Source organism: Cetorhinus maximus, chromosome 16 (genome assembly GCF_964194155.1).
Source record: "Cetorhinus maximus chromosome 16, sCetMax3.hap1.1, whole genome shotgun sequence".
Classification (NCBI taxonomy): Eukaryota; Metazoa; Chordata; class Chondrichthyes; order Lamniformes; family Cetorhinidae; genus Cetorhinus; species Cetorhinus maximus.
In genome coordinates, this window is record NC_135894.1 from 79,442,248 (window position 1) to 79,514,336 (window position 72,089).

The 72,089-nt window shown below is 43.6% G+C and overlaps 1 protein-coding gene across 1 annotated transcript; it reads left to right on the plus strand.

The window, feature by feature from the left end:
• Positions 1-43,324: 43,324 nt before the first annotated feature.
• On the plus strand, positions 43,325-56,677 carry LOC144691743 (uncharacterized). The gene is made up of 5 exons (XM_078560157.1): positions 43,325-43,487; positions 44,177-44,515; positions 44,606-44,689; positions 51,873-51,968; positions 54,237-56,677. The coding sequence occupies exons 1-5, from the start codon at positions 43,433-43,435 to the stop codon at positions 54,362-54,364; spliced, it is 702 nt and encodes a 233-aa protein (XP_078416283.1). The 5' UTR covers positions 43,325-43,432; the 3' UTR covers positions 54,365-56,677.
• The last annotated feature ends 15,412 nt before the right edge of the window (positions 56,678-72,089 follow it).

Genomic DNA, 72,089 nt, shown 5'->3' on the forward strand with positions numbered 1-72,089 from the left:
GCAGGTCGAAGCACATCCCAGTGGTTGTGTCTGCAATGCTCTCGGTTTGCCCTTGCAGGACAGTCATCAGTCTATCCATGGAGGAAACTTTGTGCTCTGACTAGTGGGTGATCGCAGTGCACATGGCCTGGATGGACACTTCTACAGTCCAGGCCAGAGCACGCAACCCCTCTGGTATACTCATCAAATCTTCACGGACCTCGTGCCAGATATCCAGCATCTGCCACCTTATGCACAACTCCAGAGGCTCATCATCCGACTTGGAATCAGTTTCTGGATCACCCCAGGCACTCCTCAGGCTGCCCACGGCCTGCTGTACCACACTCTCCAGCAGCTGCACCTGCAACTGTGAAGTGCCCTCACCAGTCTGTGCATGTCCCCGGTCTGACACGCAAATCCCTACCGAGGTGCCAGTATCTGCAATGGTGCTGGGCACAGAGAGAGGATGTGACACTGCATCCTCCAAGGGTTCTCCCTCCTCCTCCTCGGAGGGGAGTGGCGCCACAGTATCTGGTGGAGGGTCCATGGTAGAGGCTTCACCTGTGACAAAGAGACATAAGTCAGGGAGTTAGTGGGCATTACAGACCTTGCCACATCAGCGCAAAGTCACTAATTTCTGCAACATTACTGATGTCCAACATGAGTGATGAGACTATGCAGACGCGATGCACATTTGTATGAACATCTGAAGCTTCCACTTATGAAGTTTGCCAGAGTTTCAGTGTCTGAACTATATTAACAAGGTCCAGTGCATTGTGCCCACATGCACCTCCCACTTGCCCTCTCCCTTTTTCTATCCCTTTGTGCCTTTCGCCATCTCACCAGACCCAAGCCTTCCTCCAATCTCGCCTCTGCCAATGGTCCATCAGCATCAACACCTCCTCTTCAAACGGACTCAAGATGACTAGGTTTAGAACACCCCCGCCAGTCCAGCCTCGCTCTCAGTCATCTCCTGAAGAGATGTGTACGATTGAACTCATTAGCACTTTCAACTTTTTTAATGGCATGCCTCCGACCCTTTATTAGCAAAGTGCATGGCAGCCTGATGCTGTGTTCATGCCTCATCTGCATAGCCTGCCAATCCTCCACCCTCCAACTGGAGCAAAGCTTTAAGAGCACAGTGACATCGCCGCTGATAGCTAAGTCTTTGTTACATCATGCTACCTTGGAGCTCCAACCAAGCTCACTTTCCTCCTGCCTTCGCGACCGCGCCCTGCAGCACATTGGCGCAAACTGGCACATACTGAGGCCTTACTCACCCTGGCCGTCCTCATGAGGTCATTGAGCCTCTTTTAGCATTGAGACCAGATTCTTCTCACCAGCCCAACACTGCTGACCTCCTTGGCTACCTCCTCCCAGGCAGCTCCTCTTGGTTCGGCTTCCTCCTCTTCCCACAGGATGGCATCAGCTGCTCACGTCGGTTGGACATGCACGTAGGAGGGCGCTGAGGGCGTCCTCACTCAATCATGAGGCTGGTTTGGCCCTTCTCCCCTGCCTCTCCCCTTGCTCCAATGGCTCAGACAACTCTGGAGGGAAACACGCAACACCTAGACAATTCCTCCAGGCAAAGATGTGGAAAATTTGTTCAGGTTCAAAAAGAATGCCACCTCTGATCAGTGGCAAAGTTTGGAGACAGCAGAACTCACATAAATACGCACTCACCTTAAAAGCCTGGAAATAGCTGAATTCCAAATGTTCTTCCAAACTCTGAGCAATGCTGGCATTTGCTGGGCCCCCAGACACCGTCTTGTACCAGGGGGCCCTTTAAATTACTGGCCGTGACCTTGTTCCGGGTCACAGCCAACGACCCCGGAGGCCAGAAATCGGCCTTTCATCACTGATTGGGTGGGAAGAAGGCCTCAAACCCACCCTGCAAATTCAAGTGCCCCAATTAGCGGGTTATCGGGCGCGATTCGAAGGCGGGCCCGGGGAAGTCAGAAAGCCACCAACTTCCAGGTGCAGAACCCGCCCTTGGCGCTGCAGCATATTATTCAGCCCATAATCGATAACTCATTCCCTGTGCTTCTCCAATTCTGGCCCCTTGCACATCCCCGAACTCCACCATTGGAGGTTGTGCCTTCAGATGCCTAGGCCCTAAGCTTCAGAATTATCCTAGTCCTCTTCACTTTCAAGTCAGAGTTCAAACCCCACTCCACAGGCTTAAGGACATAAGCCCTAGCTGACACTGCAGTGCAGTACTGAAGGAGTGCAGCACTACACACAGGTCTTTCAGACAAGACATGAAACCAAGGTCCTATTTACCCTCTCCCTTGGATGTTAAAGATCTGACGGAACCATTTTGAGGAAGACCGGGGAAGCCCTTACCATTTCCCTGACCAATATTTATCCCTCAATTGACATCACTAACACAGGTTACCTGGTCATTATCTCATTGCAGTTTTTGGGATCTACCTTGCTGTGTGCAAATTGGCTGCTGCATTTCCTACAGTACAACAGACCACATTTAAGAAGCACTCATTGGCTGTAAAGCACTCTGAGGCATTCTGAGGTCATGAATGCTGCTATTCTAAATAAATGCAAGTTCTTTTTTTCACTCAAATCCATACTGGCTATTACCCATATCTTTCTAGGTGTATTTTATCCAGTAATATAGCCTCCTTACCCACCACTTGTGCTGGGATGACTGGTATGTAGTAATCTGGATTATCTCTTTTTGGACAGAGGTATTATTTTGGTAAGCCTCCAGTCCTCTGTACAACTGCCATATACAAGAATTTTAGGAAGATTGTGGTCAAAGCCTCTGCTTTTCCCTTTGATTTCCCTGACCATTCTGGGATGTAACCAGCAGGGCCAAGTGTCTTAGCCACTTTTATTTCTATTCAAGCACTACATCCCTGTCTGACTGCTGCACTTCCTCCTCTGTATCCTTTTACTGCCATTGCCAACTCTTTAAAAGCTGAAATCCTCATTTAGTATCTCTTCCATTCCTTCAAGCTCCTTTTCCCTTTTCATTTTAAATTGCCCCTCTCCTTCCATTAACTATTCTTTTACATCTTTATCACACTCTTTACCATTTCCCTTTGTTCCTGGCCAGCCTTTCTTCATAACCCTTCAGCCTTTCTAAACTTTTATGCTTCCCCTCATTATTTGGCTTGATTTTATTTTATATTATTAATGCCTGATTTTTGTTTTCAATTCCCTTCTCGTCCAATGGGCTCCAGCTTTGCTGCATCCCATTTTTATCCCTGATAATATGCCTGGTCTGTACCCTTATCATCTCCAGCTTAAACATTTCCCATGGTTTGCGCACTGTACTGGTTGCTATCTTTGCTTCCCAAAAATATCTGCACTCCTTCCTTTTACAAAAACAAAAATTGCTGGAAAAACTCAACAGGTCTGGCAGCATCTGTGGAGAGAAAGACAGAGTTCACGTTTCGAGTCTGTATGACTCTTCTTCAGAACTAAAGAGAAGTAAAAATGTGGCAAAATATATGTTGTTTAAGGGGGGCTGGGACAGGTGAAGTTAGCCATTTTGCCATGAGCGGGATGAGGTTTCCTAAAGCAAATAAACATTAACTAAAAACGTTATTTTTGAATTAAAAACCTGTCCCAGCTCATGTGACAGACGGGACATTTTTTTTTTTTATTTTTACTGTCTTTATTAATTTTTTTAAAGAGCGCTTCAATCCCCCGGATCAGATCCGTGCCTCAGGGAGAATGAAGCGCTCTTTCGTGCGCATGCGTGAACCGCGCGCCAGGCCCACTCTCCCTCCTTCCCCCACCCTCACAGGGAGTGCTCAGTGCTGCCGCTTGCGATCCACACAGGACAGGCCTTAATTGGCCCACCCACGTGAAATAGTGGAGCAGAGCCAATCACGGGCGGCAGTCGGCTTCCCGATTGCCACTGCCCACTCCCACTGAGCCCGTCCGACGAGGGAAAAATTCTGGCCATAATGCCTAATGTTAGACATTATTCTGCAATTGGACAGCACTTGCTGAACAATCCCAAGTGTTCTAAGAATTAGGCTAACAACCGATTTAAGATTATCAGTCAGGCTCACATTGTGGCACACTTATACTTGCTAGAAGCTACAAATATTCATACACAAGCGCCTGTCCTCTGCAGGCAAAAAAAATGCCCAGGAATTGTGCCTTTTTTGAGTTAAACAAAAACCTCTGGGACAATAGTTCCCTGGATTATTCTCCATGGCATCATCTCAATCAATCAGAGTCAACTTGCCAACCAATCAGCGCCCTTTTCTCATGCAGTATAAGTTATGACTCCCTTTGAAATTTAGCATTCTTGTGTCTGTCCTGACGAGTCCAAGACAAAAAGCTTCAACAGCATGTCTCTTTTTTCAGCAACACTTTTTTAACTTGTTGTAATTGGCCCCAATTTCTTATTAATGACTGTTCCTCTCCTTTTCAGTATTTAGATAAATCCTAATTAGGCATTGGACATTGGGTCCTTGATATACTCTTAAAGAAAGTTCCAAATTCTGAATTCTCTTAAAGAGATTTGATGCCAATGCTGTGTATGCAACAGATCACGCATTCACAACATTTCAGAAGTATTTAGATATTCACTTGCGTTGCCATAGCCTCCAGGGCTATGGGCCAAATGCTGGAAAATGAGATTAGTATAGTCAGATCTTTGTTGACCGGCATGGACACAATGGGCCAAATGGCCTCCTTCTGTGCTGTAAATGTTTATGAGTCTATGAGTCTATTACCAAGTATTTAAGCACTGAAGATCAAGTAGATCCCCATCCACACAGCACCAAACCAATGGCTATTACTCCCTCACATCTCCCAGTCACTCACACGACCATGCTCAGCTCACCAACTGCAACCTTTTCCTAGCTTTGGTACTCACAAGTCTGCGGCTCATTCCTTGTGTGTCCACTGGAGGCTTCGCTTCCATGCTATGGGGGAAAGCAGACCTTGTGATCACATGTTCCATTGTGGGCAGAGCAGATGCAACAGGCAAGCAAAACTCTCTCAAAAGTTATGTTTGGCGAGATGGTTTACCAAGTGAGTGCTGGTGGATTAATGTGCCAAGGGGAGCATCACAGCAGAGAGCAATCCTCAAAATTCACAGATACACTTTCCAACACAAGCATAGACAAAGATCAGCAGCAGGAACTAAGCCATTGAACTTTCTGCCTCTCCTTAGCCCAGGAACACTTGTAGCAGAAACAATTGTAGTATTACCACTGTTAGCCCAGGTAAATCTAAGATAATCCAGAGAGCAAATTCAAGACCCTCCTGGCCTGTATGTCTCAGTACCATACATGCAGTGCATTTATTCATTGGGTCACGAGGCAGAACGCAATTAATTGTCACAGAAATGCTGTCCTCAACTAAATGTTATACATAGTGCGCATGCTCACCCAATCAGAGCAAGATTAAGCTCATGATATAACTTGTTTTCCCACTTACTTCATTCAGGTTTATTTTAAATTATCGAGATGCTTCTTATTTGTGGCACTTCATTTGTACAACAATAACCGTCTGCATTAATATAGCACCTTTAACATTGTAAAACCTCCCAAAGTACCTCACAGATGTATTATCAGACAACATTTGACACTGAGCAACTTTAAGAGATATATTAGGACAGATGGTCAAAGAGATGGGTTTTAATGAGAGATTTTAAAGAGGAGCGAGAGGTAGAGAGATGGAGAGGTTTAGAGAGGGAATTTCAGAGCTGAGTGCTCGGCAGTGGTAGGAATGGCCACCAATAGTGGAGCAATTAAAATCAGGATGCGCAAGAGGCCAGATTTGGAGGAACACAGAGATCTTGGGCAGGCTCCAGTGCTGAAGGAGGTTACAGAGAGAGGGAGGGGTAAGGCCAATACAATGGAAACACCATTAATCTCGCAAGAAATAAGAACCTTGGAATAGAAGCAGAAAATGAACAGAAGGAGAAGCAGAAAACTGATTACTGTTATCCAACAGCAAGATTCCTTACATCATTAACAGTTGATCACCAATCAGTGACCTAATTTGGGAGCTTTTTTGGTGCTTGTTGGGAGGGTGTTGGGAACAGAACTGTGTCTCTTAAAGCAGTCTTTGTAGTCTTCAATAGGTTAACTGTAAGTCTTTATAAACAAGTAGAACTATTTGCACATGTACAGTAAAGGGTAGAGGCTAGGAGCTATCTCCATACTTCTGCCTTTACCAGTCTCTGCTCAACACTGCACTGACCCCTGGGCCTGAATCATGTCTCTTCTTACATCGCTGTGTGGGAGGTTCTGTACTCAGTCCCACATTAACCCTGTTTGTGCCAGACTCTTATACCGCAGTGCTTATTTTGAAAAAACATTTGTACATATAGTTCTGCACTTTTCAATGTTAGCAATCACTGCTGCTTAAGGTAGTATTAGTGATCTGCCTAAGGACAGGTCCTCTTGCTCACTTCTCTGTGCCTCACAGCCTTGCGTTTTCCTCTTCAGTTGCTTGTATGAGCTTCCCATTTACAATTTCAATGAGCAGTATGGCAAGGGAGAAAAATACATTAAGTGGTTTCTTGTTGCTTTCCTCATGTGTGTTTGAATGAAACTCTTTCTTAAGGATCCTCCACCTGTGAGCATCCATTGACCCTCGCAATTCTAGCTCTTCCACCATCACCACTGAAAATTCATTTGTTCCACCGTTGGTCTTGGCTTCTAACCCTGGGGATGGAACTCTCACCTGGGCCAGGGCAACTTGCAGAGGGCAGGGACGGATCACCCTCTGAGGTCTCAAATGACCCTGCTACCCATGTTAAAGATTAAAGAAATAATCAGCCAGCAGAAAAACCAGTGATGTTTCCACTTGTCAGATTACTTTTGATAGATTCAATTATGTATTAGTCAATTCTCTCCTAAAACTTAATTGAAGCAGCACGGATTGGTGTATTAATGACATCCGTTATTTTCACAGCTGGAACAATATTGAATATAATGCTAAAATTTTGAAAAACATAAACTTGGTGGAAACAAAAAAAACCATTTAGCGTTTTGAGACGCTCCACTATTCTCCATTAATGAGTTTTGTTAATTCACTGATTCATTCGCACATAATAAGAATGAAGCACTTAGTCTGCAAGTCTGCTTCTTATATTATATGGCCATCTTCCTGCTGAGTAAATCACTCATGCATGTCATTTAATCATCTTCTGACTCTGTATACCACATCAACTGTTCGGAAAATAGCATGACTAGAATTAATTGGGTCCACCCACCCACTCAAAATTAACTTCTGTTTTCAACCACTTGTGGAAAGCTGCTACCCTCCCCTTTCAAACTCACATCAGTAAATGGGAACCAATGTAAATGTTGCGCAACTCAAGGCTTCATGCCAGCACTGCATTTTCCACATTGCGGTAATAAATGTCGAAATCAACCCCTGAAATTGCCGTTCACTAGCACAGTTGCTTACGTAAGAAGGCCAGGGAAAAGAAGAACTAATATCCATTTGTATAGCGCCATTCACATCATCAGGATCCAACAGAGTGGGTGATGCCGCATGGCCATCCCACATCGGAAGTGCAGCACCTGCCTTATTAGATTGGGCGCTCCATTGGCATCCGAGGCACACACTGAGAGCATTCAAAAATGTAATTAACATATTTTAAAAAGGGTCCCCTTTCATAGGGCCCATTTCTGCAATTATTGTGCCCCAGCACTTGATTCGCCACTTCAGAAACATGCACAGCAGTGCATGGTGCTTGGAGTCAGAAAGGGCCTGTAAGGAACACTATTTAAAGGGCTTGTCTCCTCGATACAATTTACTTGCTGGTTTGTCCTCTTATGCTGGTTAACATCTGGATCTTTTCTTTCTTTATTTTTTTGCATTCCACAAGTTAATTCTGACTTCTGGTGCTGGTCCTTTTGTCTGCTGTTGGAAAGAATTTATTCCAGTCACGGGTCCGGAAGGTCTGCCTTTGAGGCTGGGAGATGAGTGCGTGCCTAGCAGAAGATAGCCGAGATCAGGTGCAGCTAGGAAAGGATGGAAAGGGAGAGTATTGTGCAGGAGGTCTTAAGATAAAGGCACAATACTGCGGATGTGGGAAATCTGAGACAAGAACAAAAAATGCTGGAAAAACTCAGCAGGTCAGACAGCATCTGTGGACAGAAAGACAGAGTTAATGTTTCGAGTCCATCTGACTCTTCTTCAGAGCGGTGGATTTGCAGCTAAGCCACATAGTAGATTTCTCCAGGGCCTAATATGCTTGGACTGCAATTGCCAGAGGGTTGGAGAGTGAAAAGTAAAATAATCAAACTGAACTGTAACCATGGGGCAACAGGCCTTCTAGGGATAGCATGAGAACAGTGGGGGTGTCTGTGAGCGAGGGGGGCATCAATTTGATTCCACTGCAAATGACTCTTATAAACCGCAAGGAATACCTGTGTATAGAGATATGTGACTGGAGCAACATTCAACTATGACAGTTTAATGTATAACTCCAGTGATTAGTGTAATAAGCATAGGGAGGGAGGTGAATAAACTATTGAATAGAATGAATATCTGTCACAATTTAGGGAAATAAACTGTCCTGGGGAAGATCTGGAGAAAAGATAAATTGTGAAGTCTTATCTGTGAAAAGGAATTTGTTAGTGAACAACTAGGCCATAAGAAGGAGGGTTTCGAAGTTATGTTGCTGGAACAAGGGGACCCTGAACTGGTACCATTTGTACTGTACAGATTAAGCGCTCTGAAGAAGAGCCATACGGACTCAAAACATTAACTCTGTCTTTCTTTCCATAGATGCTGTCAGACCTGCTGAGTTTTTCCAGCATGTTTTGTTTTTGTGCAGGAGGTCTTTCCCACAGAGAAACTACAGGGAGCCCTTCATCTGCCTAGAATTGAGTGAAGTGTCTGTGTTTCACCAAGGAGGTCATCTGCTGTTGCCACAACTGGAGGCCTAAAGCAGAGCATGCACAGCTGAGCCTGTGGCTATCAAGGTCACCATGGCGCTTATGCCACGGGGTGGATCCTGGCAGCAGTAGGTGACATCAATGGCTTTGTTGTTTGCTGTATCAGCAAGTTGGCCAAGACCCTTTATGAATTTCCCAAAGAGCAAAGTAAAACAAAAGAGCAGTGGATTTGCAGCAAGGCCACATTGTAGATTTCTCCAGGGTCTAATATGCCTGGACTGCAATTGCCAGAGGGTTGGAGAGTGAAGAGTAAATAATCAAACTGAACTGTAACCATGGGGCAACAGGCCTTCTAGGGATAGCATGAGAACAGTGGGGGTGTCTGTGAGCGAGGGGGGCATCAATTTGATTGCAAGGAATATCTGTGTATAGAGATATGTGACTGGAGCAACATTCAACTATGACAGCTTAATGTATAACTCCAGTGATTAGTGTAATAAGCATAGGGAGGGAGGTGAATAAACCATTGAATAGAATGAATATCTGTCACAATTTAGGGAAATAAACTGTCCTAGGGAAGATCTAGAGAAAAGATAAATTGTGAAGTTTTATCTGTGAAATGGGGTTTGTTAGTGAACAACTAGGATATAAGAAGGACGGTTTCGAAGTTATGTTGTTGGAACAAGAGGACCCTGAACTGGTTCCATTTGTGCTGTATAGATTAATCACCCAATGCTGTATGAATAAAGTCTGTTCCATTTACTCAACTGTGTTGTGAATGTCTTACTTAAAGTGTATCACTGTGAACCATGGAGAGAAGGAGGTTGGTTCTACAATTGATGCCCTGAACTCATCCAACAAATACGCGAATGGTGAGAATAATTTACTTTACTCGTAGACTCATAGACGTTTACAGCACAGAAGGAGGCCATTCGGCCCATTATGTCCGCGCCGGTCAACAAATCTACACTAATCCCATTTTCCAGCATTTGGCCCATAGCCCTGGAGGCTGTGGCAATGCAAGTGAACGCAACGCAAGTTTCAATCACGGGTACAAATAATTCCTGGGAATTGTGATCTGGGGAATAAAATGGAATCAGGCATGCTAGAAAGTAAAGGCAAAATACTGCGGATGCTGGAAATCTGAAACAAAAACAAAAAATGCTGGAAAAACTCAGCAGCTTTGAAGAAGAGTCATACGGACCCAAAATGTTAACTCTGTCTTTCTCTCCACAGATGCTGTCAGACATGCTAGAAAGTACCTCAACCCAAATGGTTCCATTAAAAATTTCAGACTGGATTAGAGGAAAAGAGAGAATCCCACAGGTTTATCAAAGACATTCTGAAAAAGTGCTGGGAGGAGATAAAAAAGAGACTGGAAAAGATATGTCAAGAGAAACTAAAATACAGTGGTCCCTGGGATGAAAAGGAAGTGGCCAGACTCTTGTTAGAGTATGTGGCTTACTTCTGTGGTGCAGAGAACTGAGGCCAAAGTGGGTAATCTAACGAAAGAAAACAAACAGTCTGGATGCGGTTCATCAATTCAGTAAAGGAAGTCGAGGATGCAAAACTGATGCAGACACAGTTAGAGTTGAAAGTAAAAGCAGCAACTGGCTGAGAAATACTGGGTGGAATCGCCCCAGGTTTGCACTAAGTGCAGTAGCAGGCGTGAGAAACAATATTTTAACCCGCCGGCCGCAATGCCAGATTTTTGCGCCATATCATCCTCTTCCCAGCGCATCCCACCTCATTAATAATACGTTCATGGGAAACACGCCGGATCGCTCGCGGGCAGTCTCAGCTTTGCATGCCATGCCATGACCTTAGCGCATCCTTGCTCCGGCCATCATATTTAAAGCATTCCAAAGCGCAACCTACTTCATGTCCACAGGCCATGGCTGCTCCAGGTGACAGATGGCCCGAAAGCAAACAAGACGGCAGCCCCCAAAATTAGTGACACCTCTCTGGGCGTTCCCATTAGATGCAGTGGAAGGCCACCACAATGTCCTCTGTCACAGCTCTGGCCGCAGGAAGTCCAGCAGGGTCACCAATCCAGCCTGGGAGGTGGTGGCAGTGGCTGTCAGTGCCAACGGAGCAGAGAGGAGGTCAGCCATCCAGTGCAGGAAGAGGATGAATGCTCTCATCCGTTGGGGTAAGTCAACCATTTCATCACTCTCAACTCACATAGTCACAAAACCATTACACAAGGATCTCACACCTCAAAGCTCAACACCACTTACTTTCACACACACCCTCACTTCTCCATCAGGCTTCTATTCTCTGCATCCTTATCTCGTCCATGGCTCCACTCACCACACAAACATTCCACGCAGTGCCACGCGTCCCGCTCACACTCCCTCCATCTGTTTCCATGCAGGAGAAGATAGCTCCCAACAGCAGAGACAGTCCCAGATTTGGGGTGGAGTGACCTACATTCAGTCCTTTACTCACTTTGAGGAGTGTGCCATCGCACTGACTGCTGAGGACCAAGACCGTGCCTGCAGCGACAGTGAGATTGGCAGTGAACATCCACATGAGGATCCTGCACCACATCATTTCTCTCTCAACACACTGTGAGTGCTCTCCCTCCTGCTTTTGACCTTGCTGATATGCACTAATTATCCCTACTTTGGTTCAGAGGGAGCTCTGCCAAGCGACCGACGCCCTCAGCCAGCCAGTCCCTCAGCTCCATCCACGTCCTCACCTCCAGCCACGTCCTCCATTGAAGAGCTGGAAATAAGCAGCCAAGAAGACCCATCACAGCGCTCACACACACTCCACCAGTGCAGAGACATACACCTCAGTGGGATCTAGAGTAGCCTCGGGTTCACAGTCTAGTAATCACCGCATGGACATGTGTCTGCAGTAAGAGGAGGCAGGATCGGCTGAGTTCTCCGGCACTTGGAGGGCTGCTGGGGAAGAGACATCGGCGAGGTCCGAGTCAGATGACGAACCTCTGGATTCGGCATTCCAACTCATCCTGGAGAGTTAGCAGAAGTGACATGTGAGTTGGAGGAGTGCGTCCACCTGTTCTCTGATGAAGTGGTGCCTACGTGTGCGCATGGAGGTCTCTGTGAGAGGGATAGTGAATACCATGGAGACCCTGGTCCAGCAGAACGCAGAGATGCACACAGACCCACACTCCATCGCGGTAGTCACAGCTGAGTTCTTGCAGTGGCAACGCGAGAGGGAAACAGGACATGGGACACCTCGACGTCCCTCCAGGTGCTCCTTCCCTTCAAGAAGTCAGGCCGGAGCCCTCGAGCACCCAAAGGGAAGAGAAGCGGCAGCTGGGCACCCCTGGGTTATCAACTCAGGAATCTCAGAGGCTGAATGCTCCTCCATATTTTATTGATCCAAAAGCAAAGTCAAGATGGAAACATGAAAAATCTCATATTTGGAAGGGTTTGGGTTCCAAAGGGATGGGAGAACAACAAAAAGAAGATATAAGGGAAAAGGGCATATTAGAGACATTGTGGATAGTTGTTGAGCTGGAGAGGGAGAACTAGAGATGGCTGAAGATAGCTGAAGCTGTTTGAGATGTTGAGATAGCTGGAGCACTGGGCTGGAGGAAGATGCAGTTTGAATCACCCATCCCGTCAGGCCAGAAAAGTCTTGTGCTGCAGCAAGCAGCGTTATTCTGAAGTGAATTGCACGACAGAGTGGAAGAGGGAACAGTCATGTGGTACACCATTATTGAAGCTACAGCAGTTTGACTTGTGTAACATTATTGGATTTCATATTTAAACATCTATGAAGGAGTGTTCCCTGGAAGGTTTTAATTTTTGGTTTGACCAGGTGAAGAGCTTTGGGAGAATGTTTTATAAGACTAACCTTAATTGTATAATTGTAATCTTGTGTGCTTAAGTTTTCTTTTATTTTTGTTTATAAAACTTTTACTTTTTTTTAAATTCCAGAAGTGTTAATGGACCTCTTACTGCTGAGATCGATTCACCTTTTCTTCTCACTTTCAGAATGCGTCCCATAAGCCAAGTTTCCCTCTGCGATTTGGTTTGTGCAGCAATTAACAGCAGTTGTAGTCATAACATCTCCCACTCACAGCTGGACCTTTCTCTCCCTCCTCCCTTTGCCAATCATCCGTATCAGCCCCTGGCCAATACAGTCATGTTCCGAAGCAGACCTAAAGCAACAACGGAGACTTCCCACCTTCCACGAGCTGCTTTGCATGAGGATCTACCCAGCATGCAATGTACATGTTCCCCCAGACTCCAATAGCTGTAGGGCTCAAGCACCTTCTTATTCTTGGATGTCCATGATCTGAGCAAGGCCCTAAAGGTGAGTCCCAACTCCTTCATGTCATTCTTGCCTAGACGTGTTCTGCGCCGATGTGTTTTCCCACTGGCGTAATGGTAAATTGGGCGTGGGGGTACCATTCTGTTCAGGATACTTTGCATCCCATTAGCAGGGTGCAAATCGGGTTCAGGCCAGCCTCCATCGGGATTCGCATTCTGCTATGGCGGACAACATCGGGTGATCCCACTGTGATTTGACGCAGACATGAAGCTGATTTCTGTCCCTCATGCTGAATTGTCCCCCTCTCGTCCACCATGATGCCTTCCACCAACAGGACCAGACGATTCCGTCCACTGCTCCTGTAGGAGTGTGCTGTCCCAAAACTGATAAGAGGTAGCAATTATCAACATGGTGTTACGACCATGTGAGATGGGGCAAAAATTAATCCCCTATTCTACCGCTCCAGGGGCGGAATAATGCACAGCGTTTCGGTATGTGTAAGTCAGACACAGAACTGGGTGACTGACCCACTCTCGCTGCCGCCATCGTCGCCCACTGTATAACACGGCCATGAACAATTTATTGGCTGCTGGGCGGGTTTCCAGCCTGCAGTGTTACTTGTCAGTCATCTTTCCGCCGAATCAGAGAAGGAGAGAGGGATGTCTGGTATCCGAACTGTGACCCGAAAGGAAGTCACAGCCGCTAATTTAAAAGGGCACCTGGCACAGGACGGTGTCAGGTGCAGCTGTGATTTATTTGAGTTAGAAGGAAGCAGGATTTTTTTAGACTTCTGTAAGCTCAGGTAACTGTTATTAATCTGAATAATGTTTAAAATTTTACAGAGGGTCAGCATTAAGGACTCCTCTGGGAATCGGGTAGCCACGTCCATAATAGTAAGAATATACACTGGTAGACCCCTTTTGTTTTTGGCAGGGGACCCACACAACCCACTGGCACCTTGCTGAAGCATTCCCCAAAAGTGGGTATGGAAATCGTAGGTGCAGATTTAATTGCAGGCTAAGGTTTCCCCACTACCCGACAGGTGTGGCAGGTTTTGCAGAACCTCACCACGTCTTTGTAGAGGTGTGGCCTGTAAAAATGCTGGCTTATGTGGACTTGGGTTTTTTGTATGTCAACATGTCCAGCCATCAGTGCCAGGGACTTCCTCCTGTAGCTGCTCTGCCTCCCTGTCCTTGCTTGGCTTCTCTAAAGACACTGGGGATGCTAATGCCATTATTCCCACCAGGTCATTGCCGAGGAGCAGGTTGACCCAAGTGCTTAGGTAAATTGAGGACGACTCCCACAGTCACTGGTCCTGAAAAGGGTCGCACTCCAGGTGCACCCAGTATAAAGATATGGGCATGTACTCTCCCTTGATACCCTTTACTAGCACGTTGACCTGCACTGCACTCTCTGGGGGAATGGTTGTGCCTCTTTGCAGCAGCAGAGATTGGCTGACCCCAGTATCCCTCAGTATGGGGTTTACTCGCCTCTCTCTGGGGAAATGGGGATACCTTTCCTTCTGACACAAACTCCTTGTAACTCTTAGGGACTTTGCTAAACACACCCTCACCAACAGGAGTGCACCCACAGGTCCTTGCTTCTGCGGTCAGAGCCACAGCCTGGTCTGCTATGCCCTCTCTCTGACTCTCTTTTTCTGCACAGAGCCTATGTGCCCCAATAAATCCTACGGGCTTTCCCTGTAACCTCCATAATCAGCAAGAAGGTGGCAATTGAAACACACAGGCTTCCAACCCTCACTCTTTTTCTCAGCACCATCTTTTCTGGTCTGAGGAGGGGTCCCTGTGTTTCCAGCTGTTCCTTCTCTCCTATGGGTGCTGGCTTCCTATCACTCCCCCACCTGTTGTCCTTTTCAGGTTGCTGGCGGTGATTCGGGAAGTGTTTTCTTTGGAATGAGGGCTTGTAGACAAGCTCATAATCATCATCCAGAGTCTCTGCCTTCCTGGCCCTGGCCACTTTCTGTTCCTCTATGTGCATTTTTACAGGGAGAAGGTGTGAATTTTGAACTCTTCGATGAGTATTATTTCCCTAATGTTTTCATACATGGCCTCAACCTTAAGATTTCATATTCACCAATCAAATGCAACCTGCTTAGGCCATTCAAATTCAATATACTTCTGGTCCTGCATTTTTCCTGACTGCGTGGCAAACTGGCCGATGGCCAAACAAGCCCTGTCAAAGGAGGCCAAACTGGCACTGCAGATGGATGGCCGTGCCGTCCAGTTATCCAAAACCCTTTTCGGAAGTTTAGAAGACCCTAATGATGTAATGAGTAGGTCTTCCTTGGTTGCAGCTCAACAAGCCGGCCTGGTGCTAAAAAAAATTAGTACAGACTGCCGAAAAAGTTAGCACAGACTGCCCAAACCAAAGCTGAAGCGAAGGGAGTCTCGGAGTGCAATTATTTCAAAAATGAGGTACTGATGAGGAAGTGGAGACCCCGTCACAGACTTGCAGGTGAGGAGTGGACAGTGGTCTGGCATGCAGTGATGCCGCTGAGGTACTGAGAGGAAAAGTTTAGAGTACAGAATTTCTGATGGTACACCTCCAGCACCGTTTCCTACACACTTAAAGTGGTTTTTTTTTACCATCTCATAGTTTGTCGAACTCTCATCAGGCAACAGGGAGTAAACTTTGTAAGCCTTGCCTGATAGTTTGCTTTGCAGCAGCAGGGTCCAGCTTTCTACTGGCCATCTTACTTGCTGAGCTACTCTCTCAAGAGAGATGAAGAAAGCTTCCAACTCTTCGTCATCAAATTTAGGGATTAAATGGACAAACTTGAATAACTCAGTATCCAGACCTAAGCTTGGAGTACCTTCAGTGGGCACAGGGGACCTGTCCCAATACAGTTCAAGCATTCTCATTTCCCTTTGGAAAGTTTGTTCCTTCTCTCTTTCATCACCTTCTTTTTCCTTTTCTCTTCCCTTTCTCTCTCTTTCTCTTTCCTCTCTTTCTCCTTCTCTCTCTCTTTCCCTAGCTTGGAATTCTAGCTCTTGCCATTTCTGTTCTAGCTGCAATCTCACTAAAGCTAGGTTGCCTGTTGCAATTTCTCCAGGTTCGCAATCCAATTGTCTGGCCATGAGTTTTAAAAGTTCAGGTTTCCTTGCTTTTGGGCGAAACTCTAAATCCTTAGATACACTTTTGATCCCCTCGAGGGACAGAACATTTAAATTATCAGAAGTAATTTCCATCTGTTCGAGAAAGGCACTGGCTTTGAATGTGGACATTTTTCACTTTAATATTGTAAACCCACGAAAACCCAAGCTGCTTGTTTTTTTTTTAATTGTTTCTAGGGGACTATTAACTTTTCCCACCCCATTCTCTCATTGTCTGTGGGATCTATCCCGGATGTTAGCCCCCAAATTTCTGTCACAGCCACGTGAGGAGGGGTAAAATTGACTTCCCTATTCTACCACTCAAGGTCTGAATGCAACAGGGGCCTGAATCTTCTGGTCAGCGTGTGGGGTCGGGCCCCACTCGCCGACATGTAAAATGATGCACTGTGACATTCGGCATACATCCCAACGTCACCGCGTGTCATTCCGATCTTCAGTTCAGCAGGCGTGCACCGGAGTCGGCTGCACACCCACCGAACGGTCAAAGGCCTATTAAGGTCATTTTAAAAGTAATTGAAACAATTAACAGGGCTGCTCATCCAACTTTAAGGTTGTCAGGCAGGCAAAGAGCCCAGGAGGCCTTCACATTTACCATGAAACCTCATCCACAGGCGGGAATGAGGTTTCATGAAGGATTTATAAATCAAATAAAATTTTTTATTAAAATTCATTGACATGTCCCAGCTCATGTGACAGTGTCACATGAGAGGACATCTCTGAATTTTTTTTAAGCTTTCATAAAGAAAACAATCTCCCTGAGGCAGCTCCATGCCTCAGGGAGATTTCTGCGCTCATTCGCGCGCATGCGTGAAAGAGCACAGGCCCCGACTCCCCCTCTCCCCCCACCCGCACAGGGAATGCTCAGTGCTTCTGGGTACACATCACGCTGGGCAGGCCTTAATTGGCCCGCCCACGTAAAATGGTGGCGTGCAGCCAATCACAGGCAGCGATCGGCTGCGCGCCCGCCCACACCCACTCCCGCCCTGCCCGCCCGACGGGTTTTTTTGTGAACTTAGAGAGGACACACTTTGTCAATACTGCAGCAATCCCACTATGTATGCTTTCAGATTATAAAGAATTATCCTGACAGGTTTTCTGAGTTTCAACACTGAACAAGTTTATTGAAACTATTTCCCAAATTAAAAAAACTAGGAAAATTGCAACCACCATTCATTTGTCACACATATTCCCTGGGCCCACACACACACTAGTACAGATGGTAGGATAAGAGGATAGGGTTAAGGGCTTTTAACAGTCTGTGAAGAATATGAAAAAAAAGGAGTATACAGTTAACTGTTCTTTGGCTGGCCATGATGCAATGATTCCATGTTGTGACTGTGTTGTTCAGTTGTCTTCTTGGGTGTGGTTGTATGGAGCGGATTTCCACATTTTATTCCCAAAAGATCTCAGTTTACAGTAGATTTTTTTCTCAGGATGGTTACTTCGCAATCCTAGCACTATGCTTTCGAGAGAGAGGAGAGAGAGAGAGAGAAAGACAGTTTCTTTGCAGCCTTTCACTACATAATTTTTCTTTGATCTCTCTGGCTTGGTAAGCAGTTCTTAAAGTCCTGATGGCTGTGTATTCCAGAGGAATTCAATTATCATGTCTGCTGTAGTCATTGTTTAGGACAGGTAATTGCATTTTGATGTCTTATCTCAGAAACTTTTGAAGAGTTTCAGGATAGTGTGAAAGCCAACAGGAGATGGGGTCTTTCACACTCCCCAAGGGTGTTTGGGTGCCTGTTCCCTTTTCATCCCACTTGGGTGGAATGTAAATTGTATATTGTGGCCGGGTGGCAGTCCTGCACTGTCTTAATAGGATTACAGTTTATTGGTTTTTTTAAAAATACAGCTAGAGAAAGAAGAATTAGAAAGTGTACTGTTTTTAAAATAACAGCATATCCTCGTAACATTGGTAGAATTGCAATTGGAATTTTGAAAACTGCAGTGCAAGAGACAGTCTTTCACTTCCAGAGGGTGAACCAAGAAAAAGATTGGGCCTCTTGACTGAAACTTACAGGTCCCTTTTCAACTTTGCTCTATGTCAGTACACCCCTTCCATGTACCAACAGAGAAGATTGTGCCGGAGTAACGGGTTAGGGTGAGAACATGGACTGTTAGCTTGAGACTTTGAACCAATCCAGAATGGGGTTAAGTAGCAATCTTTAGAAGTTGAAAATTGGCTTTCAGTGAAAAAGAATAAATTAGCCTAGGATGGTATAAAGAAGGAGAAATAGGAAAATCCTATCTTTTTCCTACTTTTCATCACAGATTCTTTCATTTTCCAGCTTACGATCGCTTAACAAAAAAAAACAAGTGATTATTTTGGTGCCACTGCTATTGTTCTGCCCTCTTTTTTCCCTTTTGCGTAAGAATGTTAGAAATGCTTTGTTTAGCTGGGAAGGCTAACTTTTTGTGACTGGAAAACAATGTTTTGTTATCTGGGAGAACTCGTTCAGTACAGCACATCAATTTAGTCTTGATTTGGCGCTTCTAAAAATTTGAGGCACTCAAGTTGATACTTTTTGTTCAGTCAACTGGAATGTGACCTTCTTCTTCTCCCTCAGAATCGAGAATGATTTGCTTCCACTCTGTTTACTGCCTAAGTCCAATGCGGGGCCTGCAGATTCTGACACATGGGTGAGGCAGGTTTATTTTTATTATTCATTTACAGGATGTGGGCATCACTGGCTAGGCCAGCATTTATTGCTCATCCCTAATTGCCCTTGAGAAGGTGGTGGTGAGCTGCCTTCTTGAACCGCTGCAGTGCATGTGGTATAGGTACACCCACAGTGCTATTTGGGAGGGAGCTCCAGGATTTTGACCCAGCGACAGTGAAGGAACAGCAATATATTTCCAAGTCAGGATGGTGAGTGGCTTGGAGGGCAACTTCCATGTGGTGGTGTTCCCCTCTATCTGCTGCCTTGTCCTTCTAGTTGGTTGCGGCTGTGGGTTTGGATGGTGCTGCCTAAGGAGCCTTGGTGTGTTCCTGCAGTGCATCTTGTAGATGGTACTCACTGCTGCTACTGTTCTTCGGTGATGGAGGGAGCAAATGTTTGTGGAAGGCCTGCGAAACAAGCAGACTGCTTTGTGTTTGAAGGGTCAGGGAAAACAAGATATTTGGGGATTCATGGACTCTGTCTGATGCCTCAGCTTTGCCTCTGCATGCTCCCAACTAAATGTCTTGATGTGCTCAGTGCCGTCCTGAATAAACTTTGTCCATTTGGTCAGTGACAAGTCAGGAATCCTATGGGCAGGATTTTCCCATTGGCGAGCAGGGGGCGGGGCCCACTCACCGACACGTAAAATGATGCATGCTGATGTTGGGCTAACTCCTGGTGTCACTGCGCCCCATTTAAATTTTCCGGTAGGCGGGAACGCAGCAAAATCAGCTGCACGCCCGCCGACCTGTCAATGGCCAATTGAGGCCATTGACGGAGTAATTAAACTAATTAATGGACCTGCCCATCCAACCTTAAGGTTGGCAGGCAGGCCAGGAGCCCCGGCGGGAATTAGAAAAAGCATGAAACCTCATCCACGGGCGAGATGAGGTTTCATATAGGTTTTTTAAAATTTTAATAAAGTTTTTGTAAAAATTATGGACATGTCCCAACTGATGTGACAGTGTCATATGAGGGGACAGGTTAGGGAAATTTTATTTTTCTATTTTTAGCTTTTTTACATTTAGAGCCGATCTCCCTGAGGCAGCACTTAGCCTCAGGGAGATGAGTGCGCTCTTTTGTGCGCATGCACAAAAGAGCGCATTCTCGATTTTGGGAATTCCCCCCCCACCTGCCCGCACAGGAAGCGCATAGCACTTCCATGCGGACGTCGCGCTGGGTGAGCCTTAATTGGCCTGCCCATGTAAAACGGCGCCAGGGGGTGGAAATCCTGGCCTATGAGTCTGCATGGCTGTTTGATCTCTTCAGGGTTGCTTTGAGGACATTCCTAAAGAGTTTCCATTAGCATACTGACAGTACCTTTTGATCTTGTGGTTGACTGTGGTCAGAACAAAACGATAAGGAAAAAGAATGATTAAATTATCTACCACTATCTCTATGACAAAATGCTCATGTCCTTGCGCATGCTTTAAAGGAACAAAACCTTTCAAAAAAAGTAAATTGGTATTTATTTCTTTTACATCTGTCAAATTGTTTTGTTTACTTAAAAGCACAGGAAGCTGAATAATTCAAGCTGACACTGACTGATGATGACCGGGTCCATCTTTTTACTGCAAAGAATTAACTTCTACAGGCAGCTGATTTTAATTTTATCTAGAATCAGATTAACTCTGCGTAAATTTTCACCAGTAAAATTGCTTTGTTGAATGTAAACCTATGTCAGGCATTGTTAAATTTTAATTTTCTGAACTTGAGGGCCTACTCTCTGGAATAGCTTCCCAATACCTCTCCTCTCTACCTCCCTTTCATCGTTTAAGGTGCCCCTTAAAACCTGCGTCTTTTACCAAGCTCTTGTCACCTGACCTAATAGGGCTTGGTAAAACGTACCCTGAAACATGCTATTTCTGCTCCGGGGGGAAGCAGCAGGTGTGGGTAACAGTAAGGCCCGCCAACCCTGGAAGTAGAGTGTAGGTGGCCACAGGGGCAGGTGAGTGCCAGACAGACTAGTTAGAAGGCCCACCTCGGTTCTCTGGTACTTCATCTCAGTTGTTCTACCAGCTGTTAAGCCCTCTAGCCCTCGCTCCCCCCCCCACCACCCACCACCGATGACCCCTCATACCCTCCATGTCACCTCCATAGCCACTCACTCAGTACCCATCGCAGACCTCAGGAGCCACATGGAGATGAAAAACAATAAACTCATAACAATTTAACACAGCCCTCACTTGTACACACTTGATAGTGCATAAAAAATCCCATTCATAGTACCCATTCAAAGCTTTTACATCTTGTCAAGTAGTTAATCTCTTATAAAAGCAAACAAAACTTCTAATCAGGCCCACACCAAAGACAGTTATCTTTTAATAGATGCTTTAAACTGTGAATCAAACTGTGAACTTAGAACCCCACAGAGATGGTTGTAGCTTTTGAAACTCAGCTCAGCATTCAAAATGACATCATTTCCTTTAGGGAAATGTCAACAAAGAGTTCTATTGAAACTGCACAACAAGATATTTTTTTCTACTCTACACTTGCCAATCAAAGCAGTCGAGCAGAGGGTTTTTTGTTAGCTCTCGCTGACAGCTGCAGTCTTTTTTTTAGGTTTAAAGAATAGGGCCCTTAAAAAACTTCAGATCATTCTGCAGACTGTATCCACCCTTCAAAAGCATTTATATCTATTCCATTAATTTGTAACTCCCACAATGCAGGTTAGGGCCCTTGCAACATCCAAAATGGGACTGTTTGGACTCAGCACTAAGTTCAAATAGCCCTGCTGAGTTCAGGTTTCCTTCCTGTGTGAATCACATCACATCCTCTTTCACCTACCAGCAAAAAATTGGATATGTCGGAAATAGGGTAAGACAAATGGGGTCTCATCTGCCAAATTTTAAGGCACCGCGGAGTCAGAATAACTATACAAAAATCTGGCCCAGTATCGCCTTATCTGGCTTAGCATCAAATTTTGTTTTATAATGCTCCTGTGAAGCCCTTTGGGATGAACATCTTATTATGTTAAAGGTGCTATATAAATGTAAGTTGTTGTGGATATTTCCTCACGGTGGCAGAAGGGAAAAAGGAATTAACAAATATCTATTAGGCAATTGTTGTGGGTAAAAAGATGAGCCACTCAAGTCTTTGAGTTTTCAGTAAGCAAAAGGTTTTATTCAAGAATATGCTGGAGAGATTATCTTGGCTGCTTTCCCAAGGATCTGTCACAATACATAGTCTGTGGCACAATTTTATAGTCCTTGGTTCTCACTTAGCAAAACATTGTGGGGTACAACGCCAAATCACCAGTATTGCCCTAAAACATACATCAATAACCTAATCAAGTGCATTGTTCCCTGTTATCTCAGCATTTGGCCTCAGAAGTATTTGGGCCCAATAACTAATAACTGTTTTCTTATCTCCCTAATGCCCTGTTTACAAAAGTTGTGAAGGCCATCAAGTTTATGGCTTGTGATTCTCAGCTGGTTCCCACAGTACTGGCTATATTTCCCATCATGCCTAGAAAGTGCTCTCATAACTACATTAGTCTACTTCAAAGCTATTAATGCACATCTTACTATCAAACTTAATATTAAATTATTTCAATTACCCCACTTCACAATTAACCCATTGTTCTCTTAAGAGAAGCTACAGCGGATTTCCAGTTTTGTTTCTTTTGAACAGATCACAGTGGATCAGGATTACCAAAGATCCTTTGATGTAATCGTGGTCACAGGGATACAGATCACCCTTTGCTGGGAAAGTGTTGGTACAGGAGGCGATCCAGTCATGTTAAGAACTTAAGACTTTACCTGCAGATATTGGCAGATATCAAATGTCACAGTGTGGTGACAAATCAAACTCAAAGTAGCAAGGCTCAGCTTTAATCAATTCAGAGGCCTTACTTATTTTCTGATACAGATTGTTCAAGGGGAGGGGTGGAAATAAGAGTCAGATCCAAAAATAATTACAAATACTTCTATCTCCACCCTTAAAGCCACCAAGTCTGAGCATAATTTGTTTCTGAAATTGAAATTGATAAGATAATTGATACTAATTGTTGCTTTAAATATAAGTTGTTGTTCTTGTTCAAGCACTTGACAGGAGAAATTTTATCTAAAGTTTAAGAGGGTAGTCAAGTTTTATTTTTTAAAAAGGGAGCACTACATAAGTCATTCCTTCTCAAAGCAGTGTTGTCAAAAAGAAAGGCTTTTTTGGGAGGGCGGAAATTAAATGACGCATTGACAAGTGCTGTCAGTAGAATAATACCAGTCCAATTTGAACCTGTTCCTGGTCTCAGTGGAGTGAATGTTGGGACTGATGGGAAAGTGGGAGACTGTTCTGCTGGAGGTGACTAGCATTCTTCATCTTGCACACTGGATTACTCTCCTGAATCAGGATAATTTTAAACGATAAAATGTATACAATTTAGTGGGGTATTTCGGGGGACAAAAGAAGGCCAAGAAAATTTTAAAATAACAATGTGGTGATAACTTGGACCCAGCTGGGAACTTTTTAAAGTGGCAATGATAATATTGGGCTGAATTTTCTGTATGTCGGGCAGGCTGGCCCGACCCAATCGGCGGTGGGCACGGAGCCGATCGCCGCTGGCGAAACGGGCCACGCCGTCATTTTGCACGGGCATGCAAATTAAGGCCAGCCCAGCGCGTTTCAGACTCCCTTGTTCAGCGGGAAATTCAAATCGGCGGTGGGCGTGTACAGACCGCCAGTTCCAATGGGGAACAGGCAGTCTGTATAAAGAAAGGCCAAGCAGCCCCCTTTAGGCCATTCACCATGGCCAGCGACCAGAGGAGGTGAGGGCAGAGGAGGAGGAGGGGGGCAGGCTGCAGAGAAGGACAGCGGGGGGCCAATGTGCCCCTCAGTTCTCTGATGCCTGCCTTGCTGCCCTCCTGGAAGATGTGTCAAACCATCGGGAGGTGTTGTTTCCGGAGGATGGGAGGAGGAGGGCCCCCCACGTGACCAGGCAGGCTTGGCAGGAGGTGGCGGAGGCTGTTAGCTCTCAAGATGCTGTGCGGTGCACAGGAACGCAGTGCCGCGAACGCTTCAATGATTTGCTGCGCTCTGGAAGGGTGAGTACCATGTCAGCCTTGGCCATTTTACCCAGCAGGTAGCCTTAGCCTTTGAGGCCCCCCGCCTCCCCTGCATGTCTTAGTGTCGTTCCTGCATTGGGCATTTGCCTTACGCTGGGTGGACAAACAGATAGTGACCATGCTTACATCAGCCTTAGTGGTTGAGGAGAAAATGGATTCTCCCCGCAGCATCTGTTGGTGTTTGTCGTATTTGAGTCGTCTGGGGGCAACCTGCAGGGGAGGCAGCTAGACACATACTCAGAACTCCAACACATGTCATATTGATGGTGATGAGATGGTGGAAGGGGAGCCTCAAGGTGTCATGGCCAAGAGCCATCTGCTGGCCTCGGCGCCACACCTAGTTGCGCCTCCTTGCCATGGGCGCTAAGACCCGTGTGTTATTCAAAGTGATGGACGCCGAATGTGTCCAAGATGGCTGTTGGGGGAGGGGTTTGGGACCAGCCGTACTAACTTCTGGGGACTGATCACCAGTAGTGTGGTCAGGAGCCGCTGGAGGCCTCAGATGAGCCACTGTGGTTGGGGTGCGGCGTGCGCGTGCAGAGTACATGAGCGATCAGCCCCAATAAATCCTCTTCTCTGTTCTGCAGGCAAAAACAGAGAACAATAGCCGGGAGCGTTTGCGGGCTGATGGTGGGCACCCCGTGCTGCAGCACCTCACGACACATGAGGAGCAGGCCATGGAGCTGGGGAGGAGGCAGGTGGCCAGGTTGGCTGGTGGCGGCGAGGCTGGGGTCCAGCAGCCAGGTATTTGAGGCCCACAGTCCCATCCACTCTGTCTCCCCACCATCCAAACCACTGATGGTTGCTGCAATCGTTAATGCAGCAACACTGCTCATTCACAGACTGATACAGTCAGACGTGTGGGTCATACACAAAGGTCCCTCGACCCCTTGAGGATGCGCGTCTCTAGCACCTTCCAAAGTCGCCTTATCCCATTTGTGACCACTATCCCCATGGCCTAACATGCCATGGCATCACTGCTGTACATCCAAAGACTTATTGCATCTTAGGAGAGTTTGTACCTCCCCCACCCTTTCAACCAGTGTGACCCACATCTGTCCAAAAGGTCCTCAGCACCTCACCTGTCAATCTCATGGCACTCAACTTAAATAAATGCCACCACGTTAGTCATCCCTGCGCCAAGGGGAAATGTTGCCTTCTGTCCACCCGTTCTATGCCCCTCCTAATGGTATGAAGGTCAATAATGTGACCTGTCAATCTCCTGTGCTCCACGGCAAATGTCGCAAGTGTTTGCAATGTTTCCTCATCACTCCAACTCTCCAGGCCAGCATGCATCCAGGTCAGGAACCTCTGCACTCTCCCCACTCCAATGCCATCCCTCCCATGAAGCGCAGGTCACAAGTGAAAGCAGAAGTGTAGATGTGGCCTCGACAGCGTTTTCTATTTATTCTACATTCTATTCTTCGGCTATTAAAGGCAAGTCTGGCTTTGATCTTGTTAAACGCCTTATGTTCCTATTCTGCTACCTTAACGGGTCTGCCCAGCAAGGTCCCTGTAATCGTTATGACTTCCCACGGTCCTACCATTACTCATGTATTCCCGTACCTTCTTTGTCTGGCCCAAGTGCTTAACCGCACACTTATCCACATAACATTCCATGTGGCATTCCTTAGGCCATCTGACCAGCCTGTCTGTATGCGCGATAAATGTTTGCGCCTCCTCTTGACTACTTACCACCCCACCAATGTTCGTCTCCTTAGGTTCTTGAAGGTTGAGCGCATTATGAGCCTGGGTGGAAAGGGATGAATGTTGTTACTGACTGAACGCTAACTGATGCACTGTCCTTGTTGTTAATTTCATCATCACCACCGCATGGCCGCCAGGAACAAGTCCAGAGCCCCCCCTCCACACCTGAGGGGCATCACTTGCAACTTCCGTTACATCATTTCAGCCAGCCAGGCACCAGCACAGCGACTACCACATTGGTGGGGATTATGACGTCGGCTACTGTCCCGGGGCACAGTGGAGAGGGCACTTCTCAATCGCTGGAGGAGATGGCACGGACAGAGAGTGCCGATGGCGCCAGCAGCCAGAGGACTGCAGGGGACCAGGCACTTGCTGAGTCAGGCAGTGATGATGTGCCTCTGGAGATGTCAGCCATGCAGCAGCTGCAGGACAAGTGGCAGGGTGCGTGGGAGCATCTGGCAGGGTTGCATGAGGGTGTGCTTCACTTGGTCTCCATGGTGGAGGAATCCAGGCAGAGTGTCAGTGATGGCATGAACCTCAGGACAGAGCTTCAGGCTTCCTCCATTGAGAGATTGGCGACTCTCATGGAGAGGGGCTTCCAGCAGATTGAGACTCTTCTGATTGGGTTACGCTCTGACCTGCAAGCCCTCACAGCGCTAATGGCCACAGGTGGTCATTCCCAATGTGGGAGATGTTCTGGGCACCAAGTGTCGGCACTCGGTGCCCATCCATCTGCGGTGAGCAGGGAGGTCCAATGTGACCTCAGGTCGGCGCAGGAGCTGCCTGTTGTCACTGCGAGCTCCTCTCAGGGCGCTCCGGATGAGGGCAGCAGCTCCTCCGCACCTCTGCCAGTGACCGTTGCATCCGTTGAGGCTGCGACAACTGGGGAGATGCCAGGTCAGGAACTGGCCAATCCCTCCCAGGCAGGGCCAGCACAGGCTCCACGGGCCAGAGGACGGCCACCAAGGTCATCGAGGCCAACAGGACAGCAGAGTCAGCAGGCTGTCTCACAAGCCACTCCGAGCGATGGGGCAGCGCCAAGGCTTGGCACCTGCAAACGTAAGCATAAGGCACGTTAGGCATTCCACGGGAATGTCACTGGTGATTTTGTGTTGGCCCTGGATTAGGGAATCTTTCATTATCTGCATCAGAGCAACGTTTGTTGTTTATTTTGGTGGCAATAAAATCCACTTTTCTGACCATGGCTGAGGGTGTTTCCTTTGTGCTGCATTTGTATGTTTCACAGACATCTCATGAGTGTTTGAGTGGACATTGATGTTTCTGTACTGAGCCCTTAGTTGCAGCTGATGAGGTGGAAGATGTAGCACCTAAGTGCCACGTGTGGAAGCGCCAGGCAATGCTGGTCCTGCAGTTCCATATGTGTGGAGCTAGCTGAAGGTTCGTTGGACTAAAGTGTCCCGGGTGTCCGTGCCTCCTTGGTGTAATAGCGGGTCGGCGTGCTGCCCCTCATCATTGCCCTGTGCTTCCTCATCCTCTGAGACACTGCTGGACTCATCGTGTGCAGCGTCATCCACTGCGTCAAGGTCTTCATCGTCAACTGCATCCCCCCTTTCCAGCGCAAGATTATGCAGAGCGCAGCATGCTACCACTATCAGAGAGACGCGATCTGGGGGATACTGGACTGCGCCCCCTGAGCGGTCCAGGCCATCAGAAGCACATCTTGAGAAGACTGACGGCTCTCTCCACCACAGACCTTGTGGTGCCATGGCTCGTATTGGAGCGCTGCTCAGCTTCTGTTCTTGGATGGGGGAGAGGCGTCATGAGCCATCTTCTGAAGGGATAGCCCTTGTCACCCAGCAGCCATCCATCCAGCCGAGCCAGAGCACTGAAGAGCCTCGGCACCTGGGAGTGTCTGAGGATGTAGGCGTCGTGGGAGCTGCCTGGGTACCTTGCACAGACTTGTAGAATCAGCATCCTGTGCTCACACACTATCTGCACGTTTATGGTGTGGAAGCCCTTCATGTTGGCGAAGGCACTGGGCTCACCTGCTGGTGCCTTGATGGCCACATATGTACAGTCTATAGCACCCTGGACACGGGGGAAGCCAGCAATGGGGGCGAAGCCTCTGGCTCACTGTGCCTGACTTGTCTGGTCCCAATGCTAGTGGATGAAGGTCAATGCATGTCTGAACAGGGCATCTGTAACGCGCTTGACACAAGTGTGGACAGCTGATTGGGAGACACCGCAAAGATCACCCACTGAGCCCTGGAAAGAGCCAGATGCATAGAAGTGGAGGGCAACTGTGAGCTTCAGAGCTGCTGGCATGGGGTGTCCACCCACACAGTTAGGGGAAATCTCAGGGCCAATCATCTGACAGGTGTAGTTCACTGTCCCCCTTGACAGCCGAAGCCTCCTTTGGCACTGCACCTCAGTCATATTGAGGTAGCTGCTTTGCCACCTGTATACCCTGGCAGCAGGATAGTGGCATCTTCTATGGTCCCTTCCACCTTGGACTACCTCTTGGCCCTGCACCCCTTGTGCCTGTGCCTGTCCTCCCAAAGGTGGCTCCCATTGTGGCTGATTGTCCACTCCTGGCCTCCTCCTTATTCTATCCCTCCCTTCCTCTTCAGAGGAGCTGCCTCCAGTGCAGATGTCAGAACCCATACCCAGGCTAAATGGAGGCCTCCGGAAAGCTGCAGGCCCGATAAAGATTACTGTCCACAGACAGGTGAGCTGAAGCTTCAAAGTACAGAGAAAGCTATTGGAAATCGATCTGAACCGCTACCGATCACACAGGCAAGTTTAAAACACTTTCTGCAATAAACACTTCAGATAAAACATTAACAACCCCTCTCAGCCCACATATCCCGCCCGTGGATGAGGTTTGTTAAAAAATCAGTTACCCGCCTGCCCGTTGGGCCCATGCGTCGAGGCGAAGATCGCATGGGCTCCTCAAAATCGGTGTCGATTGCCACGCTCGCCCGACGTAAGCGCACGACATTTTAAGCGCTGACGTGCAGACTCCGCCACCCGCACGTCAGCCATAAAATTCTGCCCATTTTATTGGATAGCTTGCTCCAGGACTCATGAATGGGATGTGTAAAATTGATATAAAAGAAATTGAATGCCTGTACCTATTTCCCATCCTGCTTTTGATGTTTTTCAATGTGTAAATGGATCCACTTGCCAAGTGAAGCTCTCAAGTGCAGCTCATCTTCATTTTGTGAGGATATAAGGCAGAAACAAGGCAAATACACCACCAAATGGGAATTGTTCTGTCATTTTTTAGTTAATTACAGGTAAATTGGAACTAATCAAAATGAATTAGGGAAAGATGTGTGAGTGCATTCATGAGTAACGTAAATTATTTGGACAGAAAGATATCAATCTAGTATCAAAGTACAGCCTAATAAAAATGATAGGCAATTATAGGTGAGAATGGTTGATTGAAAGAATTTTCTTGGAGATATTTATGTTCTTCCCTATACTGAGCAATGAGGAAAATGCATTTGATGGCATGGACATTACTCAAGACATTGGGAACACATTCTGCTTTCTTACCTTTATGCCACTCTCAGCAGCTCCTTTAGGCCTTACCACTACCATTAATACTCCCTTTGCCTTTTTGTCCATGACATCTTTGTCAATCTCTCCTTAGCCCCCACCTATCGATGACTTTCTATCCAGCGTCACCTGCTGCATCCCCTTTAAACAGTACAAATTTTATCACATTTCTACTTCACTTTAGCTTTGAAGGCTCAAAACATTAACTCTGTTTCTCTCTCCACAGATGCTGCCAGACCTGCTGAGATTTTCCAGCATTTTCTGTTTTTAGATCAAGTAGCTTGATGCTTGCAAGATAAGTTCCTGTGATAAGCCCATGCAGGGTTACTAGAGTCTATGGCAGGTTATCTCTGAGAAATAGTAATGGAAACTATTTTCTTCAGTTTCTCCTGTGGTTTAAACACTCTAATGTTAAATGATTGGCAGTGTATATGAAACAATGTAATGCTGATGTTGAAAGGGGGACATCTACCCTTGGGGATAATGAATAGTGGGAAACCATTTACAACATACATCAGCACTCCTGGACCAGAATGATACTGGATATACAGTCCACCTCACCATATGAGAATAGATACGAGGAAATAAAACATGGTGGATATGTTGAGCATGTTGGAGAATTAGAGTTAATTTCAAACTGAACTGTATAATTATAACTGGTCATGGAGCAGCAGGCTTTCAAGGGATAACAGGAGAACACTGGAGTACCTGTGAGAAAGAGATGGATGAGTTTTGTTTCACTCCAGTTACTCTGTTATCATCTGCAAGGAAGGCCTGTGCAATGAGATGCATGCTTAGAATGGCATTGAGCATGATTAATGTGTAATTTTAGTGATTAGTGTAATAAACATAGGCAGGGAGATCAATTAACCAGAGTATAGAATGGGTGTTTATTACAATTTAGGAAAATAAGCTGTACAAATAGTCATTTGGAAGTACAGGTCTTCAGTATTGCTGAAAAAGGAGACATGTCACAGCTTTACATCTTGCACTCAGCAAGACACTTGGCAAGAGTACCAATATAAAGGGAAAACAACAATTTATAGAGTGCTGATTGGTTGGCAAGTGAATTCTGATTGGTGGAGGCATTGCCATGGAGAATACACCAACTTTCACAAACATCTTTGTTGGGTTCCATGAGAAATATGTCTTTGATGGAATGCCACTTAACCCCCTACCCCTCGCATATTTCCAATATGTGATGATACATTCATTATATTTAAATCCGTAGCTGCACGTAACAATTTCCTTGCATGCCTTAATGGGCTCCATCCTACACGCAAATTCACCTTTGAAATGGAGCAGTCAGATGAACTTCCCTTTCTTGACGTACTAGTTGAGAAATCTGCCAGGGGATTCTCTACCACAGTCTACCGTAAGCCTATCTTCACTGGTCAATACATGCGTTGGGGTTCTTACAGCTCCAAACACTATAAGATTGATCTTATCGGCAACCTTGAAAATAGAGCCCTAGCCATTTGCTCACCGTGCAAGCTTGATGCTGAAATAGGGCACATCAAAGGCATCCTGCGGGCTAATGGCTACCCTGATCAGATAATTTTGTGCTGTATATCACGCAAACTCATGAACAGGCCAAAAGCCATCACTTTCAGCCCTGAAAAGTGCCCAGTCTACCTCAGATTACCCTGGAAGGGAAAGGTATCTCAAAAATGTGTGCAATGGATGAAGCTAGCTGTTGCACGTTGCTGTTATGCAGGAGCAACACAAGTGTTATTCGCCGCTAACAGAATGCTGCCGTCTAGCCAGAAATACATTCTGCCTATCATACAAATGAGTAATGTGGTAAATTAATTTCAGTGCTAGTGTGATGTAGGCCATACATCCCAAAGACTGGCGGATTGTATCAAACAGCATGTCCCAGCCACTGTTCACAATGGGCAAGGTACAGAACATAACTAACCAGTCCATGCTTGCAAAACTCAAAACACAATGTCCAACATTAGATTTGATTCCGTGATCGGACAGCATTTGCTAAATAATCCTCAGTGTGCTAAGAATTACGCTGACAACCAAGTTAAGATTGTCAGTCAGGCTCGCAGTATGGTGCATTTATGTGTATTGGAAGCTACATATATTAATACACAGGGCCCTGTTCTTTGCAGACAGAGAAAACATGTACACACATTGCACCTGCTTCAGCTAAACAAAATAAGTGACAGCCATTCACTGACTCATTCCTCAGGGCAATGCCTTGACCAATCAGGGTCAGGCTGCCTGGTTTAAAATTCAAACAATGCTTGGCAGTTAGCTGTCAGTCACCTTCAATCGGTTTATTCTCCATGGCAACATCTTTAACAATCAGAGTCCAATTACCAACCAATCATCAGCACTCTCTTCTCATACAGTATAAATTGTTGTTTTCCCCTTTTGGTGTTATTGTTGCTGAATGTCCTGATGAGTGCAAGACATAAAGCTTCGACATGTCTCTTTTTTCAGCAAAATAAGCTGTCCTGGGGAAGGTCCAAAGAGAAAATAAATCATAATGTCCCATCTGTGAAACGCACTTCTGAAATGAACAAATAGGATATAAGAAGAAGGGTCTCCAGGCCTAAATAAGTGAGAGGAACACCAATTGTTATCCCTTACATTGTATAGACAGATTACCTTTGCTGTATGAATAAATATGCTCAGCTGTGTCATGAACATCTGCTTCTTCTTTAGTTGTGTCAGCATCACAGACTAATATCTGTATTCCAACAACATTTATATGGGAAGCACTAGCTAAAAACCAGGCATGACCTACTGAGATGGTAATTCCGATAATGAAAACTTTTAAATGGAAATAATCTAAAGATGGGCCTTGGAGATTTCAAGTGATGGGACTGTGACTGTTCCCTTTGGCAGGTTGTTCCACTGTGGGAATTGTCTTTGGGAAGAAAGATTGTTGATACGCTGTCTTGGAAACATCTTACCTGAAATGTGTTGCTGTGAACCATAGAAAGAAAAAGGTTGACTCTATCATGACCACTGATCATAGCCCTGAGTTACATACGGATATATTGAACTTTTAAGTAAGACGTGTTTTTTTTAAAAGCACATACAAGCAAAAGCTGGCTGAGACTGTAAAGTAACCATGTGCTGGAAAATTCCAATGTCGATTACACTTGACCAGCTAGTCCAGAGAATGGAATGTCTCATCTAAAAAGGTGTCAAGGCCTACTTCAGACACAGACACTTCAAAAGGAAGAGATTCAATGCAAAAACTGAATTGCAATCTGCTGTGTTTGCAGAGATAATAGAAACTTAGCAGAAATTAACATCTTAGCAGAAACCATCTCCTGTGAGTTAAATCACAGAATTTTAACAGCACAGAAGGAGGCCATTCGGCCCATCATCTTTGCACCGGCTCTCCCAATGAGCATTATGACCTAGCGCCATTGCCTTGCCTTTTCCCCATACCCCTGCACGTTGTTTCTATGCAAAAAATCATCTAATGCCCTCTTGAATCCTCAATTGAACCTGCCTCTACCACACTTCCAGGCAGTACATTCCAGGTCCAAAACACTCATAGTATGAAAAAGTTTTTTCTCACATCACATTTGCTTCTTTTGGAAATCACTTTAAATCTGTGCCCTCTCATTCTTCATCCTTTTAAGAGTGGGAACAGCTTCTCCCTATCTACTCTGTCCAGCCCCCGCCATGATTTTGAACATCTCTATCAAATCTCCTCTTAGCCTTCTTCTCTCTAAGGCTAACAGTCCCAACCTTTCCAATCTATCTTCATAGCTGAAGTTTCTCATTCCTGAAACCATTCTTGTAAACCTCTTCTGCACTCTCTCCAATGTGTTCACATCCTTCTATAATATGGTGCCCAGAACTGTACACAATACTCCAGCTGAGGTCTAACGAGTGCCTTATATAAATTCAGCATAACCTCCTTGCTCTTGTACTCTATGCCCGTATTAATAAAGCCCAGGATACAATATACTTTATTAGCTGCTCTCTCCGCCTGTCCTGCCACCTTCAATGATCTATGCAAATATACAGCCAGGTCTTTCTGCCCCTGCACCCCCTTCAAACTTTAACCCCTTATTTTATATTGTCTGTTCATGTTCTTCCTACCAAAATGCATTACCTCACACTTCTCCACACTGAACTTCATCTGCCACCTATCTGCCCACTCCACCAACTTGTCTATGTCCTTTTGAAGTTCCACACCGTCCTCCTCACAGTTTACAATGCTCCCAAGTTTTGTATCATCCGCAAACTTTGAAATTGCCCCCTGCACACCAAGATCTAGATCATTATTATATATATCAGGAAATGCAAGGGTCCCAGTACTGACTCCTGGGGAACTCCACTACAAAACCTTCCCCCAGCCTGAAAAATATCCATTGGCTATTATTCTCTGCTTCCTATTTTTCAGCCAATTTTGCATCCACGTTGCTACTGTCCCTTTTATTCCATGAACAATAACTTTTCTCACAAGCCTGTTGTGTGACACTGTATCAAATGCCTTTTGAAAGTCCAAGTACACCACATCAACAACATTACTCTCATTGACCTTTTCTGTTACTTCTTCAAAAAACTCCAGCAAGTTAGTTAAATACAATTTCCTCTTTAGAAATCCATGCTGGCTGTTCCTTATCAACCCATATTTTTCCATGTGACTACTAATTCTATCTGGAATAATTGTTCCTAGAATCTTGCCCACCACTGAAGTTAAACTGGCTGGTCTGTAATTGCTGGGCTTACCCTTACAATCTTTTTTGAACATAATGTTTTCAATTCCCCAGTCCTCCGGCACATCCCTGAGTCTAGGGAAGACTGAAAGATTATGGCCAGTGCCCCTGCAGTTTCTACTCGCTTCCTTCAATATCCTTGGATGCATCTCATCTGGTCCCAGTGCATTGTCAACTTTAAGGACTGATCATCCATTCAACACTTCGTCCTTATCGATTTTGAACCTTTCTGGTAACAGAGTTTCCTTGCCTGTCACCATGGCCTGGGTAGCACCTACCTCCTTGGTAAAGACGAATGCCAAGTATTCATTTAATACCTCAGCCATGGCCCCTTTGTCCATGTGTAAATTCCCTTTTATGTCCCTAATCGGCCCTACTCCTCCTTTTGCCACCCTTTTATTATTTCTATGCCTATAGAAGACTTTGGGGTTCCCCTTTATGTTGGCTGCCAGTCTTTTCTCATAATCCTTCTTCGCTTCTCCAATATGCTTTTTCACCTCCCCTCTGAACCTTCTGCATTCCTCTTGGTTGTCAATTGTATTTTCTGCCTGACACGTGTCATAAGCCCACTTTTTTTTCTTTATCTTAATTTCTATCTCCTTTTTCATCCAGGGAGCTCTGGATTTGTTTGCCCCACCTTTCCTTTTCGATGGAATATACCTTGACTGTGCCCGAACCAATTCTTTTTTGAAGACAGCCCATTGTTCAGCTACAGTTTCTCCTGCCAAACCTTCGTTCCAGCCTATCAGGCCCAGCTCCGTTCTTGCCCCATCGAAGTCGGCTCTTGTCCAGTTAATTATTTTTACTCTGGATTGCCTATTGTCCTTTTCTATCATCAGGAGAGAGGAGGTACTCCTTTCCTTTCCTACCTTTCCTCAGAAAGAAGAGCGGTGGCCTTAGTAAGTAGGACCTGGTGAGTAAATTAGAAAAGTGTAATATTTTTAAACAAGTAGCTATACTTGGATTTAACTGAGAAGCTCCAGGAATAAGGGAAGTTTAGGGCCAAAATAATAAAGTAATATAAATAATCCAAAATAGAGTAAAGTTAATGTAAGGGAAGTAGAGTTAAGGCATGGTCGGGTAGCTCAGTCGAGTGGAATTGCATGTCCTGTGATATATGTGAAGTCATGGATGCTACTGGTGTCCTGGGTGACCACATGTGCAGGAAGTGCTGCCAGCTGCAGAAACTTGAGCTCCGGGTTTCAGAGCTCGAGTGGAGGCTGGAGTCACTGTGGAACCCCTTCGCTAGGCTGAGAGCTATGTGATTAGCACGTTCAGAGAGGTGGTCACAACGCATCTTAAGGGCTTGGAGACAGAGTGGGAATGGGTGACCACCAGGCAGTCCAAGAGAAGTAGGCAGATAGTTCAGGACTCCCCTGGGGTCTCGCTCACAAATTGGTTTTCTGTTTTGGAAGCTGGTGAGGGCACTGGTTCTTCAGAGGAGTGCAGTCAGAGCCAAGTTTGTGGCACCACGAGCGGCTCGGCTGTATAGGAGTGGAGGAAGAAGAAAGGAAGAGCAATAGTGATAGGGGATTCATTGGTTAGGGGAACAGACAGGCATTTCTGTAGCCATATATGTGACTCCAGAGGATGGCATGTTGCCTCGCTGGTGCCAGGGTCAAGGATGTTACAGAGAGGCTGCAGGACATTCTTCTGGGGGAGGGTGAACAGCCAGAACTTGTGGTCCACATTGGTACCAATGACTTAGGTGGGCAGGGGGATGCGGTCCTGCAATCAGAATTTAGGGAGCTAAGTAGAAAATTAACAAGCAGAACCTCAAATATAGCAATCTCCGAATTACTCCCAGTGCCATGTGCCAGTGAGTACAGAAATAGGAGGATAAGGAAGATGAATGTGTGGCTGGAAAGATGGTGCAGGAGGGAAGACTTTAGATTCCTGGGACTCTGGGACTGGCTCTGGGGGAGATGGCACCTGTACAAGCCAGATGGGTTGGACCTGAATGGATTTGGGACTGATTTCCTTGCGGGGTGTTTTGCTGGTGCTGTTGGGAGGGCTTTAAACTAATTCAGCAGGGGTGTGGGAACCAGGGGAGAAGATTAGAGAGGAATACCATAGTGCACAAAATACTGGGAAAGACAGATACCACTAGAATAGAGAATGGTAAGTTAATAGGTGGAGTCAGGGTGAGGGAGACAGTAACAAAATCTAAATCAGGGTTACTATGCATGTATGCGAATGCACGGAGTATAGTAAATAAGATTGGGGAGTTACAGGTGCAGATTGCCAGGTGGAAGTATGATGTTTTGGTGATAACAGAAACTTGGCTGAAGGAAGGGCAGAATTGGGTGTTAAATATTCCTGGGTACCAGGTGTTCAGAAAAGATAGGAAAGGAAGGAAAGGAGGAGGGGTAGCGGTATTGGTAAGGAGAGCATCGCAGTGCTGGAGAAAGAGGATGTCCCAGAGGGTTCAAGGACAGAATCAATTTGGCTGGAGCTACGGAACAAAAAGCGTGCAATCACATTACTCGATGTAGTCTATAGACTGCCAAATAGTGAGAAGAATGTAGAAGAACAAATCTGCAGCAAACTTGCAGAGACATGCAAGCTTTATAGAGTAGTTATATTGGGGAACTTTAATTACCCGAATGTAGACTGGGTCAGTGGTAGTGCAAAGGGTGGAGAGGGACAAAAGTTCCTAGATTGTGTTCAGGAGAATTTTCTGCAGCAGTATGTGTCCAATCCAATAAGAAAAGACTCATTGTTGGACCTGGTTCTTAGAAATGAGGCATGACAAGTAGATCAAGTGTCAGTGGGGGAACATATAGGAGACAGTGATCATTGTATTGTACGTTTTAAGATGATGAACTCCCTCAGTCACCTCTGCTCTCGAACTCTCGCCGCTTCTCGCACTGTTTTTATAGCTCCTCTGCTCTCCCTTAGGTGCGGCTGACTCCCTGGCTTGGGGTCCTCCTCTCACACTCTCCTCTAGGCACTGCTGACTTCCTGTCCCAGGGTCCTCCTCTCGTACTCTCCTCAACTGTGGACATAATGTGAGTTGAAAAGAAAGTAGATCTGGGTGAAAGATATGTTTGTTTTTTCCCTTCCAGGAATACACAAGAAAAGGGTTTAAAAAGCCAACTGCAACCCTAGTTCTATGTGTTAGTTTTGGTGTTCCTGGCCTAGTGTGTGAGGGTATGCTGTGAAGGTCACAGCTGAAGAACATCAACTAGGCAGCTCTGCACCTGCAGGTGAAAAAATCCTCTCTCTGATTGCTAGTGACAAGTCAAAAATCAGAAAAGCCACAGTCAAGAAGAAAACAGGACAACTCCTTTCAGCTAACCTGCAGAACAAAGAATCTCCAAACCCACTGCTCAACTGCTAAAGTCAGCTGTCCCGGAATCACCCAACTTAATGGCCGCAACTTTTCACCATCTACTCCTCATGGACAAGCCAAAAGACTGATTTCTATACCTTTTTTTTAACCTTTATTTCTGGACTCATTTCTTATTTCTAATCTGTGTGTATGTGTGTTGCGTTTTTATTATTTTTCTTCTCGCGTTTTAGTAACTAATAAACTCACTCTTTAATTCAAGAAAGCCTGGTTAAATTGGCTCCTTCTACAATATAAATACATTTGGGCTGGAAAAGGTATCCACGATGGAAGGGATCCTTGTTAAATTAACCTTATTTGCAACCAACCGAGGGGTTTGAATAAAGAAAGGGAGCAAGCGCATTGCTCCTCACCCGGGAGCATAACGATTTGGGGAAACCTCGCCCGGGGGCCATAACGACTTGTAACAACTCAAATGTAATCACCAAGCCAAACTGGTATCTTTCTAAATAGAAAATGATATCACTCCCTGAAGCTGCAACTTGTTTGCAATCACTGGCAGCACATCACACAAGTCTGTTTCCTGTCAGCAGTCATGATTCATTCATGCTGCCCCATTCCTCTGTGCACTTTTAATTCCACAAGGTTTGTCAGGTTATGGGCTGGCCTCTTGGTGACAAGGACTTTCCTCTTCAAACATGTCTCAAGACTCCTCTTAGTAAGGTAGGCACAGGCACAGAACATGCCTACAATGAGAGCTATGCTATCACCAGAAATATTATAGAGCAGACCATTGGTGTGTTCAAGCACTGCGTCCAAAGCCTGGACCATTCAGGAAGAGCTTTGGAGTGCATCCCTGTTTCCAATTTCAGGTCCAGTGAAATGGCTGTCTTCCTTTAATCCCTCATGTTGTTCAAGCTAAACAGGGCAGCCTCTTGGTACATCAACCCCAAAGCTTGGAAATTCTATGAATGTTCTCCCAATCTCTTAGAAGAATAGAATGATACAGGAGGCCATTTGTCCATAGTACCAATGCTGGTTCTTTGAAAATGATATCCAAGTCCTGCACATTTTCCCTTCAAGTATTTATCCAATTCTCTTTTGCAAGTTATTGAATCTGCTGCTACCACACTTTCAACCAATGCATTCCAAAACATAACAACTTGCTGTGTAAAAAGTTTCACCTCATCTTGCCTCTGTTCCAATTGCCAATTACCTTAAATCTGTGTTGTCTGTCAGGGACCGAGTTTTGATTTCCACTGCCCTTTGTGTGAGAAAAAATCATATTCCCTGATCGGGAACCTAGGTGCAGTGGTGTGAGTGTCGAATCATTTGTACGTCAAAACAGAAGATCAAAGATATATTAGATTGTGTCACCTCCTTTTGGGAAGCGCTGTGACATAATGTGCCGATCAGGCACTTGACAGGCCTCCAGTGGGCCTTCACCTAGGATCAAGGACCTCATGGACAGAACTCCTGCCCGCTGAGAACTGCCAGCCAACCAGATGCCGGCAGCACCACTGAGGAGGCTGAATCCCAGGCCAGAGGTGAGTGACGGTGGGAAAGGGAGGTTCACAGGGTGGGGGGATTGCATGGGAGGGAGGCCAGCAGCAAGGACAGGCGGGTGGTTCTCAACGGGCACCCCCTTCCCGATGCAGGGTCCCTCAATCAGGCATTGAGCCCTTTGCACGAGTGATATCCCAGGGAGCCCGCAAGCAAACAAGCCAGGGTTTCCCTGTCATGTTCCCTACTTGCTGTTGAGTTACTACCAACGGGGACAGGATGAGGCCCTTGAGTGGCAATTAACTGGCCATTCAAGGGCCTCAATTGGTGGCAGCACAGGAAGGCCATCCACAGAACTCCCAGCCATGGATTTCATCAGGGTGGGGGCAGGTAGGCAGCAGACCCCCCGATCCCGCTGCCCTCCCACCTGATTAAATTCTCCCACCACCAAACTCACCACAGAGGAGCGCAAGAGAGTCTGCCGAGTGTACGTCATGGTGTTGTACTGGAATGTATGCATGTGAGTTCACGTGTGGGTGCATGAGTCAGTGAGCGGGGGTGCTTAACTGTTGAATATGGAACAACGGTTACACAGTTAAATAATTAAATGTACTCCACTAAGACATCGCAATTTACATGAAACTTGGAAAGACCTGCTCTTTCAATGCTTAGATTGCAGTCTCAGCCACAGTTTAACAGGCTAAGAGGAAACCCATTGTGGCATGCACAATTCTGCCATCTACTTTGTATAATAACATCCTAGCTAGCCTTACCCTGACAAGTTGATTGATAATGAACCTTCTTATCTGCTGCCCCATCTTTTAGCTCTTTATGTAGCATCATGACCTGCTGCTGAGTAACATGTATGATTCAACTCGGTGAAAGACACTCTTTGGTCAGCCCGAAATTTGTTGGTCTTCCAGTGCGAAGAGTTGTCCCTGACTGAGTATTGCAGGCTGGTACATTTTAAGGTCCAGGACTACGTGCTGAGGGACGCACTAAAGCTTGGGGCAACCACCGCAAAGACGCAATGGGGAAGGGTCGCTGTCTAAGGCCTTTCTGCCATAGTGCACCAAGGGGCTGGGAATTGCACAGGTCCCTCGGGCGGTACGACTCTCAAATATTGTATTTGGTGAATACTAAATGTATCATAATTGTATTGAAGCACTTCAGAGTGCAATATGATGTTTGTAGATAACTCCAATCCCATTGCACTGTCCGACTGTCAGTAATGGCCATATTGAAATGACTGTAATATTCATTGATTGTATTGAAGCACCTCGTGATCCATGTGTAAAAATTGAATATGATTGCACTTTTTGTGATGACCATTTAGAAATGTTTTGTAACGTTCTTTCTGATATTTTATGAATAAAGTATTTTTTTCCAAAAAAAAAATGTATGATTCTCTGTGAGGAGAGCGCCTTGGGCCCAAAGCAGTCAACCCTCTCTTTTGCTGCACTTCTTGCTGAAGTAGTTCATAAGCAGCATCTGAAAATGGAGATACCCTGCATTGTTGGAAATGATAATTGCAGCATTTAAGGGCTGCATACTATTTCCTGTCCACTTCCTCCAGCTGCTGATTGTGGGCCCCCTCAATCAGGTTCAATGTGGGTTAAAAGTTCCCTGTGAATACATGATGAAGCCAACCTCAGAAAATACCTCAAGGCCAACTTGCCGCAAAGCACTGGCCTCATGCTTTCTCGTGTCATTGTTATCGGGAGTGAAAACATTCCCAATTAATTCTGCCTCCATACATTTTTTTTAATTCATTCATGAGATGTGGGTGTCATTGGCCAGGCCTGCATTTACTGCCCATCCCTAATTGCCCTTGTTCAGAGGGCATTTAAGAGTCAGCCACATTGCTTTGAGTCTGGAGTCACACGTAGGCCAGACCAGGTAAGGACAGCAGATTTCCTTCCCTAAAGGAAATTATTGAACCAGGTGGGTTTTTACAACAATCAGCAATGTTTTCACGGTCATCATTAGGCCTTTAATTCCAGATTTTTATTGAATTCAACTTTCACCATCTGCTGCAGTGGGATTTGAACCCAGATCCCTAAAGCATTACCCTGAGTCTCTGGAATAGTACTTTCACTCATGCTTTTCATATGAATTAGGAGCAGGAGTAGGCCATTCAGCCCCTCAAGACTGTGCTGATATTCAGTAAGATCATGGCTGATCTGGTTGTGGCCTCAACTCCACTTTCCTGTCTATCCCCTATACCCTTAGATTCTTGATTGACAAGGGAGTCAATCTATCTCAGCCTTAAAGTACTCAATAACCCTGCCCCCACCCTTCTGTGGGGAAGAGTTCCACAGACCCATGACCCTCAGGGAAAAAAATTCTCCTCATCTTCATCTTAAAGGGGAGACCCCTTATTTTTAAATTGCATCCCTAGTCTCAAAACTCAAAACCTTAAAACAAGAATGCTGCCATATTCTATCCTCCACTAAATCTCTCTTGCTTATCATCTCAAGCTCGCGGACATAATTGGTTCCTGGTACCCAATGTCTCAAATTTCAAATTCTCTTATTTCTGTTTAAATCCATGGCCCATCCTCATTCCTATAACCGCCTCCTCCCAAATTCTCCATTCTTCTGACTGGGGCCTCTTTTGCAGTCCGCCATCCCTTTGCCCTACTATTGGTAGCCACGCCTTCAGCCAATGTCATCTCACGATCTGGAATTCCCTCCCAAAATGTCTCCCCACCTCCTTCTTCTCCTTTAAGACCCTACCTCTAATATCTTTTTCTTTGGTTTGGGGTCCATTTTTTTTCCTTACACCACTGTAAAGCATCTTGGACGTTTTTATGTTAATTTATAAGTGTGAATTGTTGCTTTGGTATAAAAGCTGTGTGACTTGCGCAGACTCTTCTATTGATCAGGATGGGGGATTGAACAGGGGGCTATTCTGCTTGCAACCCACTCACTGCCACATTCAGGATTCCACCCACCCCGTCTCACCATTGAAATGCTACCACCCTAATATGGGCAAGCATATATAATTCACAAGCGACAGACCAGGAAATGATGCATTTCCTGTCATCGGCAAGAATGCCAGAACAACCAGCATTTTAAAAGGAGAGGTTTTTCAGTTACTTTCTGTCGGTGTCTGCTTCGAAGGTCAAGTAAAATGATAAAAAGAAACAAGCAGAAATGGCAGTCTGGAAACATAAAGAGGAGGATAAATGAGAGATCTAGTAAGAAGCTAGATGCATGTAGGTGGGGAATGACTGGCAATGGGTGGGCAGATAGTCAGCCAGTCTCTGCAATAAGTGGGGTGCTGGTGAGTGTATAGTAAGTAATGTGTGATAATATTTATGGTTAGGTCACCTGAGCACAATAAACCACAGAGGCAAACCACTGCTAAAAACCTCATATGAATAGCCTCAGTAAAGATAGATTAAAATGCAAAAGTGAAAGGAATTTGCATGAGGACATTATACATAACCGTTTGACATTATTTTAAATCGGCATAGCACAGATTAATAACGACAATCTGCTACTACTGTGAGCGTCACAATCTGTGCAGAGGCCAAGTGCATGAAGCTGAAAGTTTGCACATCCACCCACCACTGCTTTCCACGTGGCCCCTCAGAGTGAGGGAGGAGTGGCTGACTGCCCATGTTTCCAGCATGATGTGCAAGAAGAATGGGGAGATTATTTTAGATAAAGGTAGGCGGCTCAGCTTTAAAAAATATGAGATGACTAATTAAGCCTAGAAGTTGATTTGTTTCTAATGGTCACCTGCTGAGTGAGTTCATCATAATTAGGGGCCATCTAAAGGTTTCCTGAGTCTAGTCTTACTAATGATAAGTCGCTGTGATTTGGGCATCATTATGAAAACTTAACCTATAAAATTAAAATCAGGGACACAGGCCTTAAAGCAATTTAATTTCAATGTTTTTCACTAATCTAATATTTTCACTATTACATACATTCCTCTGATTAAATAAATGCATTGTTATGATTTCTACAAATACAAATTGGATTTTGAGCCAAATGTGCTTTTTCACGCGTTTTAATCAGGAGGATTAGCACATTCTTGCACTTTGATAGTAAACACCTTGCAGAAAGAATACATAGGTGCTAATCTACCTAAGAAGCAAGGAAAGCATTTTAACCTTGCATAAAGAAGCATTTGGACAGAGTTAGAGGCCTCTTTAAAATTCAGGAATTCTAGTTCAATATGAGGACAGCAGGGTGAGATTGAAATTCACCCATGAATCAAACATTCTAGTATATTGGATGGTTTCTGCTGCAGTAGGCTGTGAGGTTTGTATTGCTAGCTAACGTAATTGTGCTGGGATTGTGTTCCCCTGCAGCAGGTCCCAACATGTTTTCTCCACTGTTACAGCAATAGCTCTGCTCTAACTAAATTTGAATGTGGACATGTTTTCCAGCAAATCTGCATCCCTGTCACCATAAAGATCTTACTCAGTAAAAAAAAATCATACCCTTTGAGCTTTTGAACTTCCGATATTCACCAATGCAGTTGCCCCCATAAAAGTGTGATACTGCAGGTTCTAATCCAGATCAAACTTTGTGTGGATAAGATTATTGATTTCATTTCAGAACACGTGCATATGAAGTGCAGGGTGATCACTTCCGCTTGTAGAGGAGAACGAATGGCAAGAAACTCATTTCAATATGTGTGGGTGCGACAGCTTTCATTGACATAAAGCCTGTCTAACCACACACGTATGCATCAACTTTGCTGAACTGACCATATTTTAGGTTTCAGAGCACCACTGAGACAACATCAGTATGACTTGTGTCGATAAAGTGGTAATGTTCAAGATATGCCTCTTGTTATTCGCAAGTAAGTGATCATTTTGCTTCTCAAAAATGAATTATCTTCCTTAGAGCAAAGAAGATTAAGAGGAGATTTGATCGAGGTATTCAAAATCATGAGCGGGTTTTGACAGAGTAACTTAAGAAAAAACTGTTTCCTCTGGGAAGTGGGCAGAGGACATCGATTTACAATTGGCAAAAGAACCAGAGGGGAGATGAGGAGAAATTATTTTGAGTTATGATCTAGAATTCATTGCCTGAAAGGATGGTGGAAGTGGACTCAATAGTACTTTCTAAAAGGATATTGGATATATTCTTGAAAATGAGATATTTGCGGGACTGTGGGGAAAGAGCAGGGTACTGTGACGCATTAGATAGCTCTTTTAAAGAACAAGCACAGAAGACTAGGGACACATGGCCGCCTTCTGTGATTTTTGATTTTATGACTCTGAGTGGTTAGAGTTGCGCTATCAGATGGTACATTCACAGTGTCTTTGACCAAGCTTCAGTCCACTGCATGATATGAATGTAAGATCTATAGTACTTTGTGCTAATTGAGTCAAAATATAGCACCTGAATTGTATTACTTCATCTCCTGCTGTTGTAATCTATTATGCTTGAATAAACACCTTAATCTTTTAACCAATTCAATGTAACATAGACAATTTCTGAATTAAAATACAGCCAATAGCATTATGTTTTTGTTTCTTTTTGCAGACCAGACATTGGCTCGATCACAGCAAACTGAAATATTAGAATCCCTCAATGCCACCATTGGAGAAAATGTGTTATTTTCTATAAACTCGAGATCTGTTGTGAATCGGTCGGTAGAATGGAAGTACAGTGACGGGTCAAGTCAAGCAAGCATCATAATGTTTGCCTTTAGTATACGCGATCTCAACATCTTTCCAAGTTACAAGCATCGTGTGCAAGTTTATGATAATGGCTCATTTTTATTGTCAAACGTTGAACTAAACGATACAGGATGTTATACAGTGACACTGGTAGATGCTTCAGGGAAAGAGGTAATGATAAAGAAAAGGTTGACAGTCATCGGTAAGTTTTCTGGGTGTTGGAAAGAAATCAAAATGGAAGCTTTGTTTCCCCTGGCTTTTTCTCATAACAGAATTCTGTGTCCTATTTTAGAAGCAGAAAGACAGGAAACCCTTGGGATTAATAATGGAGTAAATTGTTCAGAAAGTATTGGCATCAAAAACTGGAACATCATTGGTAAGATTGTAGCGTTGATTATTAACTCTGACTGATAAGGGCCATGCTTTGAATGGTTCGGAACCAAGTTCACCAGAATGGTATCAGGATTTAAAGGTTTATGTTATGAGGACTGGTTGTGTAAACTTGGCCTCTATTCCAGTTTAAAAAGTCAATGGATGATGCAATTGTGATGTTTAAAATGATAAAAAAAGGATGCGATTGAGTAAATACAGAGAAGCTATTTCATCTGGTGAGGGAAGCAACAACATGGGGGCACAATCTTAAAATTAGAACTATAGGTCATCCCGGAGTGAAATCAGGAAGCAACTTTTCACACAAATGGGTAATGCAAATCTGGAATTTTCTCCCTAAAAGGCTATGGACACTGGCCCAATTCAAATTTTCAAGGCTGCAATCATGAGATTTTTTTTATTATTTAAATTGATCAGATATTAAACAAAAGCAGGTAAATTAAGCTGAAGTACAGGTCTAATTTACTGTTTTGCCTGTCTGTTTATTCCAAGCAATTATATAACAAAACAAAATCAATTTAAAGTTTATTAATGATACCAGGGAGCATTCAGGTCTTGAAAGGGGTGTGATGTGTGTAGGGGGCTCTGATAATTGAGAGGAAACAATACAGTAATGTCAAAATTGACAGCTATAAGTAGCATTAATACTTTCATCAAACCAAGCTATCACATTGCTAAATAATAGTTTAATGACTTATAGGCTCAGGTTTAATATCACACACCCTATTTCACAGCCTGACTTCATACCAAATAAAAGAAAAAGACGACTTCCGGCGGGAATTTCCGCACCCTCCCGCCTCCGTGATCTTCTGGTCCCACCGGAGGTCAATGGGCTTCTGGCTGGGGCGCCGCCTTGCCTGCATTGGGTCCGGCCCGTGACAGGGCCAGAAAATCCCGGCCTTCATTTATATCTTTCAAATGCAGTCACTCTTGCAATTCAGGCAAAGCAGTAACAATTTATACACAGCAAGCTCAAACAAAGAGTAATGTGATAATAATCAGATAATCTGTTGCTGTGATGTTGATCGAGGAGTAAATAATGGTCAGGCCGGGCTGACTCCTCTTCTTCAAAATAGTGGAAGAGATTTTTTTACATCCACCTGAGAGGGCAGACAAGGCCCCAGTTTAACATCCTATCCAACATCTATCTAACATCTTCAACAGTGTCACACTCCCTCAGTACAGCACTGGGTCTTGTTTTTTCATGATCAAGTCCCAATATAGAACCCACAACCTTCAGATCTAGGGTCAAGAGTACTACCAACTGAGCCTCAGCTGACACTTGCACTCTCCAAGTTATGTTTTTTAATTTCGTTAAGTTGGTTAATTACAGAGCTTTTTAAATGGTTATGTTCTAGTTGATCATAGAATCATAGAATGGTTATAGCCCAGATGGAGGCCATTCAACTCATTTTGTCACCTAGTCCCACTCTCCAGACTCTTCCCTTTAGCCCTGCAATTCTTTTCTCTTCAGATAATTACCCAATTGTCTTTTGAAAGCCACGATTGAATCTGTCTTCACCACACTCTCAGGCAGTGTATTCCAGATCCTAACCACTCACTACATAAAGAAAAGTTTCCCACATGTCGACTTTGGTTCTTTTGTTATTCACCTTAATTTGGGGCCCTCTGATTCTCAACCATTCCACCAACGGGAACAGTTTCTCCCTATCTATTCTGTCCAGACCCCTCATAATTTTGAACACCTCTATCAAATCTCCTCTCAACCTTCTCTTGCCTAAGGAGAACAAGCCCACCTTCTCCAATGGAACGGTAATAACTTTATTTTAGTAGTTCAAACCGTGATGGTGCTAGCTTGTTATCAATTTCACATTTAGGAAGGAACCAGAGTGGAAACTAGGAGAATTTCTTTTTTACGCAGAGTTGTTAGGATCTGGAATGCACTGCCTGCAACGATATGGGAAGCAGATTCAATAGTAACTTTCAAAAGGGAACTGGCTATATAATTGAAAAGGAAAGAATTGCAGAACTATGGGGAAATAGCAGGCGAGTGGGACTAATTGGATTGCCCTTTCAAAGATCCAACACATGCACAATATAAGCTGAATGACTTCCTTCTTTGCTGTGTGATTCTATGAAATTTCTAATGATAATGCGCTTGATTGTCAAGGTTTGTTTTTACTTTAAACAATATTTTTTTTTTGATAAGGCTTCATATCAGCTGCTCTCCCACTACAAACTGTTGTGCATCATGATTAGTGTGAGACCATTTTCTCATAATAGCACATCAATGCACACTTGCCTCTTTCATGCTACATTTCTGGCATTAGATCTATAACCAGGATGTGGCAATGATGTCAATAACATAAAGATAAAAGCAGCCTTAAACAAATAAAAACAGAACATTCTGTAAATATGCATTAGAGTGATTAACATTTCAAAGACAAAGATAGGTTAAGATTTTGAATGGCCTCCCAAAAAGTATCTTCAAAATAACAATATCTAATTAATGATCTGTCCTACCAAAATCATGTTGTCAAAATGTAAAACCAAAGTAAAACCATTATCTATTTCTATTCCGATTAATAATCACTTGAAAGTAAGAGGCAATGGACTTGTATTTTAAAGTGACAGTCCCATAAAATTGGTTACATTACATTTTGGAAATGTCATTTTTTTTCAATATAATGGGTCCTTCTAACTGTTGTAGGTAAATATTACTGACTCCCCCATAACAATTACTGTATTGCTGCTTTGTTTCACTTTAGCTTAAAAATACTTATCTTGCTCAAGCAGCTGGACTTAAGAACATAGGAATAGGAGTAAAGGAACTTGGAGTAGGCCATTCAGTCCCTCGAGGCTGTTCCACCATTCAGTTAGATCATGGCTGATCCGTACCTCAACTCCATTTACCCATTACATTTAAATATCTTCAATAAATTATGGGGTGATGGGTGTTAAATATAATACCTTACGGGTAAATATTTATTCACACACTCATTTTCAGTCTGAGAGTTAATCTTAATTTTCTTTTCTTTTTTTATTTTTAATGGATGAAAAATTGCATAGAATTATTATATATATATCTACACACACATAATATATACTTATATGCATGCACATATATAGTGTGTAAATTATATATATCTATATTATATACACACATTTACTTATGTATACGGTCTTTTTTCTGTCACTATTTCCATTAATAACTGAAATAGTGATATAAATTACTTTGTACTGTAGTACTTGTTAGGTCTCTTTGTGAGCTATAAATGTACTGAAAGGCTTTAATTATGATTTCAAGTCCTGTACTCTGTAAATTTATGTTTGGCATTTGTTTTTTGGTTATTGCTTGCCAATTGCAATTTTTCTTAATTGACTTTTGTTTCACTGATAAGTGGGACTTGGCTTAAAATTATATTGTTGATAAAATTAATTGATTGTTGATACAAGTTACCAAGTTATAAAAGGCTTTGCAAGTCCTGAGAAAGGTGCAGAGAGGAACAAAATAAATGGAAAGGGAATGTGCTTTGAGAAAAAGGTGAACAAAAAGCTCAGTTTCTACAGTCTAGGTAAGCAAAAGATAAGGTTAGATTTCATCGAATACACAAAATATCAAATGGCTTAGATGAGGTAACTCCTGAATGCTACTTTAAAATAAAACAGGATAGTAAGACAATTGGCTGTTAATATAAACTTAGAAGTAAATTCAGATCAGGAGCAATTTCTTAATTCCGAGGTTTCCAAATGCCTGAAATAATGTAGCCGTATTGGATGCTATTCTCTCAGTTACAATACCAAGCTAAGATCTGGCGAAATACTCTTTCCCTTTCTTTGACTTCCATAACATTATAAATGTGGGACTATAGATGCCTATATATTATTAAAAATACAGATACATATATAAAATGCCTTTACATAAATTGTTGAAAATAAATTTCAAAATGTACAAATTTCTCATTATAACAACTTACTTAATAGAAGTTCTATTAAAATCCAGTGGAAGATATCAAGTAAGGTCTATCTTAGGAGCCAATTCTCTGGCCCCAACAAGAATTATAACAACAAATTAACTGTAGGTTTCATCCAATCTAAAGTTGATTTCAGCTCCATTCCAGTCTTCCCTTCTTAGTGGAGCTGTCTTAGAACATTATGACAAATCGTCTTCAGTTTTCCTTGGCTTTTGACTGAGACAATCAGTTGAAATATTGCAGAGGAATTCGCCAAAAATGCTAAAAGATAAGGTTAAGCTAGAAATCCAATTATATATCTGGAATTCAATGCTTAGCGGTATAATGCAGCCACCAATGATCATCAGTGTACTGAGCAATTCTTTTCATATTTGATAGCAACATGTTTACAGTCACTTGGGGTTTCCAATGTGATTAATGATTGATAAGCATTTTTAAAGATTTCAATGTACAAAATATAATCAACAGGGGATCCATTGAAGGGAGAATTCATTCCACTGGTGAGGAAGGCATACTGTGAAAATTTTGAAAATATTAGGTAGAAAAAGATGGGGCTGCCCTGCATCTCTCCAGGGGGAAATAATTACTGCAGTTGACAATTTTAGAGAAATCCTAATTGCATTTGTGGAAATGTTGCCTGTTCAGGATTTCCAACAAAATTGGACCAGAATAGATTGTGATTTTACTAGAAGTAGCAAACAGAGGAGATCTTCAATAATGTACTAATAACATTGCTGTAATGAATGATCGACAATCTTCTTAATCTGTCACCATTTAAGTCCACTGTTGCTTTAAAGTAAGTTCGTATCTATCTACATGAAATGGATAAAAACTCATTTTTTAAAAATTTATACATTATCAAAGATATTCCTCAAAAGTCTGGACAAATTTCCATTATTTTTCCATTTAACTTTTTTTCTCCCTATAAGACCATAAGACATAGGAGCAGAAGTAGGCCATTTGGTCCATCGAGCCTGCTTCACCATTCAATGAGATCATGGCTGATCTGATAATCCTCAGCTCCACTTTCCTGTCTTATCCCCATAACCCTTGATTCCCTTATTGATTAAAAATCTGTCTGTCTATCTCCACCTTGAATACACTTAACGACCTAGTTTCTACAGCCCTCTGCGGCAAAGAATTCCACAGATTCACGATCCTCTGAGAGAAGAAATTCCTTCTCATTTCTGTCTTAAATGGGTGACCCTTTACTTTGAGATTATGCCCTCTGGTCCTAGACTCTCCCAAAAGGGAAACAACTTCTCAGCATCTACCCTGTCAAGCACCCTAAGAATCTTATATGTTTCAATAAAGTCGCTTCTCATTCTTCTAAACTCCAATGAGTGCAGGCCAAACCTACACAACCTCTCCTCATAAGGAAATCTCTCCATACCCGGAATCAACCTAGTGAACCTTCTCTGGACTGCATCCAATGCCTCCCTACTGTACTGATAGTCAAAAATGTTTAAATTAAATGAACTGATTAGTAATTTGAGGCAGGAGGACTGTTTGAAAGCAATAGCTGAATAACACAATAAAATATTCAGCAGAATCCTGACAGTTCTACAAAGGTGGCTCTGCCTAAAAATCAGATGATGAATAATTGGGTATAGAAATTAGCCATAAAAAACTATCGACCTTTGAATGGGTCTAGTTAATAATTCCTCCTGTTTAATTTCTGGCCCAGGAGAATTCAACAAAGCTCAAAATTCACAAAGGCAAACTTCAGGACTATCTAACAGTTTCACAAAAACACAGCAGCAGATTAAACGTGACTTGTTCTCATTCGCACTAGTTGAATCAGTGTTACAGAATTTTACCTGAAGTCTCTGTCTGGGCTAAGATCAGCCCTGCAATTTGCACACATGTGCAGAGATTGTACTTATTTGACAACGAGGGTAATTCTGACGTTGTGCGATAGTACAACAGTGATGGTAGTTTATCCACCTCATATTCTGCATCACTCCTAATTTTCTCTACATTTGGAAATAAAAATTGGGAAAGGTACAGATTTGATGTTATCACTTTGATACTATCACACAAAATCAAAATTACCCCAGGGCAGGATCTTCAGCTGGGCGTGCGGGCGTGTGCCCAATGAGGGGAAAATCCTGCCCCTGGTGTATGTTATATCTGGAGAGATGGGGCTCGATGGTGCAGGGAGTAGATTGTCATTGATTGTTTTCTGTACAAGATGAGGCTGAAAATAAAAACAGTTATCTGTGTGTTGTACATCCTGATACACACAAAAACTCATTATCATACCATGTACCATGTACACCATTGAGTAAATAAAAATCCTTAAGTTAAGTATGGATGAGTAAGGCCATGCAATCAGTCCCAGTCCTGCCTCCATTGAGACCCACTCTTCCACAAGCACCACTTCCAGCTGTCTTGAGTAAATCCAAAATTTTGGCTTCCTTGCCCTACCCAGGAAAATTATTGCAAGGATTAATTATTCCATGTTTGAAGAGGTGATTCGGCCTTAACAGCAGTCCTGAACTAGCCTGAATCATTTATTGTTTCAAATTAAAACATTATGTACCATCTAATCCTCTCAAAGCAGAACCAAAACAGCTTTTAGGTAGCCAACCACACCAGCAGAAGATACAATTAAAATCACTATTCCCAATGAATGTGACAGCAGTTTTCTGATATTGTAATCACAGTATCAACATTCATATCAGAATGGCCTAATGTGACTTTTAAACCAGTAGAGCTGGCTTCAGCTTGGTATTTTGCTCAGGTCAAAACAGATTCATGTGAGCGAAACATAATATATGCCTTTGGAGTTCATGATTGTGTTCTTGGACACTCGTAGATTTTTCTAAAGTGAGATAATTCAAATAGGTATTCTGTTTTTTCTAAACATTTCATGGGTGCAATAAATATATATATACTAATAGTTATGCATTATATATCCTTTTACCAGAAAAAAAAAGCCTTTGCTCTCTTTGAAAATAAGCAAGCATTTACTCTTTGTTCACTTTTTCCATTTTGCCGCTGGAATGCTTTTAATAACTGTCCTACTTAGTTCCTTGGCTGTTGTTTAGTGGGACTTGCTGAAACTTGAAACTGATATAAAATTGGTACAGATTGCTGGAAAAGCATTGCTGCAGTTTCAACCTTAGTAATACACCACCATGCCCCTAAATGACTGAGAGGCACTTCATTCTCTGCCAGTAATTTTTTTAATATTGAGTTTGCATTTTGTTTCCCCCCACCCCACCATAGGCATTTCGACTGGTGTCGCTGTGGTTGGAATGTGTGCAATTTGTGCTGTAGTTGTATATTTCATAAGGAGAAGGAAGCAGGAAGATACAGAAGATGGTAAGTGAGGTTCTTGCCTTTCTGAAGATGCTTTAATAGAAAGACACTTTGACACATCAATTCAATTGGTAGGACAGAATTTGAATATCGCTGAAAAGAGAGACATGTTGACAAAGCTTTTCATCTTGTACTCATCAGGACAAATGCAAGAATGCCAAATTTCAAATTATCACAACAGTTTTTATTATAGAGAAAAGGATGCTGATTAGTTGGCAAGTCAACTCTGATAAGCCAAGGCCCATAGAAAAAGCAACGAGGAACTTTAGGCTCCCCAAGCTCCCAGCTCATTAAAAAAAGGCACAAGGCTTGAACATATTCCTTTCATTTGCAGAGGATGGGCCCGTGCATATGAATGTATGTCGCAGCTCATAATGATCAGTCGCGTTTGTAATATGACTCATTAACCCTTGATAGAAACGGCATACATTCAGATATCTCTTCATGAATTTCACAAAACTCTTCTTGCAATCATTAGATGTCAAATGAGACAGCAGGCTTCTGAATTCAATAATGGTTTCCTAAAGGGGCCAAAAAACATTTCAGGAAAAGCATTGTCACACCCCGATGTCTCACTCAGCATTGCGAGAGCTTTCATGGATATGATTAGATGGATAAAAATAGGAGCAGGTGAGAGCAGCCCCACCCAGCTGGATGACAGTAGAGAGATGTTGGAGGTGAATGGTGTGGCCAACTGTGTCAAAGGCTGCAGGCAGGCAGGTCAAGAAGGATGAAGGGGGAATTTCCCTTTATCAGTCACATGATTTTGATAAGAGCTGTTTTGGTATTACAGCAGATATCATAATGGAAAAGATAGTTGGGTGGATTGTACAATGGGCAATTGAACCACTAAAGCTTGAGGCAGCCGCCACAAAGACGCAATGGGGAAAGGTCACGCTCTAAGACCTTTCAGCCATAGTGCACCAAGAGGCTGGGAATTGTATAGAACCCTCTGGCTGTATGACTCACATTGAATGAATGGAGTGAATACTACATGTATCACAATTGTATCGAAACACCTCAGAGTGCAACATGATCTATTTAGATAACTTAAATACCATTGCACTGTCTGTCTGTGATGACCATGTTGAAATGCCTGGAATGTTCATTGATCGTATTGAAGCACCTCATGATCTATGTGGAAAACTTGAATATGATTGCACTTTTTCTGATGGTCGTTTTTAAATGTTTTATAATGTTCTTTTAGATATTTTATGAATAAAGTACATTTTTCAAAAAAACATGGGCAATTGAACCAGTACCAGCCATTTTCAGCCACTGCTGTTGGTCAAAATCAGTCCATATAGGAAATTCATCCAAAATGGTAATAGAGATGCGCAACAAATTACCATGAAAAGCTATTGAAAAAAATTAGTGTCAATGAGTACAAGAGAAAATAATTGTGTTTTTTGGAGAGAAGAGATATGTGGTGAAAAAATTTGATTAAGATCAACCAAAAAGTGGATTTGGTCTAAATGTATTTTCTATTTCTAGGCCGGAATCCTCTGGTCGGTAAGCGGGGTCGGGCCCCATTCGCCGACACGTAAAGTGACGCGCAGTGACGTCGGGCGTGCATCCCGATGTCACCACGCGTCATTCCGGTCTTCAGTTCGGCAGGCACGCACCGGAGTCGGTTGTGCGCCCGCAGAACTGTCAAAGGCCTATTAAGGCTATTTAAAAACCACTTCACTCAATTAACAGGGCTGCCCGTCCAACCTTAAGGTTGGCGGGCAGGCAAAGAGCCCAGGCAGTCTTTGCATTTGTCATGATACCTCATCCACGGGCGGGATGAGGTTTCATGAAGTATTTATAAATTGAATAAAAAATTTTATTAAAATTCATTGACATGTCCCAGCTCATGTGACAGTGTCACATGAGTGGACATGTCTTAATTTTTTTTTCTTTATTTAAATTTTTCATAATTAAAAGGGAGCGCAGGCCCCGACTCAACCTCCACCCCTCCACCGCACAGGGAGCGCTCAGCGCTTCCGGGTGCGGGTCACGCTGGGCGGGCCTTAATTGGCTCGCCCACATAAAATGGCAGCGCGCAGCCAATCGCGGGCGGCAATCGGCTGTGCACCCGCCCACACCCGCTCCCGCTCAGCCCCCCGATGGGTAGAAGATTCTCCCCCTAATGTTTCCTAAATTGCTATATACATTTGTTCTACAACAGCCAATAGGAGGATAATTTTTTAATTTGTAATCTGGTTATAGAGATTGCAGCCAGAATATTGACAATGAAAATCACTACTTTTCTCATTTTTATTACAGTGATTCAAGATTTAAAGAGCAACGAGAATTTAAATAGTAACGCTCCAATGGTCGTTTATTTAACTTATGTTGGCACATTTCCTAACTATGGAAAGTCTTGTCAAACAAATCCTTTGGATCAAACGTGACCAGAGTTTTGCTGTGCAATGTGTTTGATAAACTTGTCTATGTTATTTAAAAATGTACAATGGAACCTCAATCAACTGCACCCCAGTTATCCGCCTTCTTAATTATTCACAAAAAGTTTTGGGAAGGGTGCATGCCACGGAAATAGATAAAATATCAGCTCAAAGATCCCCTTGCATCCACCTGCTGGTAGAACCATCACAATCCTAAAAAAGATGTCAAAGAATACTCCTCAAACATGGACTTTCTCAGCCATAAAGGTATCATATCCTTATCTTCAACAATCTTCCATTGCTAATAACCACAACACTGAGCTAAGTACAGTTTGCCTGTTTAAATGGGCCTGTGTTTAATGGGCTCCTGAGCTGGTGAGCAGGCCACACATGGGAGTTAATTTAAAGCCAATCCCACCCATTGGGAAACTGATGTGATCAGATCGACTGCCCATTCCACACCCTGCTAAAGGTCAATGATAAGTAAATCTAGGTGATGTGTAAAATGAACAGCTGATCTGATCACGTTAGTTACCCTCCAGATGGGTTAGTTTAAGATTTCCCCCCTGCTGAAACTAACACTACCCCAGTGCAGTCAACAGCTAGTTTTGTGTCCACATACTGTCTCCACCAAACAAGTCCATTTAAATAGGCAGGCCATGCATTGATTTTACAGCTGCCAATTCTACACTGCCGATTTTAGTAGGGACACAATTGTGGAGGCAAGTGATTGCTACCCTGAGTGCTTACCCCTACAGCTCGGAGGCCTATGGTTAGCACTGAGAAAATATAGTTTACCCATCTTTCTTCAGTCACTGGTGGATCCAGCAGGGATTACAAATGCGTGTGGAGAGGGGAATGTGAGATGAAAAGGCATCTGCAAGCCTCCAACTGGCTCCATAGCAACCAAAATAAAAGAACCTCATTTTGAATTCGTAAGGTGAAAATGCTTTGCCTGGTGTTTTGTTAAGTCTATGGGTTGCTGTTGCCTTAATGGAGATTAGTTTGGGAATTTGTTAAAAGTTATGATAGTAGTGATTTGTAGCCATGTGTATATATATTTTTAACCTGTGTAAATTAATACATTGTTTCATGCAGTTTAATGTAAAATCTCAAGAACTGATGGTCTGATTCCTGAATTTAGAGTCGCATCTCAAACATAACACTTAAAATTATAGGTTATGACAGTGGTTTAAAGTTTCCCTCTGGGATTTTTAAATAACTCCGCTTTACCAAAGGTATGGCCATAACAATTGTGGATCTGTTCATTAACTGTTTCAGTGCTAACTAATCTTACAAAATAATAAAGGGAAATGCTTTTGTAGAGGTCTCTGGTAGACTAGCGAGAAGAAACAGGCCATTCAAAATTCAAATCAACATTAATTGCTGAACTCTCAAATCTATGCTAATTTCTCATACCTACCAGAGGAGAGCCCTTTATGAAAGATAATCAAATATTTGCATACTTTCATCATAACAAATTAAAAAGAGATTCTTAAATCAGCCAGATTTACAGTACTGATAAAGACGTTTACTGATATATGACCTGTTTTAGTTTGTGCGTCCTTATGTTAAACTGGATTGAATAAGTTTTGTGATTGGGCATCAAGGTGATTCCAGTCTTGGACCTGCTGCCTGAATGTTTTATTCATTATAAACAGACTTTCCAAGTTACAGTATCAAATTGTTCCACGTGATATTAGTGTCTTAAAATTGGGCTCAATGGAAATTAACATGAAAATGCTCAACACATTGATATGATTTTTTTGTCATCTAGTTTTCTGGATATAATAACTCTTTTGTTTTAGACTGTTTAGTGACTCGGGTTAAAGCGTTGACAATGGAATTTTACACAAGCAGGTTAAGTAGCTGCATACTAAAATGTCAATTCCCCAATTTCAAAGAAAAGGTTTATTAACCAATTCTGAGAGTTTTCTAACACTGTAAAACATTTGTTTTTGTGAAATTGAAAGTGTCTCCCTTTGTTTTTAATGTACAGTTTTGGTTTACTAATCTTTCACTTCTTATTCAATTGTTAGTATATTTGTATACAATAAAACCTGAGCACTTCTGACATGAAGTAAACCCCACCCTCACCCCTCACCTTTGTTAATTTTGTATACTGGAAGTATGAAGTACAGAGGTCAGAAATGTCCTGTGGAACACAATCTATTTCTTAGACATCTAATTGTACTTTGTTTAATTGGGTATTTCGAACATGATTCAATTGAATTAAAACTGTGATATTCATATATAAATTAACATTGTTTTGATTTTGATGCACACTAAGCTGGTATTTAATAAACTGAACCCTTATCCTTATTGCATGACCCATGCTTATGTTATTTTGAAGGAATTAACTCAATCTCGGGGCATGATACAGATGTATAGTATCGTCTTACTAAAGTAATTTAAACATAACTGTTGGTGGGCAGTAAACAAAATAAAAAATCTCAATATGTAAATTGAATACATTGAACTCACTATGATATTAAATGAATGGCAAAGCATTATGAGATCATTTACAAGCTGTAAACAAGATGTACAAAACAAAACCAGCTATTTTCACCTTTTTACTCATTGTAAATTGTTAGTGATGCTATTGCTGCATCAGATACTTTGGACCAGATCTTCGCTATCAAGGCAGGTAACTCGATTTGGGATGCTTCCTGATTTGGCAGTCCTGCCTCGGTCAGACGTGCCCCGTCAGACACAATTTTCGCTCTGGGAGGACAGGTGCAGGATGGAGTTAGGCCCAATGCCCCCAGAAGTAGATTGGAGGCGGTCACAGGGACGACCAAGTCTCGAGGCGGGCTGTTTAACAGGCCCTCTTTGGTTCTCTGGCACTTCATCCAGTTTTTTGGTTGTATTTTAGTCTCTCTAGCCCTCATCCCTCACACTCCGTGACCACCTACCCCCATGCCACCTTCATGCTAACTCATGCCTGCTACCCAACCCAAATGGCCCCTTATCCCTCCATGCTACCTCATGGCAATTCCATGCCCATTCACCCAGTATACACACTGTACAGAACTAATGAACCCCATAGTAACAATGGCAAATGTGCAACTGATTAAAAAACATCCGTCCATAGTTTTCTTTAAAAATCTGCTATTGCTGCAACTGTACATAAGTGTCAATCAACCAGAGCTTTAAAGTATCAATAACAGAAGCTACAAGCACTTGACACCTCGTTAACTTGTGCAAATAAACATTGAGCCATTGACAAAAGAGATCACAGAAAAAATAGCTTGTTGTAACAGAATAAAGCTGTCAATCTTCTCTGCACTTGTGTCGACAAACTCCCTCACATGGGGCTGGATGTTATGCTCCTTGCCAGTGGGTTTGAAGGTGAGGAGGCTCATAAAATGCGATGCATGGCCTTCCTGCCACCTACTCGCACCCCACCCCCTGCCCCCCCACCCTCCTCCCCCCCCCCCCACACGATAATTCCCATTTACCAATGTTGGTGGAGACATCCTCAAACCTATTGAGACCCTTAAGTGGCCAATGGCCATTTAAGTACCTCATCCTGTCTCCACTGCTATTTTACCTGCAGCATAGTGAGGCCCATGCCAAGCGGGTAGCCCAGAAGCTTTTATTGAGCGAGCTACTGTTGAGCAATAAGGGGAGACACAATAAGCTATTTTTCTCTGTGATCTCTTTTGTCAATGACTCAATGTTTATTTTCACAAGACAATGAGATGTCAAGTGCTTATAGCCTCTGCCTTACCTTTCAAAAGGTTCCTGAATCCAGAGATGGCTCATGATGCCTGTGAGGGCCCCTAGAACAGACACGGAGAACAGTTATAACAACACCCACAGAACCACCAGAGTCATTGCCAAGCAGACAATTGAGCTCCTAAAGATGAGGCTATGATTTCTGGATAGATCACTGGGTAGGAAGAGTACTACAGTACTCTCCACCCAGAGTGTCACTGATGGCTGTTGTGTTCTATGCTCTCCATAACCTTGCAATTAAGAGACGACATGCCTTGGAGGAAGAGAAGATGCAAGACAGTGGGCATTCCTCTGATGATGAGGTCAAAGAGGAGGTGAGGGTACACCCTGATGGAGAGGTGCAAGGGCCTGCGCGGGAGCGCATGGATGGCTGCAACACAAGACAGGCCTTGATAAGACAGATGTTCCAGTAGGTCAGGCATTGTTGGCCTCAGATGTGTGTACTGCCTGTGTCCCAATGTCAATCCATCTAGACGGTGAACTCACTGAGAAAGCCCTGTCCGCACACTCACCATCTCGATTCCTTAGGCATTATTGCATCTTGATCAAAGGTCACTACTGACAATGCATGAATCTTTTCTCCGTACATTTCCTATAGCGTTTACAAATACACTAAACCTCTGCATAAGGGATGGTAAATTGAAGGTTTATTAACATATTAGCAATGACCCATCTGTTGATGACAAATACAAAATGCACCCATTTGATCCGATGAGTGACTAGTGTGGAGTTTTCTTAATTCTTCTTAATGTGCTCTGGTGCAGTGCTACCCTTTCACTTGCTGCTGCCCTGGAGAGTGGCTGCTGATCTGCTTGTCCCCTTTCCCTGGATGACTCTGGCTGAGATCTTAAGCATCTCGCCACATTAGAAGACTCCTGCTGAGTCCCGGGAGGAGCTTATGTCACCGCAGCAATGGAGGAGGACTGTACCAATGGCGGAGGGGTGGAGGAGAGGCTACCCCCATCAGAAGTGTCCTGACAGGTGCTTCCAGATGGCGGCAGCTGCTGCTCATCTTCCGTCGTGAGGACTGACTGGTCCTCCCTGCCTTCCCGTGAAGCCCCAGGAGCTGGATCAGTGTCCAGGCTCCCAGTCCCCCTGTCACCCTGGCTTCAGGCCCCTGAGGTCAGAGCCAGGGTGATGGTGGGCAGATTAGAGCACATACCCACGATTGCATCAGCAATACTGTGGGTTTGCCCCTCCAGGACGGTTGCCAGTCTGCCCGTGGAGGAAGCTTGGCGCTCTGAAGAATGGCTGATTGCAGTGCACATGGCCTGGATGAACACCTCCACAGTTCAGGCCAGAGCACGCAAGCACACTGGCATATCCGCCAAATCTCCACAGACCTCGTGCTGGATCTCTAGAGGCTCATCATCCTACCAGGTCTCAGTCTCTGAATCACCTCGGACACTCCCCTAACTGCGGGAGGCCTGCCCCACCGCACTCTCCGGTTGCTGCACGTGCAAATGTGAAGTGCCCTCACCAGACTGTGCCTGCCCTTGTCCAAACACGCTAAACCATCTGAGGTGCCAGTACCTGTGCTGGTGTTTTGTGCAGGGCTAGGATGTGACGCTGCACCCTCTAAGGCTTCCTTCGCAGAGGCTAGTGTCAGTTCCTCAGGCCTGGCAGGGTCAGCAGAAGAAGGTTCACCTGCACAGGACAGACAGAAGAAAGGGCATTAATTGGCCTTTTACAGCCTTCATGGGATGTGCAAGGTCACAATATTAAACACCATTAGCAACGTGTGGATTATGAGATCCTAGCAGCCTTTAAACGACAATTGTGGCAAACTCACAATGTTTTTACCAAGAAGCTTCCTGGCCTTTGAACACATAAACCACACATTCAGTATTCCTTTAAGCATGCCAGGGCTCAGTCAGGCTCCCCCTAGCCCTCACCCGCTCCATGTCCCAGATCTAGCTAAAGCCCCTTGCAATCTCACCAGCCCCAGGCCTCCCTCCAATTTCACCTCTGCCAATGGAGCGGGTCCATTCTGTCGGGGGCAGCAGCAGAACCTCCTCCTCCAGCGGCATGATGATTGTTGGCTGAGGCATGCCACCTCCAGTCCTGTTTCTTTCCTGGGAATTGTGGGCCCACTTCTCATGAAATGAGGTGTCACATCGTAATCATGATTATTCTCAGACAATTTAAGTTCAGCACGCGTTCAAGCTCAGAGAGAAATGCATACTCTGCACAATGGTTGGCAGCTATTATGCTGTGTAACTTCCCCAAATCTAAGGCCTTCCCTCCCACCCCTCCCCCACCCCTGATGGACACAGCCTGGAGGAGGGTGCAGAGGAAGTCATCAACAAGATGTGGGGCAGGTCCTGGCCCTTTTCCCTGCCTCACCCCCCACTCCCTTACCTCAGCCTTCTATGGAGGAACAAATGCTATAGCTAATCAGCGGCTCAATTTTCAGATCATAACATTGTGTGGATGATCCGCTTTCACGCCACCTGTGTTCACCGGCAAAACCACTTAACTCAAAGCTTCTGCAGAATTTGATGTATTTTTCATAATGATAATACTCACCCCAATCAGTGCCTCATAATCTTGCAGAAAACAAACACTTCCTTCTGCTTTACCCCTTGGGAAATTACTGGGTCACCCGACACTGTCCCATGCCAGGTGCCCCTTTAAATGATTGGCTGTGACCTCCTTCCGAGTCACGGTCAATGGTTATGGCCAGCGGACATCCCACCCTCCAGCTCAGATTGAGCAGGGTAATGACAATCCAGCGATGGCGTGGGCTTAAACCTGCCTTGCTGCCGTTAATTGAGTTATTGCCATTTTATACGGAGTGCTGCAATGGTGGGGGCAAAAGTCAGCGATCCACCACTCCATAGAATCATAAAATGAAACAGCACAGAAAAAGGCCATTCCTGCCCATACCACCTCTTTGAAAAAGCTAGCTAATTAGTCCCAGTCTCCTGCTCTTTCACCATAGCCCTTCAGCTATTCATCCAATTCCAATATGAAACATACAGATTTATTGAATTCAATTGTATAACTTGTAACTATTATTGAATCCATGTCCATTGACCTTTCAGGCAAAGCATTGCAGATCGTAACAACTCATTGTGTAAAAAATAAAATTCTTCCTGTCTGCACTGTATCTTTTGCTAATTACCTTAAATCTGTGTCCTCTGGTTACCAAGCTTCATGCCAGTGGAATCGGTTTGTTATTATTTATTCTATTCTGCTGTCATGCCATTTTGCCAGTGGCAGGAAAGGTGACAGATCGGCTACCTACCCGCAGCCCAATGGCACTTCCGTCTGAAGATGGTTAAAAATACTTCAGCCTTGTCTTTGGCACCGACGTGCTGGATTCTGCCATCCATGAGAATGGTGCCCCCTCCTCCAATTGGTTGTTTAATTGTCCACCACCATTCACAACTGCATGTGGCAGGACTGCAGAACTTTGATCTGACTGATTGTGGGACCACTTAGCTCTATCACATGCTGCTTCCATTGTTCAGCATGCATGTAACCCTGCCTTGTAGCTTCACCAGGTTTAGGTATCCCTGATGCTCTCCTACAGTCTTCATTAAACCAGCGTTGGCCCCCTTGCTTGATGGCAATGGTAAAGTGAGGGAAGTGCCAGGCAATGAGGTTACAGATTGTGAATGAAGACAATTGCTGCTTCTGATGGTTCACACTGCCTCATGGATGCCCAGTTTTGAGCTGCTAGGTCTGTTCTGAATCTATCCCATTTAGCACGGTGGTAGAGCCACACAACAAGATGAAGAATATCCTCAGTGTGAAGACTGGACTTCGTCTCCACAAGGACTGTGTGGCAGTCACTCCTAACAATACTGTCATGAACAAATGAATCTGCAAAAGGTAGGTTGGTGGGGGAAAGGCCAAGTAGGTTTTTTTCTTGTATTGCTTTTCTCAAGTCTGTCGCAGGCCTAGTCTAGCAGATACGTTCTTCAAGGCTCAGCCAGCTAGTCACTCGTGGTGCTACTGAGCCACTCTTGGTGATGGACATTGAAGTTCCCCCCCCACAACCCATAGTACATTATTTGCCCTTATTACCCTCTTCTTCCAGGTGGAAGGTCTCCTCCTTTATTGTGACATTGACTGAGCTATTCAAAAAATTGAATTGAATACATTTCTGATTCTTTAAATAACCAATAATTCTGATTAATAGATACATCTTGTTACCGGTACAATAGGCAGCAACTAACTTTATCTTTTAAAAATTTAACCTTTTAACAGTGCGGAGGTGTTGTAGCTAATAAAAAAACGAAAACAGCCAGTCAGAAGATAAACGTTTTGCAGAAATTTTCCAACAACACAATGCTCAGCCTTTGAAATCCAACTGCTACTCCCATCCAGTAAAGTGGAATTTGTAAATGAGAGATTAAAGTGACACGTTTTGTTAAAACCATCATCGAGATGCATCATCATTCTCTTTCTGAGATGTCCAAAAAGGGGAAATGAATTCCCAGTCATTTTCAAACTAGTTAAGCTTTGAACTTTGTTATACCTCCCCCTCTTTTATTAAAATATATAGTGTTGAAACCTTTGTGGCATCAATTTTTTTTATTTAAGAACTTTACTTTTTATCCCCTCACAGTGCTTAAGATGGAGTTTCTATATGAAGTACACCTAACCAGAGATTCTGCAATACTTCTCTAAAATCTATTGGGTTATAAAAGTGATGAGTTTAGAAAATGCCAAATTTAGAACTCGGTCTACCAATCCAAGTGACTCCATTACATATGGGGCAGGAAATTCCCTGCTGGTGAACAGACTGGTGACCCAACTATGGTCATGAACATCCTCCCCTCCCAAACACAGTCAACATGTGCTACAATTAAGTGCATTAACACCGGCACACTTTTCCAGCCCTAAACCCCTCCATATTCAGCAAGCTGGCCATAGTTCCTTTATTATCCAAATCATTCCCTCAAAAAGCATCAAATAGTTATTGTCTTTATACCCACAATTATCGTGTCAACCATGCCTCAGCTGATAGTACTCTTGTCTTTGAATCACAAGATTGTAGCTTCAAAAGCCACTCTATGGCTTGAGTGCAAAAATCAAGGTTCACATCCCAGTGCAGTAATGGGGAAGCGCTGCAGTGTCAGAAATGCTGTCTTTTGGATGAGATATTAAACTGGGGGCCCCCTCTGTCTGGCCAAGTGGATGTAAAAGATCCCATGACATTATTTTGAAGAAGAGCAGGAGCATTATCCCTGGTGTCCTAGCCAATATTTATCCCTCAATCAACATCGAAAAAACAGATAATCTGGCCATTACCTATTGTTGTTTGTAGGTGCTTGCTGTGTGCAAATTGCCGGCCGCATTTCCTACAAACAACAGTGACTTCATTTCAAAAATACTGCATTGGATGTTAAGTGCTTTAAGACATCAGATTGTCATGAAAAGTGCCATTTAACAAAGGGCGCAGATTAATTGTACATCACCATTCCTAGACCTGTTTTCAGAACTTACTGAATTTCATAGTTGCAAAGTTGATGCGAACAATAATTTAACCATTTAAGCCCAGTATTATCCTGGTGAATCTGCACTGTGGTCAATATATCCTTCATTGGCTGGGTTGTCCGGAACTGAAAACATTTTTCTAAATGGGATCAAACCAAGGCTTTGTACAACTGAAGGATCACTTTCTCACTTCCGCATTGCAGCTCTCCCCCACCACCCCCAACCTGAAATAAAAGCTAATATTCCATTAGCCTTTTTGAATGTTTTGGTATGTGTGCACTAGCTTTTAGTGATTTTGTGCATGCACACCCAACTCTCTTTGCTCTTCCACAGTTCCTAGTCTCTTATCATTAAGAAAATATTCTGCTTTCTCTTTTGAGTTCAGTTTGGATGGCCTTACATTTCCTCAAATTGATCTCCATCTGCTACAGTTTTGCCCATTGATTTAGTCCACATTTGCCTCTTTGTAACTTCCTATTCCCATCTACACAACTCACTTTGCCTCCTAACATACTGCCATCTGTAAACTTGGATGACCAACTCTCTATTCACAATACAGAATTTGAGTATTGCTGAAAAAAGAGACATGCTGTCAAAGCTTTTCATCTTGTACTCATCAGGACAAATACAAGAATGCCAAATCTCAAAGGAAACAACAATTAGTACTGCATGAGAATGGGGGTGTTGATTGGTTCAGAAGTTGGTTTTGATTGGTTGAGATGTTGCCATGGTGAATGCACCAGGGAGCTATAGCCCACCATGCTTTTCTTTTCAAAAAAGGTGCAATATCGAGACATATTCCTTTTACTTGCAGAGGACAGGTTACTGCATAAATATACAATGCCTTGACCAATCAGAGCTGACTTGCCAACCAATCAGCACCCCTATTCTCATGCAGTATAAATTGTTGTTCCGGCCTATGTCCTGATGAGTGCAAGATGAAAAACTTCAACAGCATGTCTCTTTCTTCAACAATACTCAAACTCCCTTTTCCTTCATTCATGTCATTGATGTATCTGGTGATGGGCTGTACAGATCCTTGAGAGAAAACCTTGTCACATCCCACCAGAGAGCATTCCCTTCAGCCCTACTCTTTATCTACAATATATATTTATGCTGCATTGCAAAGCAACTCTGGCCAAGTTATTGTCTTCCTTCCTAATTGGCTTGCCAGTACCACTTCAAACCACCATCAGAATCAGAATCTGTGGTGTCATTAGCATATTGATCAAGATGGATGTTTCCCCCAGCAATGAGAATTGGACTATCCTTTCAAAAATAAAAAAGATATTTTAAACTTGTTGCAACACTGGTTACGCTATAAGTTTCTACAAAGAAACGTTAAGTTATAGAGTCTGGGGAAATTAAACTAAATATCACAAAGTGGCAACTTTTGGCACTTCAAGAAGTAACTAATCTGTTATCAATCATAACAAGCTTATCTCCACCAATAAAGAGACACGACAATGCAAATAACCTCCATTTGACAGTACCCCTACCAGATCTATAATCTAAACCAGTTAGTACTTAATTTAGGACGAACGACTCAGAAATCCCCCCACCAAGTTGCTCTGCCAATTTTGACAATAAGCATTAAAACCAAGGCTGACATCCACAACTGTGTCCACAATGCAAAGATAAAGAAAGTGAGCCTCTGCAGCCAGCTGGTGTTCCGCCCTCACCCCCTGACACTCCACACCACAAATCAATTACTGGTCAACACAGCAAGTGCCACTTCCCCACTGTTCCTGAGGTATCAGCTGTGGCTCAGTCCATAGCACCCTCGCCTTTGAATCAGAGGGTTGTGGGTTCATGTCCCACTCCCGGAAACCAAGAACTGTGATTGTACTTGAAAGAGTTGCAATCTGTGACTGTTGATAACTCGGAGGTGTCAGCTGTGGCTCAGTTCATAACACCCTCGCCTTTGAATCAGAGGGTTGTGGGTTCATGTCCCACTCCCGGAAACCAAGAACTGTGATTGTACTCCAAAGAGTTGCAATCTGTGACTGTTGATAACTTGAAAGAGTTTCCCCACTGTTCCTGAGGTGTCAGCTGTGGCTCAGTTCATAGCACCCTTGCCTTTGAATCAGAGGGTTGTGGGTTCACGTCCCACTCCTGGAAACCAAGAACTGTGACTGTACTCGAAAGAGTTGCAATCTGTGACTGTTGATAACTCGAAAGAGTTTCCCCACTGTTCCCTCTAGCCCTGCATTTTTTTTCTATTCAGATAGTTATCCAATTCCCTTTTGAAAGCAATGATTGAATCTGCCTCCACCACACACACACACAGGCAGTGCATTCCAGACCCTAACTATTCAATGTGTTAAAGTGCTTTTCCTCATGTCAACTCTGGTTCTATTGCTAGTCATTTTAGATCAGTGTCCCCTGGTTTTTGATTTTGAGAGGAATTGATAGGGCCGCTAGAGAGAAACCTTTTCCGCTGGCATTAGGCTCCAGGACAATGGAACATAACCACAAAATCAAAGCTAGGCCATGCAGGAGAAAAGTTTGAAAACTTCTGATTTATTTTCTCAAAAGGTGGTAGGAGTGTGGAATAGTCTCCAATAAAAAGCCAATAGATGCTAGCTCACTTAATCATTTTCAATTTCAGATCAATAGATTTTTTGCTAGACTGAGGAGCCAAGGCATGTGGATGTATTTAAGCTATAGCCATGATTTCACTGAATGCCAGAACAGGCTTGAGAGGCTGAAAGACATATTCCTGCTTTTATGTTCCTAGTTAAGCTAACTGGGCTGTACTTACCCAAATTAGATTAAATTTTAAAATGGCTACCACATTAGGCTCTCTGCAGTCCATCAAAGGGAGATGATGATGTAGTGGTAATGTCACTGGATTAGTAATCCAGAGGCCCAGTCTAACACTCTGGGGATGTAGGTTCAAATCCCACCAAGGCAGCTGGTGGAATTTAAATTCAATTAATAAATCTGGAATTGAAAGCTAGTAACAGTAATGGTGACCATGGAAACCATTGTCAATTGCCATAAAACCCCATCTAGTTCACTAATGATCTATAGGGAAGAAAATCTGCTGTCCTTACCTGGTCTGGCCTACATGTGACTCTAGATCCACAGCAATGTGGTTGACTCTAAACTGTCCTCTGAAATGGTCTAGAAAGCCACTTAGTAGTTCAAGGGCAATTAGGGATGGGCAACAAATGCTGGCCTTGCCAGTGATGCCCACAGAGAAAGAATAGCAAGAATTTAAAAAATCAGACTTGGCTGAAGTTGAACCTCAGTGCTAGAGCCACACACATAGCCCACAAATAGTGGCTGCAATTTTATTGAGAAATAATAGCAGGTTACCAGGAAATTTTATGCCATATTTATATATGCCATATATTACACAACATAATGAGTCTGCAGTTTATTAATAGCGCAATTTAGTCATAAGCATGGAAACAATGCCCTGAAAGATCAAACTGAGAAGATGATATACTGACATTTAATGATAAGTCACGTTACATTTTTACAGTTTGAACATAACTATAGTTCAACTAATTCTAGATTAAAACTACTATCACATCAAATGCAAACTAAAGTTGAGATATATGACTCAGGGCTGAAGATGAGGCCAAACACATCTGATTTCATTTGGTTCTGAGTACTTTTGCAAGCCCCACTATCATTCTAAGAATGCAACAACACATGCTGTGATTAAGTACTGGAGTAACTAAGAAATTTCTTTTGTGGTTGAGATTGAAGGAAAATTGCTGATCAGTAAATGACTGAGAAACACATCCAGTCAGACCACATTTAAGTTAACAGCAGTAATAGAAAGGAAGCCACTGCCTTGTCTGCCTGCCAGTGCATATTGGCATTTATAAGGCAGGAAAAAATTCTCAAAGTGTTGTCTTGCAGGTTATAAATTAGTGAATTGGATTACTGCCTTGTAATAACTCTCAATTAGTCATTATTTCCAAAATCATCATTATTTCCTAGCTAGTCATTTTTTTCCAACTAGTCACTGTTTCTTGGCTAATCATTATATTCTGTCTAGTTATTATTTCCTATTTATTTTAACAGATGTATAACAGTTCAAATGTTAGTGCACCTGTCTCCATACTAACACTCTACATTAATAACCTTCTCAAAAGCCGATGCTGAAAACCAGTTTCCTTTTTTTCTGTAGTTCTTAACCTCAATAGATATGTCTATTTTGTTTTTGACAGAAATAACTTGTAAAAGGCTTTCAGCTGGAAATGTGAAAAGAAATAAACCGTTCTAATCAATAGCAATGTTATGGCGCCGATTGTAAATGCCAAGCTGCTCAAATCCCAGAGGGAAACTTGAAACAGCTGCCAAAATGGTTTTTGCAATTTGTATAATATGAGGAATGGTTCTGAACTCAGGAAATGAAGTCCCTGACTACTTGTGATGATTTTATAGCAAAGAAAACATTTATTAAAAGAATAAAGATAAAAGTAAATAAACCACAATTACACTTAATCACACAACTGGCTTCACACAGTAAACAGTACTTTAAAACAGTTCCACAAATTTTAACTTAACTACCCTCAGAGCTAACCTTCCCCGTTTCTGTTCAGCAACTATCCTTATAGATTTTAGAATCTATAGAAGTCCAGTAATTTTTACCACAAGGTGTTTTTCCCTTGGGGTGTCCCCTGAGGCTAACAGCAACTGCCTCTTTCTGTCCGGCCTTGTTCACACTGTCTCCTGGGAGCTCTGACCAGATACTCTGCTGTCTTCTAGGTGCTCTGACCAGCTACCCCCACCTAGACATCAGTATTTCCTTATTTCTGACTGCTTTGCAGAACACCTTCAGTCTGTCCGCAAGCATTACCCAGACCTCCCTGTCGCTTGCCATTTCAACACTCCACCCTGCTCTCATGCCCACATGTCCGTCCTTGGCTTGCTGCATTGTTCCAGTGAAGCTCAATGCAAACTGGAGGAACAGCACCTCATCTTCCGACTAGGCACTTTACAGCCTTCCGGACTGAATATTGAGTTCAACAATTTTAGATCATGAACTCTCTCCTCCATCCCCACCCCCTTTCCGATTTTCCCCCTCCTTTTTGTATTTTCCAATAATTTATATAGATTTTTCTTTTCCCACCTATTTCCATTATTTTTAAATGTATTTCCATCCATTGTTTTGTCTCTACCTTTTAGCCTTTTTCAATTCCTTCACCCCACCCCACCCCCACTAGGGCTATCTGTACCTTGCTCGTCCTGCTTTCTACCCTTAATTAGCACATTCCTTTAGATAATATCACCACCTTCAACACCTCTTTGTTCTTTTGTCTGTGACATCTTTTGGTTATCTTCACCTATCACTGGCCCTCTATCCAGCTCTTCTTGTCCAACACCACCCCCCCCCCCCCCACCCGACCCAAACCAGCTTATATTTCACCCCTTTTCTATTTTTCCTTAGTTCTGTTGAAGAGTCATGCGGACTTGAAACATTAACTGTGCTCCTCTCCACAGATGCTGCCAGACAGTTTTTCCAGGTATTTTTTAGTTTAGTATTTCCTTAAATGCATTCCTTTGATCTCTCTATTGTCTCAACCAATCTCTTCAGAAATGCTTTCTTCCCAGAATTGATTAAACTTGTTTCGTTAGCCTAGCTCTTAGACTTGTAAAAACAAACCTACCCTCTCTTTACCTTACTTACACCTTTTACAATTTGTATATATCCATCACATTTGAAACAACTCAATTCAAAAACACTCCTGTTATTGTTTATGTAAAACTCTGATTGAAGTTCCTGTAGGTTCACCAATATGTCAAACCAACTTCTTACTGTTGACTTTAGACCCTTGCCATCACTTTAGCTCTTAATCCAATTACAGCCTGACTTCCAGTACATAAGAAAATATGCCAGGGTTATTACCAGAAGAAAAGTATTACAATTTCTTGTTTTTTGACAGCAAGTTTGTCTCTTTAATAGCCTGCAGCAAATTGTAGGATGATTTAAGTTGTGTCTCTGAAGTCCATCCTCTGCCCCTCTTCATTCTCAAATCAGTTCCTGAAATTTCATGAGGATATATTAGCTTAATGCATGGTTGCAAATTCTTCTCCCTGGTCTTTTAGCAGAGGTGCCAACCTAAAGCTTTAAGTAGGGTATTACCATCACTAAAATGGCAGAGAAATCAAAATCTTAGGACAAATTCCTGGTGTTCCCCACCTAATGGCACTGGATGTATGTACACCACAACAGCATAGTTCAAGAAGGCAGCTCGCCACCACCTTCACAAGGGCAATTAAAGATGAGCAATAAGAACATAAGAAATAGAAACAGGATTAGACCATTTGTCCCCTGGAGCCTGCTCCACCATTCAATAAGATCCTGGCTGATCATCTTGTGTTTCGATTTCTACATTCCCATGTAACCCGATAACCTTTGATTCCCCTACCTAACAAGAATCTATCTACCTCTGCCTTAAAAATATTCAATGACCCCGCCTCCACCGCCTTCTGAGGCAGAGAGTTCCTAAGTCGCACAACTCTCTGGGAGAAAAAATTTCTCCTCATCTCTGCCCTAATAGGGTGACCCCCAATTTTAAAACAGTGCCCCCTTGTTTTGGACTCATCCACAAGAGGAAACATCCTTTCGACGTCCACCTTGTCGAGACCATTCAGGATCTTGGGCAGAATTTTCTGCCTGTCGGGCGGGCGGGACCAACCCAATCTCTGGAGGGCGGGGAACCAATCCTCACCGGAGAAGTGTGCCCCACCGGCATTTTACGTGGGTGGGCCAATTAAGGCGGGATGCGCTATGCGCTCCCTGTGCGGGCGAGGGGGAGGGAAATTCCCCAAAAGCGAGAGTGCGCTCTTTCGCATATGCACACTAAAGAGCGCACATCTCCCTGAGGCTAAGTGCTGCCTCAGGGAGATCACTTCCACTCTGAAAAATGTTAAAAATAGAAAAAAAAATTCCCTAACACATGAGATGGGACATGTTCATAATATACATACTAACTTTATTAAATTGGTTAAAACCCTGCATGAAACCTCATCCCGCTGCTGGATGAGGTTTCATGTTTTTTCTATTCACCGCTGAGGCTCCTGGCCTGCCCACCAACCCTAAGGTTGGACGGGCAGGTCCTTTCATTGTTTTAATGATCCTGTCAATGGCCTCAAATGGCCATTGACAGGTCGGTGGGCCCGCAGCTGATTTGACTGTGCCCCCGCCTTCCTGAAAATTTAAATGGGGCGGGATGACATCGGGGGGAGTCGCGTCATTTTACATGTCGGCGAGTGGGCCCCGCCCCCTGCTCGCCGATGGCAAAATTCAGCCCCTTGTGTATTTCAATCAAATCACCCCTCATTCTTCTAAACTCCAGTGGAAACAAGCCCAGTCTGCCCAATCTTTCCTCATAAGACAACCCGCTCATTCCAGGTATCAATCTAGTAAAGCTCCTTTAAACAGCCTCCAATGTATTTACATCCTTCCTTAAATAAGGAGACCAAAACTGCACACAGTATTCGAGGTGCGGTCTCCCCAATGCCCTGTATAACTGAAGCATAACATCCTTACTTTTATGTTCAATCCCTCTCGTAATAAAGGATAGCATTCCATTAGCTTTCTTAATTACTTGCTGTACCTGCATACTAACTTTTTGTGACTCATGTACTAGAACACCTAGATCCCTCTGTACTTCAGAATTATGCAGCTGTTTTTCATTTAAGTAAAACTCTGCTTTTTTGTTCTTCCTGCCAAAGTGAACAACTTCACATTTTCCCACATTAAGCTCCATTTGCCAGATCTTTGCCCACTCACTCAACCTATCTGTATCCATCTGCAGCCTCCCCATGTCCTCTTCACAACATACTTTCTTACCTATCTTTGTGTCATTTGCAAATTTAGCTACCATGTCTTCACTCCCCTCATCTAAGTCATTGATGTAAATCATAAAATGTTGAGGCCCCAGTACAGACCCCTGTGGGACTCCACTCGTCACATTCTGCTAATCAGAAAAAGACCCATTTATGCATACTCTCTGCTTTCTGCCAGCCAGCCAATCTTCTATCCATACTAATATGTTACCCCTACACTATGCACTTTTATTTTCCATAATAACCTTTGATATGGCAGCTTATCAAATGTCTCCTGGAAATCCAGTACATCTGTAGGCTCCCTTTATCCACCGCACATGTTACTCCTTCAAAAAACCCCAATAAATTGGTTAAATATGGTTTTCCTTTCACAAAGCCATGCTGACTCTTCCCAATTGCCTTGAGCTCTTCTAAATGCCCAGATATAACCTCCTTAATGATGGATTCTAACAACTATCCCAAGGCAGATGCCAAGCTAACTGGCCTATAGTTTCCTGTTTTTTGCCTCGCTCCCTTCTTGAATAGAGGGGTTATATTTGCTACTTTCCAATCTGATTGAACCTTTCCAGAATCTAACGAATTTTGGAAAATTAACACCAGCGCATCAACTACCTCATTAGCCACCTCTTTTAAGACTGATCGGGACCCGGAGACTTGCCAGAAGTTCCATCAATTTGCTCAGTACTGTTTCCCTAGCGATTTCAATTTCACCAAGTTCCTTTCA

Excerpts from the sequence above, each read along its gene's own strand:
- LOC144691743 (XM_078560157.1), top strand. The coding sequence starts at position 43,433 with ATGACTTGTGTCGATAAAGTGGTAATGTTCAAGATATGCCTCTTGTTA. Across the intron at positions 44,516-44,605 it reads GAAAAGGTTGACAGTCATCG|AAGCAGAAAGACAGGAAACC; the intron begins GTAAGTTTTCTG and ends GTCCTATTTTAG. Across the intron at positions 44,690-51,872 it reads CAAAAACTGGAACATCATTG|GCATTTCGACTGGTGTCGCT; the intron begins GTAAGATTGTAG and ends ACCCCACCATAG.